This window comes from Drosophila suzukii (assembly GCF_043229965.1).
Source record: "Drosophila suzukii chromosome 2 unlocalized genomic scaffold, CBGP_Dsuzu_IsoJpt1.0 scf_2c, whole genome shotgun sequence".
NCBI classification, from domain to species: domain Eukaryota; kingdom Metazoa; phylum Arthropoda; class Insecta; order Diptera; family Drosophilidae; genus Drosophila; species Drosophila suzukii.
Genome location: NW_027255896.1, coordinates 31,225,414 through 31,297,502, shown reverse-complemented (window position 1 = coordinate 31,297,502; position 72,089 = coordinate 31,225,414). Strand labels below are relative to the sequence as shown.

General features: G+C 38.9%; 1 protein-coding gene across 1 annotated transcript; it reads right to left on the bottom strand.

The window, feature by feature from the left end:
- Window positions 1–14,622: 14,622 nt before the first annotated feature.
- LOC139354410 (myosin heavy chain, embryonic smooth muscle isoform-like) lies at window positions 14,623–48,183 on the bottom strand. Its single transcript, XM_070998639.1, has 7 exons — window positions 47,973–48,183; window positions 42,270–42,614; window positions 37,970–38,314; window positions 33,670–34,014; window positions 30,036–30,380; window positions 26,286–26,746; window positions 14,623–14,709 (listed from the first exon to the last, which is right to left on the bottom strand). Exons 1-7 carry the CDS (start codon window positions 48,181–48,183, stop codon window positions 14,623–14,625), a joined length of 2,139 nt encoding a protein of 712 aa, XP_070854740.1.
- Between the last annotated feature and the right edge of the window lie 23,906 nt (window positions 48,184–72,089).

The following is a 72,089-nucleotide window of genomic DNA, read 5'->3' as shown; positions in this document are numbered from 1 at the left end:
AGAATACTCATATGAGTTTAAACGTATTCGGATATAATGAAGAGACGAGGGAAATAATTGGACCGCTTTTTCAATCGGAAGTGGAAAAGCCTCTTCATATCAATATGATGTTTTTGGAAGAAGGTGGAAATGGACATTACATGTACATTAAAAATATTTCAAGGTAAATTCTTTTATACATTTTTATCTCTTTTAAGCAATTAACTAATTTGTATATATTTCTCTTTCAAAGACTAATGACTGCACAAAGAGGAAATCAGAGGAGGGCGCAATTTTTCTGCAATGTGTGTTTGAATTTTTCCGGAACCCAGGAAGCTGCATTAAAACACAAGACGCTCTGCAGTAGGAAGGTTTCAAAGATGCCGCACCCCCAAAACAACACACTGGAATTTACCCAAGTTCAACATCAGCTTCAAGTTCCATTTGTTGTCTACGCGGATTTTGAATGCATTCTGGATCCGAAAAATCTTGAAGTGAGCCCCAAATTATTTAATATTAATGAGCATATTCCAATATCATATGCGTATTATATAAAGTGTGCTTTTGATTCTAGACTAGATAAATTTGTTTTAGAAACAGGAAAAAATTCGGGAGTAAGTTTTGTAGATTCATTGATAAAAAATTTAAGTAAATTGAGTGATGACTACTTAAATAAAATAGTTCCTATGAGAATGACTTTGGATGACCAGCAAATATTTGATAGTTCATTGAGTTGTTCTATTTGTCAGAAAGATTTAGGGACTGATAGGGTTAGAGATCATTGTCATTTCACAGGTCGCTTTAGAGGTGCAGCCCAATCTAAGTGTAACTTGGATTATAAAGTTAACAAATTCATACCAGTATTTTTTCATAATTTTTCGAAATACGACTGTCATTTATTTATTCAAGAGTTGGGAAAGATTCCCGGTGAAATTTCCGTAGTACCAATAAATAAGGAAAACTATATTTCTGTCTCAAAGAAAATAAAAAGTTTAAGTGGAAATAGTTTTGAAATTCGATTTCTCGATACATATAGATTTATGCCATCAAGTTTAGATACCCCAGCTTCTAATTTAGTTGATGATCAATTGAACACTGTTAAATCATTTTTCAGTAATGATATAGAATTTGGACTAATGCGTAAGAAGGGTATATTTCCCTATGAATATTTAGACTCCGCTAGTAGACTCGAGGAAACTTCCCTCCCACCAAGGGAAGCATTCTATAGTAATTTAACGGAAAGGGAATGCTCTCAGGAAGATTATGATCAAGCTCTTAAAGTTTGGTCGCATTTCTCTTGTTCCACTCTTAAAGATTATTTAGAATTATATTTAAAAACTGATGTATTTCTTTTAACCGACATTTTTGAAAACTTCCGAAAAATTTGTATGCAAATTTATTCACTTGACCCAGCTCAGTATTTTACGACACCAGGTCTATCTTGGGAGGCAATGTTAAAATCTACAAATATTCAACTTGAATTGCTGACAGATATAGATATGTATAGATTTATTCAAAGTAGCATTCGAGGTGGTTTAGTTCAATGTTGTCATAGATATACAAAAGCAAATAACAAATATTTGTCAGATTATGATTCCTCGAAGGAGTCTTCATTTTTAATGTATGTGGATGCGAATAACTTGTATGGTTGGGCAATGTCACAACCTTTACCATATAAAGATTTTAAGTGGATGTCTACCATAATATTCCAATCGATAGCAAATACGGTTATTTTTTGGAAGTGGACTTAATATATCCATACCGTTTACATGATCTTCATAATGATCTTCCATTTTGTCCGTCAAACTGTCTGGCCTCAAAAGAGGATAAGGTAAAAAAATTAATTGCTGACCTGGGAAATAAGAAAAATTATGTAATACATTATCGGAATTTGCAACAATGTATACAGAATGGGTTAGTATTGAAAAAGATCCATAGAGGTGTTCAGTTTTTACAAAAGCCTTGGTTAAAGAAGTACATTGATCTAAATACTTTACATAGGCAAAATGCAAAAAATAAATTTGAAAAAGATTTTTTTAAATTAATGAATAATTCTGTTTACGGAAAAACAATGGAAGATCCCGAGCGCAGGGTCGATATTAAGTTTGTTAGTACATGGGAAGCTCCAGATAGCTCGAAGACTGGACAAAAAGCACATTGTGCCAAAACTTTAATTTCAAAATCAAATTTTCATAGTGCAACTAAAATAAATGATAATTTCTATGCAATTCAAATGAAAAGATTGTCCGTTCTATTTAATAAGCCAATGTATTTAGGATTTGCAGTACTAGACTTATCGAAATGGAAAATGTATGATTTTCACTATCAATATATGAAGTCAAAGTTTCAGGAAAAGTTACTCTTAAATTATATGGATACTGATTCATTTATCTATACAATAAAAACTGAAGATTTTTATAAAGATATTCGTAATGATCTTGAAGCAAAATTTGATACATGGGACTATTCAGATGAAAGAATTAATCTATATAACTTCAAAAGAGTTAACAAAAAAAGTTTAGGGTTTTTTAAAGATGAGCTTAACGGTAAACTCATGACAGAATTTGTAGGCCTATGCTCAAAGGTTTATTGTTATAAAATAGATCAAGTTGAATCTTCACATAATAAGGCAAAGGGAGTGAGTTCACGAAATCTTACAATTGAAGACTATAAAAATGTTTTATTAACTGGGGCCTCACTATATGGTAATAGAACAATGTTTAGATCAAAAGCACATAAAATAACTACAGTTAAAGTAAATAAAAAAATTCTTTGTGGCAAAGATAACAAAAGAAAACGTAATGTTAATGGAACACAATTTTTAGAGTTAAGAAATGAAGACCATGGTACGACATCAATAAAACATCAGAGATTAATTGAAAAAGATATTTTAGAAAATGTTGAATGGCTAGAATCAAATTCATTTTGCTTGGGTGAGATGATACAAAATAATTATGTGAACGGTGGAGAATCATTAGATAGCCTTAAATTTCAAAAGGAACATATTAAAAAAGAACTATTTTATAAATCAGTTGAACTGGAGATGTTTTATTATGATCGAGACCTTGGAAAATATAAATGAAAATGATTTTGAGATTGTAAAAAGTATTTTTATTATATTTAATTTTAGTTTAAAACATTGTACAAAAATGTGAATATTAAACTTAATATAAGATAAAATATATATATAAATAAAAATTAATATACAAATAAAAATTAATTAAATAAATCATTTATTATACTACAAAATGTCTTCCTTGTTTATCCAGCTAGTCTTTGAAAACCCGAGCCACTTAACCAAAACTTTATTTCCTTTTCGCCTTACAACTTTTTCAACTAGGTATGTGTGGGGAAATCGTGTTTTTTTCAGTTCTTCTTTATAGAATCCGCCCTGAATCGGGCTACCATCTAAATCTTCAAGTAAGTATGTTTTAGGGTATGTGTTCTTCACCTTTCTAATTTTAAAGATTTCTGTTGTATAGTTTGGTGTATACCGTTTCTCAGAGACATGTTTATATTTACTATTACGAACGTGGTCCCCCTTACGGAATTAACTTGCAACAAATATTTTCAGGTGATTATACGATGTTTGAAATATTTGTTTTTTATTGGAAGAATTGACATTACTTGGACTAATTTTTATTGTTCTGTGCACTCTATTATTATAATTATTATTGCTTATACATATACACTTATATTTTCCATTGAAACTAAACTCACGCCCCATTAATTTTTTAAAAGTTCTATTGAAGCGTTCACTTATAGATGCTTTTAGAGTACTGAAGGTTGAGAAATGATTTATCCTATAACTTTTTATTAATACCTTAAATTTTGAATTAAAGAATTCAGTGCCATCATCAGTTTGCAGGTTTTTTGGTGTTCCGTAATCCGATTTAAATATTCTCTCCATAGCTTGAAAAACATCATTTACATTTTTTGATTTTAATGCCTCATCCCAAGCATATTTCGAAAATGTGTCTAAAACAGTCAACAAGCATCGGTACCCATCATTCGATTTTGAAAAGGCACCCATTTCAAACAAATCTGCTTGCCACAGATCGTGTATACCCCTTGTAATCACTCGTCTGCGTTAAAAGTTTCTTCGAGATGGTCCGTGCAATTTATTTACGATTTCTCTCGCTGAAAAGCGACACCTTCTAACTCAATTATGGTTTTTTTCCGTAATGATATCGGATTTGTTACATATTCAAATATATAGTCCCAATGGCTTTAATCTTTTCCAGAATTTTGGCAAAAATTTGATCAGCGCTGTCTGCCCTCTTATTATGCAAGTCAATTTATTTTCTAAACTTGAAATTTTTCTTAAATCTTCTCCCAACTTTCCGAGAATCTCATCAGTATATTGTTTTGTTCCTAAATCGTCGTTGTCTATAGGTTTAGTTCCGTACGTAGACTTTACACGTCTTTTCAAATTTTCTGATCGGTTCTTATCAACAGAAAAATGTCCAAACATGTCGACAGATTTGATGTTTATAAATGTAAAACATATTTGTCCTTCCTATTTATACCCATTAAAAAATAATCTAATATTGAAAAAATTTCATTATTTTGACAGGTGCTACTGAAATTTTCCATCGTTCGACTAACTCATTTACATCATTCCAATATACATAGTTTGGATTTGATTTCTAAAGAGTCATGTAACCAAAACCGGTTTTTGAGCGAAGTGGAGTAGACGTTGTAGGACTAAAATCTTTGTCTATCAACTTCTTAATAATATGGCTATCTTTGTATGCTCGTGTATCCTTTATTCTGTTATTAGGTTTAAAGCCTACTCTATTTATATTCGTTTCTTAAATAATTTTTTTATACATTTTCAAATCTTGATCATCATAGTTTTTAGGTTTACTAAGAAAAATTGGAGAGTTCAGACCAGGAGTCAGATCACAACTCATTTCTCTAGAAAATGTTATTTTATTATCTTCATTTTTTATTTCCCTAACCTATATCCAACACATTTCCTCTGGTCAAATTACTGATATTAAAATCATAACTATAACTAGTGTTATTATATTCTAGCTCTGCATCCACACCCATATCGGCCTCTCCTGTATACATTGGTAAAGGTTTTGTCCCTTCTTCCTCACTCTTTTCGGTCTCCTTTTTCTCATCTTCTATATCTTCCTCTATATTCGTCTGTGAAAAGAATTCATTATAGGAATCGCTATCATCGAAAGACCTTGGTGGAGTTATGTTTTGATTAGACTGCGGATCTTTCTCATTAGTTGTAAAGTAGAAATCGTCAAGCTCTCTCTCATCATCATCATCGTATTTCTTAATTGGCTTCATTTCACGCTTTACTTTTATACTATCTTTTACATTAGAAATCTTTTGTTTTTTATTTTCCTTAACAAGCTCATGTAAGGGTTCAGTAATAGGTTTAAAAGTTTCCTCCAATTGTAAATTCGTATGATTTTTGACTTGTTTGAGATCATCGAATTTTCGCTTCAAAGCAAATCTAGCTTTGGTTAACTGTGACAAAATATTCATTGTAGTATATTGTTCAAACTTTATAGGTGAAAGATTTAAAATTTCCGAAATTCATGTAGTCACTCCTCAGTTACTAAACAAATACTGTTTAGGGAACGCCAAGATCTGTAATATTTATATACCATTTCCGAATAAAAAAAAGATTCGATACATTTTCTTCATTATGTTTTAAAAAGTGTATTTATTATTATATTCTTAAAATCTCAATCTTTTTAATGATTACTGACTTATTTCTAAATACAAATTGTCATTACTTTTATAAATATTAAATTTTCCATCAACCATTTCATTGATGATATCATCTTGAAGAGAGGTGTACCTTTCCGACATGTACAGAATGTGCTCCTCCAACTCGAGAGCAATAGATTCTCCAACCTTTGTTGTTTTGCGCTCCGCCTTGAGGATCGGGAATCTTACATTTTCAGGCATCCTTGTCTTCGATAGCAGTGTCTTTTTATTAAATTTATTGAACTCTTTAACTACAATGTTCATCTGGTTTTCCTGATTCATGATGGTTGTTGAGTTTTTTGGACTTGGTACAGTTGTTCCACGTTGTTTTTAGCTGTATTTTGATGTTTACTACCTGTTTAGCAGTTGTTCAGTACTTGTTTCGTAGTTGCTTACTACTTGTTTTAGCTGGTTAATAGCTGTTATTAGATGGTTATTATCTGTTTAGTAGCTGTTAACTAGTTGTTTACTAGTTGTTATAAGCTGGTCACCAGCTGTTTTGAGCTGTTATGAGCAGTTATAGGTTTTTTTTGTTTTTTTTTTTTTGTTAAGAATGATCAAAAATTCTTGTCCTCTAGATGACGTTCGATGTGAAGTAGAAACTTAGACTGTGAATTTGAACGCGTGCAGGTCCACTTTTTATACCATACAGAGTTCACACATACACGTACCCATACATTGATTTTCAACCCCCCAAATGTAAATTAACCATTTAAATATACCGGTTTTGACTCCACATTTTCTACGAAAGAAAGTAGAAAAGCGAGGCACAGGTGTCCACAGTTGTATGTATCAAAGTCTTGAACTCTATCGTAGTTGTATTGTATTCTATGTCCCAAGTATTTCACAACTTCTCTAGGTGGCTGAAGATTTCCAAAACTGTCGAAATAATGTATATTATTTTTATTTTTATTATATGCAACCCAATGTGTACCACTTGATCGTGAATTATCTAAGTTTACTATACCACACTCCCTACTTTTTGGTGCTTCTGGGAGTAGATCTCTCATAAACACCCCTCTAAAATGTGGGATATATTTCCTAGCAAAATGTATAATGTCGATATTTGATAGTGGTCTATTGGGTAGCAGAGAAATTAGTTTTTTCGCTTCTTAATTCCTTTCCCCTTACTATAGGGCTTAAGAAAGAAACCATAACCTTTTCTATAGACTTTGAGATATAGTCCTTCTCCTACAGCAACACTTTCAATTTTCCTATTGTGACGTTTTTTCTCCTCCATATCTTCCTTAGCCATTCTCGCATTGTTAATTGTTTTTGCAATTGCTGCACTACCACTTGCTAAACTACCAAGAGCGCTGAGGGCTGTCAAGATCGGCACGATTGGTAGAAAACCTCCAATTTTGGGTACATTAATTACACGAGGTAATTTAACATTTTTCTTAGAACCCATTGATTGATGAATTGATTTACGTGCAACTTTAATTGCACTCATAATGTCTAATGGTTTTTGTTTTTTTAATGTCTTAGTAGCAGCATTAATTACAGTCGAAAGGTTTGTCTTCTTCATTTTATTCTTCAATATCTTTTTCCTTCCTTTCATTTCCGTTTTATTCAATCCCATACCAAATATTTTCTTGGCTTTCATTATATTTGTAACAAAGTATGCTGCTGCTCTTTCACCAAGACTGCTATCTGATGCCTTGACACGCGACCAGGCTTTGTCAATTAATATGGAGTCTGCCCTATGTCGTTCACTCAATACCTTGTTTTGAGAATATGCAATATCGTGCTCTTTGCAAGCTTCATAGAATGGGTTTATTCCTTGATCACCACGTTCCAACCGTTTCTGTAACTTTGTACCCGGTCCACAAAAATTATATCCCGGAATATGGGCTTCAAACGGTAATGTATTAATTAGCTTATCGACAAGACCACCACCGTGTTTACAATTAAAAATACGACTGATGCGATTATAAAAACGTTTCCCCATTTTATTGATGTTTAATCATCAAAGATTTCTCATTGAATGAGGTACATTAGGTAAAAAGATGCGTTTAATAAGTCAGAAACAAAAAATTGTAGTTAGAAATATTAACGATGAAAACGAGAAAAATCTACCGCCACGACATAGTGCTCTCTTACCGAACACAATAAGGGCTCTAATTGTTGGGCCTTCGAATTGTGGTAAAACTAGTATTATGTTAAGTCTAATAGAGAGTCCTAATGGATTAAAATTCGAAAATGTTTATATATTTTCAAAAAGTTTATATCAACCTAAATATGAGTACTTGGAGAAATTAATCAAACCGATTAAAGGAATGGGATATCATACATTCTCCCATAATGAGGGTGTACTAGACCCCAGTGAAGCTAAAAACAATTCCATTATGATATTCGATGACGTAGCTTGTGAAAAACAAGATAATATAAGATAAGATAAGATAAGATCTTATTTTTGTATGGGTCGACATAAAAATATCGACTCTTTTTATTTATGTCAAACGTATAGTCATATACCTAAACATCTGATTCGTGACAATGCCAACTTTATTATAATGTTTAAGCAAGATGATTTAAATATGCGGCATATATATCGGGACCATATTAACACTGATATGAATTATGAAACATTTGTAAAAATTTGTCAAAAATGTTGGGAGGACAAGCACGGATTCCTATTAATTAGCAAGGATAACGAAATGGATAACGGAAGATACAGAAAAGGATTTGATCAATTTATTATGATTTAAGGAGTAATTTCAATATAAAGCTTGGTTAGATACTTACAATCCCACAGTTTATCAAGAGATTTCAATATGTCTAGATCACTTGCATTATCCTTTAATGGAAATAGTTCATTATAAATACAAACTTTTTTCCAACTATCGAATTGAATGGTCGATATGAGTGCGCTCTTATCGACTTTAATATGTATAATTCGATTCCAAATATTGATGAAAAAAATAACCTCTTCCACATCGGTGACAAGGTTATTACAATTCCAACTGGATCATATGAATTGAATGATATCACCGATTTCATTTACAATAAACTAAAAGACTATAACCTTGAAAATACATTTAAAATTCAAAGTAATAATAATACACTTCAAGTTGAAATAACTACCATGCGAGAGTCAGTTTACTTTAATAAGGAAAGATCGGTTGGACAGCTGTTTGGTTTCCATCAAAAAGTACTAGAACCACATCCTACAAAAACCTATCGATCAGATCAGACCGTGAACATATTAAAAATTAATACAATTCGTTTGGAATGTAATATAATCAGCGGTTTATATGTAGATAATACACCGAATCATACATTATATGAGTTTGGCATTAATGTTCCGTCTGGGTATAAAATGACAGTGACACCACATAACCTAATTTATTTACCAATCAACTGTGACGAAATAAGCACACTATCTATACGCATAGTTGATCAAAACGGTGATTTGGTGAATTTACGTGGTGAAAACGTTTAGATTCGCATGCACATTCGGTTAATAGAATGATTATTTATAATAAAAGACGTAGCTTAAGTCCTCAGCCAAGCATTACTAATTGTAAAGCTATAGAAAGAGGATCAAAAGTAAAAAGATGCTCACTTACTTTGAAAAATAAACTATTTTTAAAGTCGTTAGGCTTGAAGCTTCGAGTATAATATAAAAGGTGGAAAGGAAAACAATGAACGAAATTTTAAATGTTCGAGAAAAGGTTTACTCAGATGAGAGTATTTCGAAGAAAGAGTTTCATACTTATTCATCGTATAATCAAACATTTAAGCCAAACGAAATTCGAATTACTATTCAAAATCAAGACTTGTACGTGCTTCCTCACGAAAGTTACCTTAATTTTCAAGGAATTATTAGAAAAGATTCACCGAATGGACCTACAACTGAAAATCTTACCACTTTTTTTAAAAATAATTGTATGGCTTACTTTTTGGATGAATTTAAGTACGAAATAAATGGATGTGAGATTGATAAAACACGATTTGTCGGTATGACTACAACCCTAAAAAATTATATATCTCTGGATAATCTTCAAAGTCAAAATCTATTAAATTCCGGATGGAGCAGTGGGGACGAAATATCTACGGGACCCCACTTTAACTTTTCTGTACCATTAAAAAATTTATTGGGATTTGCTGAGGATTATAAAAAAGTTTTGTTAAATTGTAAACACGAACTAGTGTTGATGCTAACTAAGAATCTTGGTGATGTGTTTGAACAAACCAGAAGTGAACAAACTTTTAAGTTGGAAATGACGAATATAACCTGGAAAATCCCCCATGTAACTCCGAGCGATTTTGCAAAAATTAAGATGTACGATATTATTAAAAGTGGTGTAAACCTACCAATCGCATTCCGGAGTTGGGATTCATATGTTAACCCCAAATTGGGGTATGGAAGTCAACACAGCTGGAATGTGAAATTGTCGGCTAACCGCGAAAAACCAAGATTTGCTATAATTGGATTTACACTAAATGGAGAACTTAACACAAATAACTTATCAAACTTAAAAGTTCACTTGAATTCAGAGTCATATCCATATGATAATCTGAATGTTGATTTTAGTAAGAATCAGTATGCTCACCTATATGAAATGTATACAAGATTTCAATCTAGTTACTATAATCGTGAGTCACAACCATTTTTGACCCCAAATGAATTTAAATTGAAGGCCCCTATTATTGTGGTTGATCTTTCATATCAAAACGAATCAGTGAAAACTGGTCCTATTGAGGTGAGAATTTCAATAGAACTGAAGACACCAAGTCATGAAAATGCCCAAGCTTACTGTCTCCTCATACATGACCGTTTAGTTGAATATAACCCATTAAACGGACTAGTACAACGAGTTGTTTAACATTAGAAAAATGTTGAAAGATACTGTTTCGATTGATGTTCAAGGTTTCTTTGATAATAATAATAATTTTATTCTAAAAGAAATTGGAATTGTATTCGAAAAAGATCCAAACTTGAATAATAGTTTATTAATAGAACCACCATATGATTTTACTTTGCTAAATACAAAATCTCGAAAGACTGCAATTTGGTTAACTAATACACACCACAAAATTTTTTGGAACGATGGAGAGAACAGTTTTCCACAAACTCGAAAGTATCTGAGGACAATTACAAGCGGAAAACAAATTATTTGTAAAGGTGTGGAAAAGAAACGATTTCTACAGAAGTTTTTTGGGAGTCGTCAGCTCATTAATATCGAGGAAATGGGCTGTCCGTCATTAAACAGGTTTAAAGGAAACCGGTTTCCCTATTGTGAAACACCCCTTAAGGGCGGGGTTTGTGCTCTAAACAATGCATACATTATTTTGACATTTTTTAAAAGTAGCTCCAAAACAATAAAATAATTTTTATACATCATTTTAAAGTTGAGACTAGACGTGTAAAGACCTGCAAGAAAATAAAATTAACAAAATGAAATTTCATGAGGAAATTGACCAATTTATTGAACAATTTAAAGGAGATATAATTGGTCAGCATTTTCAATACCTTCTAAACACAAAAACTATGTTCATGAACCGAGGTGGACATGATCTCAAAACTACGAATTATGGTGAACACTTTACATTTTGTAATCCAGAAATGACGTCGGAAACGTGCTCCTGCTTCTTCTATGCAAATCGCCGGAATCAAAGCAGAAAATTAATTTCTATATATATAAAAAAATTTTCGCAATACCAAAATAAATGAATAAATGTATTATTATGCTACAAAATAAACTTCTGACTTTTTATTTCGAGTTAAAATTACAGGTGCGGAGAATGGAAAATATTTCCTTGACTGAGATATGTCGGCTACTTGCGAGTTGTTGCGCGGTCGTGATTTCAACCCCTATTATGGGAACGTCGTATGAGGTCGTATGAGGTCGTTGGCGTGAGGCCCATGATCTTGTCAATGAGCGTGCGCCTTCTGGGTTGTGCATGTGTCCCTTTTATTGCGGTCAGGTAATTGACAGGTGCGCATGTTTGGGTAGCTCTTGCTTGAATCCCTTTTATGACATGTTTATGACCCATTTGTGGAAAGGAGAGAATCTTAGACAATTTACCAGTTAAACGTTCTGGGGCGGAAACAAAAATGTGTATTTGAAAATATTCCACATCTGAGAATCATTAACTTGTGAGATTTATTTTATTGGGGTTCTTTTGATTTCTAAATTAGTTTTACAATCATAGGAAACATTATTCCCCAACATGATCGAACATGTTCCTCTAAGATAACCATCTTTGAATACTTTGGGTGTGCGACCTTTCACACGTGCACAGCAACACCTGTGATAATGAGGCAAAAGGGTACGTGATCACACCTTTCCCCAACATGATCGGATATGTTCCTCTAAGATAACAACCTTTGGATACTATGGTTGTGCGACCTTTCTCACGTGCACCTTTCTCACCTGACTATTAAATGCACATAATGAGGGGAAGGATACATGATCAATATTGTCACATGGGGATGTGGGGGCGATGGGGTCAATTAATTTTACTCTTTATAGACATGATCGTGACATTTTTATGACTTCAAAGCCCATTAAAATCAGTTAATTTATTGGATTATGCTAATTGTCCCAGAACCCGCATACGTTAATGAGGGGGGAGGGGGGGCGGGTTGCCATTAATATGCTAATTGTCCCAGAATTCGCGTTTCCCTACTACTATTATTACTTTGAATTTTAAATGTATTTTCAAGGTTATAGTCTTTTAGTTTATTGTAAATGAAATCGGTGATATCATTCAATTCATATGATAAAGTTGGAATCGTAATAACCTTGTCACCGATGTGGAAGAGGTTATTTTTTTCATCAATATTTGGAATCGAATTATACATATTAAAATCGATAAGAGCGCACTCATATCGACCATTCAATTCGATAGTTGGAAAAAAGTTTGTATTTATAATGGAACTATTTCCATTCAAGGATAATGCAAGTGATCTAGACATATTGAAATCTCTTGATACACTGTGGGATTAAAAGTATCTAACCAAGCTTTATATTGAAATTACTCCTTAAATCTGTAGCAAGCAGACACACACACACACACACACACACACATACATATCCTTAAGCATCTGTTCTACATTAAGTTAGGTCACACTATTGTTAAACACATACATACATCCCTGTTACTCTTAAGAAACACTATGCTTGTCTCACTCCCTCATACTGTATACCCCCAACTCTTGTAACATAGGCGAAGCCTGTTCAAATCTGTGCAATAAAGATCACTTTTGCTGCGACCGCCTAAGAAGAAACACCTAGAAAGTGCCGTCTACAATTTCAGAAGTGGGATTACCGCGAAAAATTTTTTTCTCGCGTCCCTAACTCCGCCTACGAGCAAAATAAAGCAAAAGCTATTAAGTGAGTTATTTAAAATTGTGTGTAAACATGGACACCATCGCTGCAGACGACTACACAGCATCAGAACTTCGATGTTGGCTGGAAAAACTTGGGTTGCCGAAAAGCGGCACCAAGGCAACACTAGCAGCGCGGTTGAATGGTGTGCCCCCCGAAGCCCGAGGAGATTGTCCAGTACTGGACCCGAAGGACATGACCGACATTGAAGCTGGGCCTGAGGAAAGGTCAAATAGTGCTGCAGTTCAAGGATCCGATCAGGACGATGTCGGGGCTACATCGCTGGATGCCCTAAACAACGACGAAGCCGCCAACAACAACATGTGCGTTCCAGAAATTTCCATGCAATTGGAATCTGTGAAGCGCCATTTAGAAGTCGTCCAATTGGAAAATGAGTTTCTCAAATTGGAAGTTTCCCGGCGTCAGCCATTGAATAGAGTGACCGCACCTTCGACGACCAATTTGCCAGAAATCCAGAACAATGTTACCACACCAAATCAAACCAATGTCACCCTATCGGATTTGGGGAATATTGTTGCAGAGGCTGCCAGGCCTAATACAGCCATTTTTAACAACAATTCTTTGGTGACTATGGTTAAGGAAATGCTTCCACCTTTCGACGGTGCTGTTAACAGCAAAGTGCCAGTTAACACGTGGATCGCACAGCTCAACGCGATCATAAAAATGTACAAGCTGAGTGAAGACATAACGCGCATGCTGGTTATGTCAAAGTTGAAAGACCGCGCTCAAATTTGGTTGCACTCTTCTGAGAACTTTCTGTCCTTGCCAGTCCAGGACCTATTAACTCAACTCGCAGAGGCTTTTCAGTCAAAAGAGAGCAAGATAATGTCCAGACGCAAGTTCCAGGAGCGAAAGTGGCAACCAGCTGAAGACTTTGCTACGTACTTCAACGACAAGACCCTGTTGGCTGCACACATCCGGATAGACGACGAGGAATTAATCGACAGTATCATGGAAGGAATGCCGGATCTCCTTCTACGGCAACAGGCACACATGCACTGTTTTAATTCGTTTGCCCAGCTGTTGCAGGCATTTTCCAAAGTAACATTGCGGAAACCATCTCTCGCATTTGGACGCCACAAAGTCGTTTCCGGAAATCAGGCCGGACCCGCTGTAAGATGCTTCAACTGTAACTTCGTGGGTCACTTCGCGGCCGACTGCCGCAAGCCAAAGCGCGCGTACGGCGCTTGTTACGGTTGTGGAAGCTTGGAGCACCTGATATCTCATTGCAACGAGAAGAAGAACGCAACCAAAAATGAATATGTGAGACCGTTTAAAATTTACTTTAATTCACAGTCTAATCAGTGCCTATTCACAGAATGCCTAATCGATTCTGGGAGTCCAATTAGTTTTACGAAGTTATCCTGCGTTGAAAACATTCTAAATAGAATTATCATTAACGTTAATGAAAACCACAGCCCTTTAGATATATATGGAAAGATATCATGTTTTGTTATTATGAATAAAGTGAAGTTTAATTTCGAATTACTAATTGTGGCAAACAAATCGATGGCATATAGCACTGTTTTGGATTTTAAGATTGTTAGGGAAAATGATTGTTCAAATGATAGTTGTGCTGATGATCGTTCAAATGATAGTTGTGCTGATGATCGTTCAAATGATAGTTGTGCTGATGATCGTTTAAATGACAGTGGGGTTGATGATCGTTTACAGGATATTTGTTCAAAAGATAGTTGTATTGCAAATGATCGCTCAGATGATAGTAATAGTGAGAAGGATAGTAGTTTTAAAATTTGTTGCTCAAATGTTGGTCAGATTGGAACAATTGTGCTACTGATAGCTGTGAGAAAGATGATTGTCTAAATGATAGTATAAAGGTTTATTGTGGTTACAAAGAAACGCAAAGGGATTCGTGTAAAATGATAGAGTCAAGTCAAGATTTAAGTGTCCAGCCAAGCGATCATTTCGAGTCAGAAATTATGGCAATTGAATACCCTGATCCAGCCGAATGCAACCTGTTAAATATTAGCGATAAGTGTGAGTTTACGTTAAGAAAAAAACTGATAGATATTTTTGATGAGGTTTATACGAAACCGAAACGTCCGGAGATCCCCTTAGTAAAATGGGAAATGAAACTGAATTTTGATACAACAAAACCGTTCAACTACCCTCCAAGGCGTTTATCATACGCAGAGAAAAGCCAAGTTCAGAATTTATTAGACGATTATATAAAAAACGGTATTATTCGACTAAGCGAGTCTGAGTATGCATCCCCTATAGTTCTAGTTAAGAAAAAGTCTGGGGAATTAAGAATGTGCGTAGATTACCGAACTCTCAACAAAAACATGCTTAAAGACAACTACCCCACCCCCTTAATAGATGACCTTATCGATAAACTGTCCGAAAAAACTATTTTTACCAAGTTAGACCTTAAAAATGGGTTCTTTCACGTGCACATGCACGAGGATTCAATTAAGTATACCGCTTTTACAACACCTATGGGTCAGTATAAATGGCTTAGAATGCCGTTTGGGTTACGAAACGCACCAGCAGTTTTTCAAAGATTTGTGAACAAAATCTTTGCCGATTTAGTTAAAGAAGATAAGGTTCTAATTTATATGGATGACATTTTAATAGCAACGAAAGATAGTAAGAGTCATATGGAGATATTAACGGAGGTCTTTAAACGTTTGGGAGATAACAAGCTTGAGCTTAGGTTAGACAAGTGTGAGTTCCTTCAAAGAGAAATAAAGTATTTAGGATACATAATATCGGGAGAGGGTATTAAACCCGATTCGAAAGGTATGCAAGCAGTAAAAGACTTTCCTGTACCGACAAAAACGCATGAGGTTCAAACTTTTCTTGGACTGTGCTCCTATTTCAGACGCTTTGTCAAAGATTTTTCAACAAAAGCAAAGCCGTTGTATGATCTTGTAAGAAAAGACAGAAAGTTCGAATTTGGTACGAAAGAGTTAGAGTGTTTTGAAATATTAAAAGTAAATCTTTTGGAAGCCCCTATTCTGGCCTTGTACAATCCAAAAGACCCAACAGAGTTACATTGTGATGCTAGCGCCCTAGGTTTTGGTTCAATTTTAATGCAGAAAAAGAAAGATAGTAAGTTTCACCCAGTATTCTATTTTTCTAAACGCACGACGGATGTGGAGGCGAAGTACCATAGTTTCGAGTTAGAAACGCTCGCTGTAGTTTACTCGTTACAACGCTTTAGAATCTATCTTCAAGGAATACAGTTCAAAATAGTTACAGATTGTAGTGCTCTTATCCTGGCGTTAAACAAAAAGGAACTATGCCCAAGAATTGCCAGGTGGGCACTTTTTCTTCAAGATTATGACTACACTTTAGAACATAGAGCCGGCAAGCGTATGCAACATGTTGATGCACTTAGCAGGAACACACATATAGTGTCAATCGATTCTAATTCATTTGAAGAAAACTTAGTTATATGTCAAAGTAGATATGAGAAAATCAAAATTATAGCTGAGAAACTTCAGGAAACAGAATTAAAGGATTATGAGATGCGGAATGGAATAATTTACAGAAAAAAGGATAAGAATGGTCTTTTATTTTATGTGCCAAGCGAAATGGAAAGCCACGTTCTTTTTAGTTACCACGATCAATTAGGACATGTTGGAATAGATAAGATGGTAGAAGTTATCTCAAAAAGTTACTGGTTCCCCAAAGTTCGTGAAAAATGCAAGCGGCACATTAATAATTGTTTGAAATGTATCGCCTATTCTGATAAGTCTGGTAAAGACGAAGGTTTCTTTCACAGCATCCCCAAAGTAAGCATTCCCTTTGATGTCATACACATAGACCATTATGGCCCGGTAGACAAGAGTAGAGCCAACAAACACGTACTGGTGATTATAGACGCATTTACAAAGTTCGTAAGACTTTTTCCGGCAAAAACTACAAAGTCTAGGGAAGCAATAGTAGCATTAAAGGACTATTTCAGGTCGTATAGTAGGCCGCGATGCGTGATCTCAGACCGTGGGACATGCTTCACATCTAAAGAATTTCATGACTTCTTAGAGGAAAACGAAGTGAAACACATTAAGATAGCCACTGGATCGCCGCAGGCTAATGGGCAAGTCGAAAGAGTTAATAGAAGCATAGGACCCATGATCGCTAAATTGACTGATCCAGACAAGGGATTGTTCTGGGATACAGTTTTAGAAACAGTTGAACACGCACTTAATAATACGATTCAAAGATCAGTTAGTCAGCACCCAAGTCAAGTCTTATTCGGAGTGTCTCAGAAAGGAAAAGTTATAGATAGCTTAAAAGAGAAATTAGAAGAGTTAAATAAAGATAGAGAAAGTAGGAATTTAGAAGTAATTAGAGAAAAAGCTACTCAGAGCATCGAGAAGCTGCAAGAATACAATAAGTTACGCACAGACCTTAAGAGAAAGATTGCTAAAGAATACCAGACGGACGATTTAGTAATGATCAAAAACTTCGATTCTCATGTAGGCGTATCCAAAAAACTAATTCCAAAATTCAAAGGCCCTTACAGAGTGACAAAGGTTCTTCGTAATGATAGGTATGTCTTGGAGGATGTTGAAGGTTTTCAACAGTCGAGGCTTCCTTATAAGGGAGTTTGGGCAGTAGCAAATATACGGCCATGGATTAATAATGCAAATAGTTAAGAGATCAGGAGCTCTCTGGTCAGGATGGCCGAATTGTAGCAAGCAGACACACACACACACACACATACATATCTCTAAGCATCTGTTCTACATTAAGTTAGGTCACACTATTGTTAAACACATACATACATCCCTGTTACTCTTAAGAAACACTATGCTTGTCTCACTCCCTCATACTGTATACCCCCAACTCTTGTAACATAGGCGAAGCCTGTTCAAATCTGTGCAATAAAGATCACTTTTGCTGCGACCGCCTAAGAAGAAACACCTAGAAAAAGCCGTCTACAAATCATAATAAATTGATCAAATCCTTGTCTCTATCTTCCGTTATCCATTTCGTTATCCTTGCTAATTAATAGGAATCCGTGCTTGTCCTCCCAACATTTTTGACAAATTTTCACAAATGTTTCATAATTCATATCAGTGTAATTATGGTCCCGATATATATGCCGCATATTTAAATCATCTTGCTTAAACATTATAATAAATTTGGCTTTGTCACGAATCAGATGTTTAGGTATATGACTATACGTTTGGCATAAATAAAAAGAGTCGATATTTTTATGTCGACCCATACAAAAATAAGATCTTATGTTATCTTGTTTTTCACAAGCTACGTCATCGAATATCATAATGGAATTGTTTTTAGCTTCACTGGGGTCTAGTACACCCTTATTATGGGAGAATGTATGATATCCCATTCCTTTAATCGGTTTGATTAATTTCTACTCATATTTAGGTTGATATATACTTTTTGAAAATATATAAACATTTTCGAATTTTAATCCATTAGGACTCTCTATTAGACTTAACATAATATTAGTTTTACCACAATTCGAAGGCCCAACAATTAGAGCCCTTATTGTGTTCGGTAAGAGAGCACTATGTCGTGGCGGTAGATTTTTCTCGTTTTCATCGTTAATATTTCTAACTACAATTTTTTGTTTCTGACTTATTAAACGCATCTTTTAACCTAATGTACCTCATTCAATGAGAAATCTTTGATGATTAAACATCAATAAAATGGGGAAACGTTTTTATAATCGCATCAGTCGTATTTTTAATTGTAAACACGGTGGTGGTCTTGTCGATAAGCTAATTAATACATTACCGTTTGAAGCCCATATTCCGGCCCATATTTTTGTGGACCGGGTACAAAGTTACAGAAACGGTTGGAACGTGGTGATCAAGGAATAAACCCATTCTATGAAGCTTCCAAAGAGCACGATATTTCATATTCTCAAAACAAGGTATTGAGTGAACGACATAGGGCAGACTCCATATTAATTGACAAAGCCTGGTCGCGTGTCAAGGCATCAGATAGCAGTCTTGGTGAAAGAGCAGCAGCATACTTTGTTACAAATATAATGAAAGCCAAGAAAAAATTTGGTATGGGATTAAATAAAACGGAAAAGAAAGGAAGGAAAAAGATATTGAAGAATAAAATGAAGAAGACAAACCTTTCGACTGTAATTAATGCTGCTACTAAGACATTAAAAAAACAAAAACCATTAGACATTATGAGTGCAATTAAAGTTGCACGTAAATCAATTCATCAATCAATGGGTTTATGAGGTGTTTATGAGAGATCTACTCCCAGAAGCACCAAAAAGTAGGGAGTGTGGTATAGTAAACTTAGATAATTTACGATCAAGTGGTACACATTGGGTTGCATATAATAAAAATAAAAATAATATACATTATTTCGATAGTTTTGGAAATCTTCAGCCACCTAGAGAAGTTGTGAAATACTTGGGACATAGAATACAATACAACTACGATAAAGTTCAAGACCTTGATACATACAACTGTGGACACCTGTGCCTCGCTTTTCTACTTTCTTTCGTAGAAGATGTGGAGTCAAAACCGGTATATTTGATTGGTTAATTTACATTTGGGGGGTTGAAAATCAATGTATGGGTACGTGTATGGGTGAACTCTGTATAGTATAAAAAGTGGACCTGCACGCGTTCAAATATACAGTCTAAGTCTTTACTTCACATCGAACGTCATCTAGAGGACAAGAATTTTTGATCATTCTTAACAAAAAAAAAACCTATAACTGCTCATAACAGTTCAAAACAGCTGGTGACCAGCTTATAACAACTAGTAAACAACTAGTTAACAGCTACTAAACAGATAATAACCATCTAATAACAGCTATTAACCAGCTAAAACAAGTAGTAAGCAACTACGAAACAAGTACTGAACAACTGCTAAACAGGTAGTAAACATCAAAATACAGCTAAAAACAACGTGGAACAACTGTACCAAGTCCAAAAACCTCAACAACTATCATGAATCAGGAATACCAGATGAACATTGTAGTTAAAGAGTTCAATAAATGTAATAAAAAGACACTGCTATCGAAGACAAGGATGCCTGAAAATGTAAGATTCCCGATCCTCAAGGCGGAGCGCAAGACAACAAAGGTTGGAGAATCTTTTGCTCTCGAGTTGGAGGAGCACATTCTGTACATGCCGGAAAGGTACACCTCTCTTCAAGATGAGATCATCAATGAAATGGTTGATGGAAAATTTAATATTTATAAAAGTAATGACAATTTGTATTTAGAAATAAGTCAGTCATCATTAAAAAAGATTGAGATTTTAAGAATATAACAATAAATACACTTTTTTAAATATAATGAAGAAAATGTATCGAATCTTTTTTTATTCGGAAATGGTATATAAATATTACAGATTTTGGCGTTCCCTAAACAGTATTTGTTTAGTAACTGAGGAGTGACTACATGAATTTCGGAAATTTTAAATCTTTCACCTATAAAGTTTGAAAAATATACTACAATGAACATTTTGTCACAGTTAACCAAAGCTAGATTTGCTTTGAAGCGAAAATTCGATGATCTCAAACAAGTCAAAAATCATACGAATTTTCAATTGGAGGAAATTTTTAAACCTATTACTTAACCCTTACATGAACTTGTTAAGGAAAATAGAAAACAAAAGATTTCTAATGTAAAAGATAGTATAAAAGTAAAGCGTGAAATGAAGCAAATTAATAAACACGATGATGATGAGAGAGAGCTTGACGATTTCTACTTTACAACTAATGAGAATGATCTGCAGTCTAATCGAAACATAACTCCACCAAGGTCTTTCGATGATAGCGATTCCTATAATGAATTCTTTTCACAGACGAATATAGAGGAAGATATAGAAGATGAGAAAAAGGAGACCGAAAAGAGTGAGGAAGAAGGGACAAAACCTTTACCAATGTATACAGGAGAGGCCGATATGGATGTGGATGCAGAGCTAGAATATAATAACACTAGTTATAGTTATGATTTTAATATCAGTAATTTGACCAGAGGAAATGTGTTGGATATAGGTTAGGGAAATAAAAAATGAAGATAATAAAATAACATTTTCTAGAGGAATGAGTTGTGATCTGACTCCTGGTCTGAACTCTCCAATTTTTCTTAGTAAACCTAAAAACTATGATGATCAAGATTTGAAAATGTATAAAAAAATTATTTAAGAAACGAATATAAATAGAGTAGGCTTTAAACCTAATAACAGAATAAAGGATACACGAGCATACAAAGATAGCCATATTATTAAGAAGTTGATAGACAAAGATTTTAGTCCTACAACGTCTACTCCACTTCGCTCAAAAACCGGTTTTGGTTACATGACTCTTTAGAAATCAAATCCAAACTATGTATATTGGAATGATGTAAATGAGTTAGTCGAACGATGGAAAATTTCAGTAGCACCTGTCAAAATAATGAAATTTTTTCAATATTAGATTATTTTTTAATGGGTATAAATAGGAAGGACAAATATGTTTTACATTTATAAACATCAAATCTGTCGACATGTTTGGACATTTTTCTGTTGATAAGAACCGATCAGAAAATTTGAAAAGACGTGTAAAGTCTACGTACGGAACTAAACCTATAGACAACGACGATTTAGGAACAAAACAATATACTGATGATATTCTCGGAAAGTTGGGAGAAGATTTAAGAAAAATTTCAAGTTTAGAAAATAAATTGACTTGCATAATAAGAGGGCAGACAGCGCTGATCAAATTTTTGCCAAAATTCTGGAAAAGATTAAAGCCATTGGGACTATATATTTGAATATGTAACAAATCCGATATCATTACGGAAAAAAACCATAATTGAGTTAGAAGGTGTCGCTTTTCAGCGAGAGAAATCGTAAATAAATTGCACGGACCATCTCGAAGAAACTTTTAACGCAGACGAGTGATTACAAGGGGTATACACGATCTGTGGCAAGCAGATTTGTTTGAAATGGGTGCCTTTTCAAAATCGAATGATGGGTACCGATGCTTGTTGACTGTTTTAGACACATTTTCGAAATATGCTTGGGATGAGGCATTAAAATCAAAAAATGTAAATGATGTTTTTCAAGCTATGGAGAGAATATTTAAATCGGATTACGGAACACCAAAAAACCTGCATACTGATGATGGCACTGAATTCTTTAATTCAAAATTTAAGGTATTAATAAAAAGTTATAGGATAAATCATTACTCAACCTTCAGTACTCTAAAAGCATCTATAAGTGAACGCTTCAATAGAACTTTTAAAAAATTAATGGGGCGTGAGTTTAGTTTCAATGGAAAATATAAGTGTATATGTATAAGCAATAATAATTATAATAATAGAGTGCACAGAACAATAAAAATTAGTCCAAGTAATGTCAATTCTTCCAATAAAAAACAAATATTTCAAACATCGTATAATCACCTGAAAATATTTGTTGCAAGTTAATTCCGTAAGGGGGACCACGTTCGTAATAGTAAATATAAACATGTCTCTGAGAAACGGTATACACCAAACTATACAACTGAAATCTTTAATATTAGAAAAGTGAAGAATACATACCCTAAAACATACTTAAATAAATAATAAATTTACTTTTTACAAACTCAAACAATTTTCATTTATATTTTCCAAGGTTTTGGTTCAGATCATAATAAAACATCTCCAATTCAACTGATTTACAAAATAATTCTTTTTCAATATTTATACCCGTTACTCGTAGAGTAAAAGGGAATACTAGATTCGTCGGAAAGTATGTAACAGGCAGAAGGAAGCGTTTCCGACTCCATAAAGTATATATATTCTTGATCAGGATCACTAGCCGAATCGATCTAGCCATGTCCGTCTGTCCGTCTGACCGTCTGTCTGTCCGTCCGGATGAACGCTGAAATCTCAGAAACTATGGGAGCTAGGCTATTGAGATTTGGCGTGCAGATTCCTGAGCTTCTTACGCAGCGCAAGTTTGTTTCAGCAATGTGCCACGCCCACTCTTACGCCCACAAACCGCCCAAAACTGTGGCTTCTACAGTTTTGATGCTAGAATACAAATTTTAGCTAAAATGTATTGTTCTCATCAATACCTATCGATTGACCCACAATTTTCATGCTAGATAAAAAATTTTAACTGAAATGTATTGGTCTCGTCAATACCTATCGATTGATCCAAAAAAAAATTTGCCACGCCCACTCTAACGCCCCTAACGCTTAAATCTGTATACCGCCGGTAGGTGGCGCATTTTAATCTCGCTTTGCTGCTGCCATATCTCTATTTAGCTGAGTAACGGGTATCTGATAGTCGAGGTACTCGACTATAGCGTTCTTCCTTGTTTTTTTGCTTTTGATCTAAACATTGATCTATTACCATATAGTGGGGTCCCAGATAATAAAACGTTTTTATAGTGTTTAACTGTAAGATTTCGTGAACTTACTTCCCTTGCTTTATTATGGGAAGATACAACTTGATCTATTCTATAAGAATAAACCTTTGCTTTTTGCTTTTTGCTTCAAGATCATTACGAATATCTTTATAAAAATCCTCAGTTTTAATTGTATAGATAAATGAATCAGCATCCATATAACTTAAGAGAAACTTTTCCTGAAACTTTGGCTTCATATATTGATAGTGAAAATCATACATTTTCCATTTCGATAAGTCTAATACTGCAAATCATTATCAATTATTGCATAAAAATTATCAATTATTTTAGTTGCACTATGAAAATGAGATTTTTAAATTTAAGTTTTGGTACAATGTGCATTTCGTACAGTCTTGGTGCTATCCGAAGCTTCCCATTTTCTAACAAGCTTAATATCGACCCTGCGCTCGGGATCTTTCATTGTTTTTCCGTATACAGAATAATATATTAATTTAAAAAAATCTTCTTCAAATTTATTTTTCGCATTTTGCCTATGTAAAGTATTTAGATCAATGTATTTCTTTAACCAAGGTTTTTGTAAGAACTGAACTCCTCTATAGATCTTTTTCAGTACTAACCCATTCTGTATACATTGTTGCAAATTCCGATAATGTATTATATAATTTTTCTTTTTTTTTGTCTATGTCTGTGGTAGACATCCACTAAGAGTTATTATATGGTAAAGGTTGTGACATTGGCCAACCATACAAGTTATTCGCATCAACATACATTAAAAACAAGGAAGAACGCTATAGTCGAGTACCTCGACTACAGATACCCGTTAGTCAGCTAAAGGGACCAAAGGGAAATATAGATATGCAAGCAGCAAAGCGAGATTAAAATGCGCCACCTACCGGCGGTAGACAGATTTAAGCGTTATGGGCGTTAGAGTGGGCGTGGCAATTTTTTTTTTGGTCAATCGATAGGTATTGACGAGACCAATACATTTCAGTTAAAATTTTTATTCTAGCATCAAAACTGTAGGAGCCACAGTTTTGGGCGGTTTGTGGGCGTTAGAGTGAACGTGGCACTCTGCTGAAACAAACTTGCGCTGCGTAAGAAGCTCAGGAATCTGCATCTCAATAGCCTAGCTCCCATAGTTTCCGAGATCTCAGCGTTCATCCGAACAGACTTTATGGGGTCGGAAACGCTTCCTTCTGATTTTGTATATCTATTAAACCACCACAACATTAAACTAAACCACCTCGAATGCTTCTTTGAATAAATCTTTACATATATAAATCTGTCTTCAATTCAAGTTACATTTTTGTAGTTTTCAACATTACCTCCCAAGATAGACCTGGTGTCGTAAAATACTGAGCTGGGTCAGTGATTTAATTTGCATACAAATTTTTCGGAAGTTTTCAAAAATGTCGATTAAAAGGAATACTTCAGTTTTAAAATATAATTCTAAATAATCTTTACGAGTGGAACATGAGAAATGCGACCAAACTTTAAGAAATTAATCATAATCTTCCTGAGAGCATTCCCTTTCCGTTAAATTACTAAAGAATGCTTTCCTTGGTAGGAGGGAAGTTTCCTGGAGTCTACTAGCTGAATCTAAATATTCATAGGGAAATATACCCTTCTTACCCATTAGTCGAAATTCCATATCATTACTGAAAAATTATATTACAGTGTTCAATTGATAATCATATGTATCGAGAAAACGAATTTCAAAACTATTTCTACCTAAACCTTTCATTTTTTTGAGACAGTAATATAGTTTTCCTTATTTATTGGTTTACGGTAATTTCACCGGGAATCTTTCCTATCTCTTGAAATAAATGACAGTCGTATTTCGAAAAATTATGAAAAAATACTGGTATTTGTTTACTTTATAATCCAAATTAAATTTAGAGTGGTGTTCACCTCTAAAGCGACCTGTGAAATTACAAGCATCTCTAATTCTATGTCCCTAAAACTTTCTGGCAAATAGAACAATTCAATGAATGTGTTGGTCATCCAAAGTCATTCTCATAGGAACTATTTTATACAAGTACTCAGCACTCAATTTAGTTAAATTTTTTATCCACGAATTTACAAAACTTATTCCTGAATTTGTTCCTGTTTCTAAAACAAATTTATCTAGTTTAGAATTAAAAGCATACTTTTAATTAGCATGTGAAATTTAAATATGTGCATTAATATTAAAGAATTAGGGGCTCACTTCAAAATTTTTCGGGTCCAGAACGCATTCAAAATCCGCGAAGACAACGAATGGAGCTGATGTTGAACTTGGGTAAATTCTAGTGTATTATTCTGGGGGTGTGGCATCTTTGAGACCTTCCTACCACAGAGCGTCTTATGTTACAATGCAGTTTCCTCAGTTTTAAAAAAATGTAAAAACACATTGCAGAAAAATTTCGACCTCTTCTGATTTCCTCTTTGAGCAGTCATTGGTCTTTGAAATAGAAATATAAACAAATTATTTAATTGCTTAAAATAATTAAAAATGAATACATGAATTTACCTTGAATTATTTTTAGTGTACATATAATGCCCATTTCCACCGTCTTCCAAAAACATCATATTGATATAATAAGAAATAAGTCAAGTAATGTATCACAGTGGCTGCTATAGTGCGTGGGATTCGTTTCGTTTACGGAAAACCAACCTAGGGATTTAAAGTTATCCACGAGATGGCTTTTTGACAATAGGTTGCTGTTAAAATCGCCTGCCAATAGGATGTTGGTGTACTCCAACGAAATGTCTGAAACAACATTAAGTAATGACCCGTAGTCAATTGTCCGATTCGGTCTATATATGCAATATACGAGTATATATATATATATATGCTCGCGCCTGTACATTCGCGTGGGTTTAGCATTTTAATTATTGTTACTGGATCCACATGTGTTTTTTGTGATTTCCTTGCTCGGAAGATATCGCAGACTTCTGGTGGTGGAGTCAGCTGGAGATTAAAGCATAGATTGTGATAGAGCGCTCTGAGATCTTTACCATCGACATAGGGAACTCCATGAACCCTCAGATTACATGAGCTAGTCTCCCTGAATTGCGTTGCCAGCCTGGCCTCCAGTGCACCCAACCTCTCACCTGCGGCTTGTAGATTTTCCACCTCCCGGTTCAGCGTCTCACCCTGCTCACCCATTCGGTCCCTCATGGAGTGAAGATCGGCAACCTCGCGCTCCAACGTCAGGACACGAGCATTTATTTCCTTTACTTTCCCGGCGATTATGTCCAAGCGATCAATAAGGCGGCTGAGCATTCGCTGTTCAGCTTCCCGAACGACCGACTCAATTTTCTCGGTTTGTTCCTCGAGCGAGTCTTTAGGAGCTCCAGAAGCTGTGGCGAATTCACATCCGAGATGCGTTCGCTTTTAGTTCCAGCATTGTTGCGGGTGCGTTTAGTAGGCGGAGCAGAAGAGCCCATGACTTTTTAAGGTGTATTTATTGTTTGATTTGATTAAAGTTAGGTGTATTTGTTGTTTAATTTTAAGTTTTAGCTTAGCTTGCAACCACTCACTGCTTTACCGAAAAACTGCCTTATCGATAATAGTGAATAGCGATAGCGTAGCTGATGGGGCAACCTTTTTCTCTCTTGCACTCCGAAGAGTGCACTGAAGGTGCACGCACAACCGCACTTGTTGTTCAGCAAGAATTTATTTTTTGATTTACAATATCAACTTTGTTTATTAGCACTATGTTGTGTTGTTCGCGGGTAGAGCTGGTGGTATATTAGGCGGTTATAGACTTTCTTCCTTTTAATAAATGTTATTTTTCGTGGAATATTGTTTGTTTTATAGAGCGTTCAATAAAGCGAGTGCACACGGGAGAGTTGGATAGTTTTAGTTATAATTTAAATATATATACGCCAAAAATTGCAATAGTAGACGTTAAGTCAGTGGACTCCACTGCTAATGTCATTAATAAAGTAAAGTCAAATAATTCTGACTTAGAATTAATACTCACACTGTTGATATTAATTGTTGTTATAGTGTGCGAGTTATCCAGCTCATGATCCCAGCCTCCTTACCCAATTTATAAACAAACTCTTCATATACAATTCTTAACTGAGAACGCCTTCCAGCTCGAGCGCCTAGCCGCCTTACCCAAGTCGTAAACAATTTCTTATCAACAAATCATAGCTGGGAACCCCTTACTCAGCGTTCCCACAGAATCCCAATTAGCTCCCCCACTTCAATCGAAGATCATTATTAAGATTCAATTGCGCCGCGGTCCTCCTAACATAAACTAAGCTTGGTTCAGTTAATGTAAACACAAGCATCCGGTCAACACCCGGCGAGCGCCAAAACTGCAGCGTAATCTGTTTAGCAATCGAGTAGAGAATTTGATCATCCGATTTCCCGACTCTCTTGAGTCCAACCCTTGTCCAACTCTTAATGAGTTCCCCAATTCTCTTAAACCGAGGTTTATTTATCAAGTAATCGGCCCTTGGCCAGGCAGACCGTTTTTGCATCCGAGAAGATCGGTTCAATAGAAAATATTGTGAACAGTAGAATAAAAGTCGGTATTAAGGAAAAGTTGTAAAGTTGTAACTTAGTGAAAAAAAAATAAAACTAATTTTTTTAATTATTCGCAAGTGAAATAATTAATTTGCGTAAGTTGTTAGCAAGCAGCAAAGCGAGAATAAAAAGCGCCACCTACCGGCGGTATACAGATTTAAGCGTTATGGGCGTTAGAGTGGGCGTGGCAAATTTGTTTTGGATCAATCGATAGGTATTGACGAGACCAATACATTTCAATTAAAATTTTTTTATCTAGCATGAAAATTATGGGCGTCACAGATTTTCGCGGCTTGTGGGCGTTAAAGTGGGCGTGGCAAACTCTTTTTTTTGGTTCAATCGATAGGTATTGATGAGAACAATACATTTTAGCTAAAAGGAGCCACAGTTTGGGGCGGTTTGTGGGCGTTAGAATGGGCGTGGCGCTCTGCTGAAACAAACTTGCGCTGCGTAAGAAGCTCAGGAATCTGCACGCCAAATCTCAATAGCCTAGCTCCCTTAGTTTCCGTGATCTCAGCGTTCATCCGGACAGAAAATAGTAATCTTGATCAAGAATATATATACTTTGTGGGGTCGGAACCGCTTCCTTCTGCCTGTTACATACTTTTCGACGAATCTAGTATACCCTTTTACTCTACGAGTAACGGGTATAACTATTAAAAAACATGTAGAAATACTAGTGCTTTAATGAAGCAGGAATACTAGTACATGGCCAGAGAGAAATTAAATCAAGATCATTGGTCCCATATATCAAAATTTTTGATCAGAGTACGATATAATTTAATATCAATTATACAAAAGTTCAATTTAGATATATCAGTACCTACCATTCTTATCCATTACTTCTCTAACAGTTGAAACTAGTGATGAACCGGAATCAACAGAACAACCTGACATTGAACAAATAGAATTAGAAGAGCTTACAGAGACAAACCCTAAAGTAGAAGAGCAAGATTTAAATAATCTTACTATTCCAGCTGTTTTGATGTCAAATCTGGATAATTCTACAGATTCTGATGCTAGTTCAAGCATAATAGAGAATACACTAAGCAACAATATCACAATGGCACAATCTAATATTGATTTTATTAATACAGCATCCAAGCTTATACCAGTTTTCGATGGTAAAGCTGAAAACTTAGCAAATTTTATTGATGCACTACAAATAATAGAATCAATAAAAGGCGAGCACGAACAATTAGCAGTGTCCATGATAAAAACAAAGATAAAAGGTGTCGCCAGAAATCTAATCGGAAATTAAACAAAAATATCTGAAGTAATTTCCAGATTAAAAAGCAACGTCAAAGGCGAAACTGTAGTAGTATTGTCAGCAAAACTGATGAACCTACAGCAACGCAATAAGACTGCTAACCAGTACACACAAGAGGTTGAACAGATAACAAAAGCTTTAGAAGGTGCATATATGACAGACGGCTTACCCCTAGAGTAAGCCAGAAGTTACAATGCAGTTTCCTCAGTTTTAAAAAAATGTAAAAACACATTGCAGAAAAATTTCGACCTCTTCTGATTTCCTCTTTGAGCAGTCATTGGTCTTTGAAATAGAAATATAAACAAATTATTTAATTGCTTAAAATAATTAAAAATGAATACATGAATTTACCTTGAATTATTTTTAGTGTACATATAATGCCCATTTCCACCGTCTTCCAAAAACATCATATTGATATAATAAGAAATAAGTCAAGTAATGTATCACAGTGGCTGCTATAGTGCGTGGGATTCGTTTCGTTTACGGAAAACCAACCTAGGGATTTAAAGTTATCCACGAGATGGCTTTTTGACAATAGGTTGCTGTTAAAATCGCCTGCCAATAGGATGTTGGTGTACTCCAACGAAATGTCTGAAACAACATTAAGTAATGACCCGTAGTCAATTGTCCGATTCGGTCTATATATGCAATATACGAGTATATATATATATATATGCTCGCGCCTGTACATTCGCGTGGGTTTAGCATTTTAATTATTGTTACTGGATCCACATGTGTTTTTTGTGATTTCCTTGCTCGGAAGATATCGCAGACTTCTGGTGGTGGAGTCAGCTGGAGATTAAAGCATAGATTGTGATAGAGCGCTCTGAGATCTTTACCATCGACATAGGGAACTCCATGAACCCTCAGATTACATGAGCTAGTCTCCCTGAATTGCGTTGCCAGCCTGGCCTCCAGTGCACCCAACCTCTCACCTGCGGCTTGTAGATTTTCCACCTCCCGGTTCAGCGTCTCACCCTGCTCACCCATTCGGTCCCTCATGGAGTGAAGATCGGCAACCTCGCGCTCCAACGTCAGGACACGAGCATTTATTTCCTTTACTTTCCCGGCGATTATGTCCAAGCGATCAATAAGGCGGCTGAGCATTCGCTGTTCAGCTTCCCGAACGACCGACTCAATTTTCTCGGTTTGTTCCTCGAGCGAGTCTTTAGGAGCTCCAGAAGCTGTGGCGAATTCACATCCGAGATGCGTTCACTTTTAGTTCCAGCATTGTTGCGGGTGCGTTTAGTAGGCGGAGCAGAAGAGCCCATGACTTTTTAAGGTGTATTTATTGTTTGATTTGATTAAAGTTAGGTGTATTTGTTGTTTAATTTTAAGTTTTAGCTTAGCTTGCAACCACTCACTGCTTTACCGAAAAACTGCCTTATCGATAATAGTGAATAGCGATAGCGTAGCTGATGGGGCAACCTTTTTCTCTCTTGCACTCCGAAGAGTGCACTGAAGGTGCACGCACAACCGCACTTGTTGTTCAGCAAGAATTTATTTTTTGATTTACAATATCAACTTTGTTTATTAGCACTATGTTGTGTTGTTCGCGGGTAGAGCTGGTGGTATATTAGGCGGTTATAGACTTTCTTCCTTTTAATAAATGTTATTTTTCGTGGAATATTGTTTGTTTTATAGAGCGTTCAATAAAGCGAGTGCACACGGGAGAGTTGGATAGTTTTAGTTATAATTTAAATATATATACGCCAAAAATTGCAATAGTAGACGTTAAGTCAGTGGACTCCACTGCTAATGTCATTAATAAAGTAAAGTCAAATAATTCTGACTTAGAATTAATACTCACACTGTTGATATTAATTGTTGTTATAGTGTGCGAGTTATCCAGCTCATGATCCCAGCCTCCTTACCCAATTTATAAACAAACTCTTCATATACAATTCTTAACTGAGAACGCCTTCCAGCTCGAGCGCCTAGCCGCCTTACCCAAGTCGTAAACAATTTCTTATCAACAAATCATAGCTGGGAACCCCTTACTCAGCGTTCCCACAGAATCCCAATTAGCTCCCCCACTTCAATCGAAGATCATTATTAAGATTCAATTGCGCCGCGGTCCTCCTAACATAAACTAAGCTTGGTTCAGTTAATGTAAACACAAGCATCCGGTCAACACCCGGCGAGCGCCAAAACTGCAGCGTAATCTGTTTAGCAATCGAGTAGAGAATTTGATCATCCGATTTCCCGACTCTCTTGAGTCCAACCCTTGTCCAACTCTTAATGAGTTCCCCAATTCTCTTAAACCGAGGTTTGTTTATCAGGTAATCGGCCCTTGGCCAGGCAGACCGTTTTTGCATCCGAGAAGATCGGTTCAATAGAAAATATTGTGAACAGTAGAATAAAAGTCGGTATTAAGGAAAAGTTGTAAAGTTGTAACTTAGTGAAAAAAAAATAAAACTAATTTTTTTAATTATTCGCAAGTGAAATAATTAATTTGCGTAAGTTGTTAGCAAGCAGCAAAGCGAGAATAAAAAGCGCCACCTACCGGCGGTATACAGATTTAAGCGTTATGGGCGTTAGAGTGGGCGTGGCAAATTTGTTTTGGATCAATCGATAGGTATTGACGAGACCAATACATTTCAATTAAAATTTTTTTATCTAGCATGAAAATTATGGGCGTCACAGATTTTCGCGGCTTGTGGGCGTTAAAGTGGGCGTGGCAAACTCTTTTTTTTGGTTCAATCGATAGGTATTGATGAGAACAATACATTTTAGCTAAAAGGAGCCACAGTTTGGGGCGGTTTGTGGGCGTTAGAATGGGCGTGGCGCTCTGCTGAAACAAACTTGCGCTGCGTAAGAAGCTCAGGAATCTGCACGCCAAATCTCAATAGCCTAGCTCCCTTAGTTTCCGTGATCTCAGCGTTCATCCGGACAGAAAATAGTAATCTTGATCAAGAATATATATACTTTGTGGGGTCGGAACCGCTTCCTTCTGCCTGTTACATACTTTTCGACGAATCTAGTATACCCTTTTACTCTACGAGTAACGGGTATAACTATTAAAAAACATGTAGAAATACTAGTGCTTTAATGAAGCAGGAATACTAGTACATGGCCAGAGAGAAATTAAATCAAGATCATTGGTCCCATATATCAAAATTTTTGATCAGAGTACGATATAATTTAATATCAATTATACAAAAGTTCAATTTAGATATATCAGTACCTACCATTCTTATCCATTACTTCTCTAACAGTTGAAACTAGTGATGAACCGGAATCAACAGAACAACCTGACATTGAACAAATAGAATTAGAGGAGCTTACAGAGACAAACCCTAAAGTAGAAGAGCAAGATTTAAATAATCTTACTATTCCAGCTGTTTTGATGTCAAATCTGGATAATTCTACAGATTCTGATGCTAGTTCAAGCATAATAGAGAATACACTAAGCAACAATATCACAATGGCACAATCTAATATTGATTTTATTAATACAGCATCCAAGCTTATACCAGTTTTCGATGGTAAAGCTGAAAACTTAGCAAATTTTATTGATGCACTACAAATAATAGAATCAATAAAAGGCGAGCACGAACAATTAGCAGTGTCCATGATAAAAACAAAGATAAAAGGTGTCGCCAGAAATCTAATCGGAAATTAAACAAAAATATCTGAAGTAATTTCCAGATTAAAAAGCAACGTCAAAGGCGAAACTGTAGTAGTATTGTCAGCAAAACTGATGAACCTACAGCAACGCAATAAGACTGCTAACCAGTACACACAAGAGGTTGAACAGATGACAAAAGCTTTAGAAGGTGCATATATGACAGACGGCTTACCCCTAGAGTAAGCCAGAAGTTACAATGCAGTTTCCTCAGTTTTAAAAAAATGTAAAAACACATTGCAGAAAAATTTCGACCTCTTCTGATTTCCTCTTTGAGCAGTCATTGGTCTTTGAAATAGAAATATAAACAAATTATTTAATTGCTTAAAATAATTAAAAATGAATACATGAATTTACCTTGAATTATTTTTAGTGTACATATAATGCCCATTTCCACCGTCTTCCAAAAACATCATATTGATATAATAAGAAATAAGTCAAGTAATGTATCACAGTGGCTGCTATAGTGCGTGGGATTCGTTTCGTTTACGGAAAACCAACCTAGGGATTTAAAGTTATCCACGAGATGGCTTTTTGACAATAGGTTGCTGTTAAAATCGCCTGCCAATAGGATGTTGGTGTACTCCAACGAAATGTCTGAAACAACATTAAGTAATGACCCGTAGTCAATTGTCCGATTCGGTCTATATATGCAATATACGAGTATATATATATATATATGCTCGCGCCTGTACATTCGCGTGGGTTTAGCATTTTAATTATTGTTACTGGATCCACATGTGTTTTTTGTGATTTCCTTGCTCGGAAGGTATCGCAGACTTCTGGTGGTGGAGTCAGCTGGAGATTAAAGCATAGATTGTGATAGAGCGCTCTGAGATCTTTACCATCGACATAGGGAACTCCATGAACCCTCAGATTACATGAGCTAGTCTCCCTGAATTGCGTTGCCAGCCTGGCCTCCAGTGCACCCAACCTCTCACCTGCGGCTTGTAGATTTTCCACCTCCCGGTTCAGCGTCTCACCCTGCTCACCCATTCGGTCCCTCATGGAGTGAAGATCGGCAACCTCGCGCTCCAACGTCAGGACACGAGCATTTATTTCCTTTACTTTCCCGGCGATTATGTCCAAGCGATCAATAAGGCGGCTGAGCATTCGCTGTTCAGCTTCCCGAACGACCGACTCAATTTTCTCGGTTTGTTCCTCGAGCGAGTCTTTAGGAGCTCCAGAAGCTGTGGCGAATTCACATCCGAGATGCGTTCGCTTTTAGTTCCAGCATTGTTGCGGGTGCGGCTAGTAGGCGGAGCAGAAGAGCCCATGACTTTTTAAGGTGTATTTATTGTTTGATTTGATTAAAGTTAGGTGTATTTGTTGTTTAATTTTAAGTTTTAGCTTAGCTTGCAACCACTCACTGCTTTACCGAAAAACTGCCTTATCGATAATAGTGAATAGCGATAGCGTAGCTGATGGGGCAACCTTTTTCTCTCTTGCACTCCGAAGAGTGCACTGAAGGTGCACGCACAACCGCACTTGTTGTTCAGCAAGAATTTATTTTTTGATTTACAATATCAACTTTGTTTATTAGCACTATGTTGTGTTGTTCGCGGGTAGAGCTGGTGGTATATTAGGCGGTTATAGACTTTCTTCACTTTAATAAATGTTATTTTTCGTGGAATATTGTTTGTTTTATAGAGCGTTCAATAAAGCGAGTGCACACGGGAGAGTTGGATAGTTTTAGTTATAATTTAAATATATATACGCCAAAAATTGCAATAGTAGACGTTAAGTCAGTGGACTCCACTGCTAATGTCATTAATAAAGTAAAGTCAAATAATTCTGACTTAGAATTAATACTCACACTGTTGATATTAATTGTTGTTATAGTGTGCGAGTTATCCAGCTCATGATCCCAGCCTCCTTACCCAATTTATAAACAAACTCTTCATATACAATTCTTAACTGAGAACGCCTTCCAGCTCGAGCGCCTAGCCGCCTTACCCAAGTCGTAAACAATTTCTTATCAACAAATCATAGCTGGGAACCCCTTACTCAGCGTTCCCACAGAATCCCAATTAGCTCCCCCACTTCAATCGAAGATCATTATTAAGATTCAATTGCGCCGCGGTCCTCCTAACATAAACTAAGCTTGGTTCAGTTAATGTAAACACAAGCATCCGGTCAACACCCGGCGAGCGCCAAAACTGCAGCGTAATCTGTTTAGCAATCGAGTAGAGAATTTGATCATCCGATTTCCCGACTCTCTTGAGTCCAACCCTTGTCCAACTCTTAATGAGTTCCCCAATTCTCTTAAACCGAGGTTTGTTTATCAGGTAATCGGCCCTTGGCCAGGCAGACCGTTTTTGCATCCGAGAAGATCGGTTCAATAGAAAATATTGTGAACAGTAGAATAAAAGTCGGTATTAAGGAAAAGTTGTAAAGTTGTAACTTAGTGAAAAAAAAATAAAACTAATTTTTTTAATTATTTGCAAGTGAAATAATTAATTTGCGTAAGTTGTTTTTATAAACTGTATAAGTTACATAATAAATGTCTAAGCAAGAAATATATGAGCCAGTCAAATGATCTGGACAAAATTCAATTTAAAAAAAAATAGAGCACAAACAACATTGATTGAAAAATAGTTCTGTAATCAACTCTAAAGATTTAAGAAAATGGAATAAAATAAATATAAATAAATACAAACAAAAAATATATATTATCCTATATATGGCTACACTAAAGGTTGTTAGAGAAACATATGATAGGGACCCTTGTTTTAAAGAAAGAGTTCAGCAATTAGTCTCAGCGATTTCAGTAAGCATATATGATTTAGAAAATTTATATACTGAAACCTTTAATTTAGAAGCTTCCCATTAATACATTGCACAAGCACCCAAAAGGGAATTATTTTATCCACCATTCCAGGTATGCAAGTTAGATCACTAATAGACGATCACCCAATAATCGGTAGAACAATAGTGATGATCGTCTTTAAGAAATAATTCATATCCATAATATAATGGAATGGAATGAATTGTATAACCAAATATATAACATAAAAATTGACTTTAATAAATCAAAAAAGGCACTTACTCAAAACAGGTTAATTCAAAAAATAACAAGGAAGAACGCTATAGTCGAGTACCTCGACTATCAGATACCCGTTACTCAGCTAAATAGATATATGCAAGCAGCAAAGCGAGAATAAAAAGCGCCACCTACCGGCGGTATACAGATTTAAGCGTTATGGGCGTTAGAGTGGGCGTGGCAAATTTGTTTTGGATCAATCGATAGGTATTGACGAGACCAATACATTTCAATTAAAATTTTTTTATCTAGCATGAAAATTATGGGCGTCACAGATTTTCGCGGCTTGTGGGCGTTAAAGTGGGCGTGGCAAACTCTTTTTTTTGGTTCAATCGATAGGTATTGATGAGAACAATACATTTTAGCTAAAAGGAGCCACAGTTTGGGGCGGTTTGTAGGCGTTAGAATGGGCGTGGCGCTCTGCTGAAACAAACTTGCGCTGCGTAAGAAGCTCAGGAATCTGCACGCCAAATCTCAATAGCCTAGCTCCCTTAGTTTCCGTGATCTCAGCGTTCATCCGGACAGAAAATAGTAATCTTGATCAAGAATATATATACTTTGTGGGGTCGGAACCGCTTCCTTCTGCCTGTTACATACTTTTCGACGAATCTAGTATACCCTTTTACTCTACGAGTAACGGGTATAACTATTAAAAAACATGTAGAAATACTAGTGCTTTAATGAAGCAGGAATACTAGTACATGGCCAGAGAGAAATTAAATCAAGATCATTGGTCCCATATATCAAAATTTTTGATCAGAGTACGATATAATTTAATATCAATTATACAAAAGTTCAATTTAGATATATCAGTACCTACCATTCTTATCCATTACTTCTCTAACAGTTGAAACTAGTGATGAACCGGAATCAACAGAACAACCTGACATTGAACAAATAGAATTAGAGGAGCTTACAGAGACAAACCCTAAAGTAGAAGAGCAAGATTTAAATAATCTTACTATTCCAGCTGTTTTGATGTCAAATCTGGATAATTCTACAGATTCTGATGCTAGTTCAAGCATAATAGAGAATACACTAAGCAACAATATCACAATGGCACAATCTAATATTGATTTTATTAATACAGCATCCAAGCTTATACCAGTTTTCGATGGTAAAGCTGAAAACTTAGCAAATTTTATTGATGCACTACAAATAATAGAATCAATAAAAGGCGAGCACGAACAATTAGCAGTGTCCATGATAAAAACAAAGATAAAAGGTGTCGCCAGAAATCTAATCGGAAATTAAACAAAAATATCTGAAGTAATTTCCAGATTAAAAAGCAACGTCAAAGGCGAAACTGTAGTAGTATTGTCAGCAAAACTGATGAACCTACAGCAACGCAATAAGACTGCTAACCAGTACACACAAGAGGTTGAACAGATGACAAAAGCTTTAGAAGGTGCATATATGACAGACGGCTTACCCCTAGAGTAAGCCAGAAGTTACAATGCAGTTTCCTCAGTTTTAAAAAAATGTAAAAACACATTGCAGAAAAATTTCGACCTCTTCTGATTTCCTCTTTGAGCAGTCATTGGTCTTTGAAATAGAAATATAAACAAATTATTTAATTGCTTAAAATAATTAAAAATGAATACATGAATTTACCTTGAATTATTTTTAGTGTACATATAATGCCCATTTCCACCGTCTTCCAAAAACATCATATTGATATAATAAGAAATAAGTCAAGTAATGTATCACAGTGGCTGCTATAGTGCGTGGGATTCGTTTCGTTTACGGAAAACCAACCTAGGGATTTAAAGTTATCCACGAGATGGCTTTTTGACAATAGGTTGCTGTTAAAATCGCCTGCCAATAGGATGTTGGTGTACTCCAACGAAATGTCTGAAACAACATTAAGTAATGACCCGTAGTCAATTGTCCGATTCGGTCTATATATGCAATATACGAGTATATATATATATATATGCTCGCGCCTGTACATTCGCGTGGGTTTAGCATTTTAATTATTGTTACTGGATCCACATGTGTTTTTTGTGATTTCCTTGCTCGGAAGGTATCGCAGACTTCTGGTGGTGGAGTCAGCTGGAGATTAAAGCATAGATTGTGATAGAGCGCTCTGAGATCTTTACCATCGACATAGGGAACTCCATGAACCCTCAGATTACATGAGCTAGTCTCCCTGAATTGCGTTGCCAGCCTGGCCTCCAGTGCACCCAACCTCTCACCTGCGGCTTGTAGATTTTCCACCTCCCGGTTCAGCGTCTCACCCTGCTCACCCATTCGGTCCCTCATGGAGTGAAGATCGGCAACCTCGCGCTCCAACGTCAGGACACGAGCATTTATTTCCTTTACTTTCCCGGCGATTATGTCCAAGCGATCAATAAGGCGGCTGAGCATTCGCTGTTCAGCTTCCCGAACGACCGACTCAATTTTCTCGGTTTGTTCCTCGAGCGAGTCTTTAGGAGCTCCAGAAGCTGTGGCGAATTCACATCCGAGATGCGTTCGCTTTTAGTTCCAGCATTGTTGCGGGTGCGGCTAGTAGGCGGAGCAGAAGAGCCCATGACTTTTTAAGGTGTATTTATTGTTTGATTTGATTAAAGTTAGGTGTATTTGTTGTTTAATTTTAAGTTTTAGCTTAGCTTGCAACCACTCACTGCTTTACCGAAAAACTGCCTTATCGATAATAGTGAATAGCGATAGCGTAGCTGATGGGGCAACCTTTTTCTCTCTTGCACTCCGAAGAGTGCACTGAAGGTGCACGCACAACCGCACTTGTTGTTCAGCAAGAATTTATTTTTTGATTTACAATATCAACTTTGTTTATTAGCACTATGTTGTGTTGTTCGCGGGTAGAGCTGGTGGTATATTAGGCGGTTATAGACTTTCTTCACTTTAATAAATGTTATTTTTCGTGGAATATTGTTTGTTTTATAGAGCGTTCAATAAAGCGAGTGCACACGGGAGAGTTGGATAGTTTTAGTTATAATTTAAATATATATACGCCAAAAATTGCAATAGTAGACGTTAAGTCAGTGGACTCCACTGCTAATGTCATTAATAAAGTAAAGTCAAATAATTCTGACTTAGAATTAATACTCACACTGTTGATATTAATTGTTGTTATAGTGTGCGAGTTATCCAGCTCATGATCCCAGCCTCCTTACCCAATTTATAAACAAACTCTTCATATACAATTCTTAACTGAGAACGCCTTCCAGCTCGAGCGCCTAGCCGCCTTACCCAAGTCGTAAACAATTTCTTATCAACAAATCATAGCTGGGAACCCCTTACTCAGCGTTCCCACAGAATCCCAATTAGCTCCCCCACTTCAATCGAAGATCATTATTAAGATTCAATTGCGCCGCGGTCCTCCTAACATAAACTAAGCTTGGTTCAGTTAATGTAAACACAAGCATCCGGTCAACACCCGGCGAGCGCCAAAACTGCAGCGTAATCTGTTTAGCAATCGAGTAGAGAATTTGATCATCCGATTTCCCGACTCTCTTGAGTCCAACCCTTGTCCAACTCTTAATGAGTTCCCCAATTCTCTTAAACCGAGGTTTGTTTATCAGGTAATCGGCCCTTGGCCAGGCAGACCGTTTTTGCATCCGAGAAGATCGGTTCAATAGAAAATATTGTGAACAGTAGAATAAAAGTCGGTATTAAGGAAAAGTTGTAAAGTTGTAACTTAGTGAAAAAAAAATAAAACTAATTTTTTTAATTATTTGCAAGTGAAATAATTAATTTGCGTAAGTTGTTTTTATAAACTGTATAAGTTACATAATAAATGTCTAAGCAAGAAATATATGAGCCAGTCAAATGATCTGGACAAAATTCAATTTAAAAAAAAATAGAGCACAAACAACATTGATTGAAAAATAGTTCTGTAATCAACTCTAAAGATTTAAGAAAATGGAATAAAATAAATATAAATAAATACAAACAAAAAATATATATTATCCTATATATGGCTACACTAAAGGTTGTTAGAGAAACATATGATAGGGACTCTTGTTTTAAAGAAAGAGTTCAGCAATTAGTCTCAGCGATTTCAGTAAGCATATATGATTTAGAAAATTTATATACTGAAACCTTTAATTTAGAAGCTTCCCATTAATACATTGCACAAGCACCCAAAAGGGAATTATTTTATCCACCATTCCAGGTATGCAAGTTAGATCACTAATAGACGATCACCCAATAATCGGTAGAACAATAGTGATGATCGTCTTTAAGAAATAATTCATATCCATAATATAATGGAATGGAATGAATTGTATAACCAAATATATAACATAAAAATTGACTTTAATAAATCAAAAAAGGCACTTACTCAAAACAGGTTAATTCAAAAAATAACAAGGAAGAACGCTATAGTCGAGTACCTCGACTATCAGATACCCGTTACTCAGCTAAATAGATATATGCAAGCAGCAAAGCGAGAATAAAAAGCGCCACCTACCGGCGGTATACAGATTTAAGCGTTATGGGCGTTAGAGTGGGCGTGGCAAATTTGTTTTGGATCAATCGATAGGTATTGACGAGACCAATACATTTCAATTAAAATTTTTTTATCTAGCATGAAAATTATGGGCGTCACAGATTTTCGCGGCTTGTGGGCGTTAAAGTGGGCGTGGCAAACTCTTTTTTTTGGTTCAATCGATAGGTATTGATGAGAACAATACATTTTAGCTAAAAGGAGCCACAGTTTGGGGCGGTTTGTGGGCGTTAGAATGGGCGTGGCGCTCTGCTGAAACAAACTTGCGCTGCGTAAGAAGCTCAGGAATCTGCACGCCAAATCTCAATAGCCTAGCTCCCTTAGTTTCCGTGATCTCAGCGTTCATCCGGACAGAAAATAGTAATCTTGATCAAGAATATATATACTTTGTGGGGTCGGAACCGCTTCCTTCTGCCTGTTACATACTTTTCGACGAATCTAGTATACCCTTTTACTCTACGAGTAACGGGTATAACTATTAAAAAACATGTAGAAATACTAGTGCTTTAATGAAGCAGGAATACTAGTACATGGCCAGAGAGAAATTAAATCAAGATCATTGGTCCCATATATCAAAATTTTTGATCAGAGTACGATATAATTTAATATCAATTATACAAAAGTTCAATTTAGATATATCAGTACCTACCATTCTTATCCATTACTTCTCTAACAGTTGAAACTAGTGATGAACCGGAATCAACAGAACAACCTGACATTGAACAAATAGAATTAGAAGAGCTTACAGAGACAAACCCTAAAGTAGAAGAGCAAGATTTAAATAATCTTACTATTCCAGCTGTTTTGATGTCAAATCTGGATAATTCTACAGATTCTGATGCTAGTTCAAGCATAATAGAGAATACACTAAGCAACAATATCACAATGGCACAATCTAATATTGATTTTATTAATACAGCATCCAAGCTTATACCAGTTTTCGATGGTAAAGCTGAAAACTTAGCAAATTTTATTGATGCACTACAAATAATAGAATCAATAAAAGGCGAGCACGAACAATTAGCAGTGTCCATGATAAAAACAAAGATAAAAGGTGTCGCCAGAAATCTAATCGGAAATTAAACAAAAATATCTGAAGTAATTTCCAGATTAAAAAGCAACGTCAAAGGCGAAACTGTAGTAGTATTGTCAGCAAAACTGATGAACCTACAGCAACGCAATAAGACTGCTAACCAGTACACACAAGAGGTTGAACAGATGACAAAAGCTTTAGAAGGTGCATATATGACAGACGGCTTACCCCTAGAGTAAGCCAGAAGTTACAATGCAGTTTCCTCAGTTTTAAAAAAATGTAAAAACACATTGCAGAAAAATTTCGACCTCTTCTGATTTCCTCTTTGAGCAGTCATTGGTCTTTGAAATAGAAATATAAACAAATTATTTAATTGCTTAAAATAATTAAAAATGAATACATGAATTTACCTTGAATTATTTTTAGTGTACATATAATGCCCATTTCCACCGTCTTCCAAAAACATCATATTGATATAATAAGAAATAAGTCAAGTAATGTATCACAGTGGCTGCTATAGTGCGTGGGATTCGTTTCGTTTACGGAAAACCAACCTAGGGATTTAAAGTTATCCACGAGATGGCTTTTTGACAATAGGTTGCTGTTAAAATCGCCTGCCAATAGGATGTTGGTGTACTCCAACGAAATGTCTGAAACAACATTAAGTAATGACCCGTAGTCAATTGTCCGATTCGGTCTATATATGCAATATACGAGTATATATATATATATATGCTCGCGCCTGTACATTCGCGTGGGTTTAGCATTTTAATTATTGTTACTGGATCCACATGTGTTTTTTGTGATTTCCTTGCTCGGAAGATATCGCAGACTTCTGGTGGTGGAGTCAGCTGGAGATTAAAGCATAGATTGTGATAGAGCGCTCTGAGATCTTTACCATCGACATAGGGAACTCCATGAACCCTCAGATTACATGAGCTAGTCTCCCTGAATTGCGTTGCCAGCCTGGCCTCCAGTGCACCCAACCTCTCACCTGCGGCTTGTAGATTTTCCACCTCCCGGTTCAGCGTCTCAACCTGCTCACCCATTCGGTCCCTCATGGAGTGAAGATCGGCAACCTCGCGCTCCAACGTCAGGACACGAGCATTTATTTCCTTTACTTTCCCGGCGATTATGTCCAAGCGATCAATAAGGCGGCTGAGCATTCGCTGTTCAGCTTCCCGAACGACCGACTCAATTTTCTCGGTTTGTTCCTCGAGCGAGTCTTTAGGAGCTCCAGAAGCTGTGGCGAATTCACATCCGAGATGCGTTCGCTTTTAGTTCCAGCATTGTTGCGGGTGCGTTTAGTAGGCGGAGCAGAAGAGCCCATGACTTTTTAAGGTGTATTTATTGTTTGATTTGATTAAAGTTAGGTGTATTTGTTGTTTAATTTTAAGTTTTAGCTTAGCTTGCAACCACTCACTGCTTTACCGAAAAACTGCCTTATCGATAATAGTGAATAGCGATAGCGTAGCTGATGGGCAACCTTTTTCTCTCTTGCACTCCGAAGAGTGCACTGAAGGTGCACGCACAACCGCACTTGTTGTTCAGCAAGAATTTATTTTTCGATTTACAATATCAACTTTGTTTATTAGCACTATGTTGTGTTGTTCGCGGGTAGAGCTGGTGGTATATTAGGCGGTTATAGACTTTCTTCACTTTAATAAATGTTATTTTTCGTGGAATATTGTTTGTTTTATAGAGCGTTCAATAAAGCGAGTGCACACGGGAGAGTTGGATAGTTTTAGTTATAATTTAAATATATATACGCCAAAAATTGCAATAGTAGACGTTAAGTCAGTGGACTCCACTGCTAATGTCATTAATAAAGTAAAGTCAAATAATTCTGACTTAGAACTAATACTCACACTGTTGATATTAATTGTTGTTATAGTGTGCGAGTTATCCAGCTCATGATCCCAGCCTCCTTACCCAATTTATAAACAAACTCTTCATATACAATTCTTAACTGAGAACGCCTTCCAGCTCGAGCGCCTAGCCGCCTTACCCAAGTCGTAAACAATTTCTTATCAACAAATCATAGCTGGGAACCCCTTACTCAGCGTTCCCACAGAATCCCAATTAGCTCCCCCACTTCAATCGAAGATCATTATTAAGATTCAATTGCGCCGCGGTCCTCCTAACATAAACTAAGCTTGGTTCAGTTAATGTAAACACAAGCATCCGGTCAACACCCGGCGAGCGCCAAAACTGCAGCGTAATCTGTTTAGCAATCGAGTAGAGAATTTGATCATCCGATTTCCCGACTCTCTTGAGTCCAACCCTTGTCCAACTCTTAATGAGTTCCCCAATTCTCTTAAACCGAGGTTTGTTTATCAGGTAATCGGCCCTTGGCCAGGCAGACCGTTTTTGCATCCGAGAAGATCGGTTCAATAGAAAATATTGTGAACAGTAGAATAAAAGTCGGTATTAAGAAAAAGTTGTAAAGTTGTAACTTAGTGAAAAAAAAATAAAACTAATTTTTTTAATTATCGCAAGTGAAATAATTAATTTGCGTAAGTTGTTTTTATAAACTGTATAAGTTACATAATAAATGTCTAAGCAAGAAATATATGAGCCAGTCAAATGATCTGGACAAAATTCAATTTAAAAAAAAATAGAGCACAAACAACATTGATTGAAAAATAGTTCTGTAATCAACTCTAAAGATTTAAGAAAATGGAATAAAATAAATATAAATAAATACAAACAAAAAATATATATTATCCTAAATATGGCTACACTAAAGGTTGTTAGAGAAACATATGATAGGGACCCTTGTTTTAAAGAAAGAGTTCAGCAATTAGTCTCAGCGATTTCAGTAAGCATATATGATTTAGAAAATTTATATACTGAAACCTTTAATTTAGAAGCTTCCCATTAATACATTGCACAAGCACCCAAAAGGGAATTATTTTATCCACCATTCCAGGTATGCAAGTTAGATCACTAATAGACGATCACCCAATAATCGGTAGAACAATAGTGATGATCGTCTTTAAGAAATAATTCATATCCATAATATAATGGAATGGAATGAATTGTATAACCAAATATATAACATAAAAATTGACTTTAATAAATCAAAAAAGGCACTTACTCAAAACGGGTTAATTCAAAAAATAACAAGGAAGAACGCTATAGTCGAGTACCTCGACTATCAGATACCCGTTACTCAGCTAAATAGATATATGCAAGCAGCAAAGCGAGAATAAAAAGCGCCACCTACCGGCGGTATACAGATTTAAGCGTTATGGGCGTTAGAGTGGGCGTGGCAAATTTGTTTTGGATCAATCGATAGGTATTGACGAGACCAATACATTTCAATTAAAATTTTTTTATCTAGCATGAAAATTATGGGCGTCACAGATTTTCGCGGCTTGTGGGCGTTAAAGTGGGCGTGGCAAACTCTTTTTTTTGGTTCAATCGATAGGTATTGATGAGAACAATACATTTTAGCTAAAAGGAGCCACAGTTTGGGGCGGTTTGTGGGCGTTAGAATGGGCGTGGCGCTCTGCTGAAACAAACTTGCGCTGCGTAAGAAGCTCAGGAATCTGCACGCCAAATCTCAATAGCCTAGCTCCCTTAGTTTCCGTGATCTCAGCGTTCATCCGGACAGAAAATAGTAATCTTGATCAAGAATATATATACTTTGTGGGGTCGGAACCGCTTCCTTCTGCCTGTTACATACTTTTCGACGAATCTAGTATACCCTTTTACTCTACGAGTAACGGGTATAACTATTAAAAAACATGTAGAAATACTAGTGCTTTAATGAAGCAGGAATACTAGTACATGGCCAGAGAGAAATTAAATCAAGATCATTGGTCCCATATATCAAAATTTTTGATCAGAGTACGATATAATTTAATATCAATTATACAAAAGTTCAATTTAGATATATCAGTACCTACCATTCTTATCCATTACTTCTCTAACAGTTGAAACTAGTGATGAACCGGAATCAACAGAACAACCTGACATTGAACAAATAGAATTAGAAGAGCTTACAGAGACAAACCCTAAAGTAGAAGAGCAAGATTTAAATAATCTTACTATTCCAGCTGTTTTGATGTCAAATCTGGATAATTCTACAGATTCTGATGCTAGTTCAAGCATAATAGAGAATACACTAAGCAACAATATCACAATGGCACAATCTAATATTGATTTTATTAATACAGCATCCAAGCTTATACCAGTTTTCGATGGTAAAGCTGAAAACTTAGCAAATTTTATTGATGCACTACAAATAATAGAATCAATAAAAGGCGAGCACGAACAATTAGCAGTGTCCATGATAAAAACAAAGATAAAAGGTGTCGCCAGAAATCTAATCGGAAATTAAACAAAAATATCTGAAGTAATTTCCAGATTAAAAAGCAACGTCAAAGGCGAAACTGTAGTAGTATTGTCAGCAAAACTGATGAACCTACAGCAACGCAATAAGACTGCTAACCAGTACACACAAGAGGTTGAACAGATGACAAAAGCTTTAGAAGGTGCATATATGACAGACGGCTTACCCCTAGAGTAAGCCAGAAGTTATTCCACTCAGCATGCCGTCAAAGCAATGACCAAAAATTGTACAATCGATAAGGTAAAAATTATCATGCAAGCTGGTATCTTCAATACTATGAGTAATGCCGTATCAAAATTTGTAAATAGTTGCACCGAAGCAACCGGACAGCCAAACACTATCCCATATTACAAAAATTATATACAGAGCGGCGGAAACCGCGGACGTTGAAATTACAGAGGTAACTTTCGTAGTCGTAATAATAATTACAACAACAATGGTACCCAATACTATAATGCACGAGGCCAATATAGAGGAAACTATAGAGGCCGTGGCAACTCGAGTCGAGGCCACAACAATAATAACCAAGGTAATGTCCGACTAACCAATAATACATCGGGAAACTCACAAAACCCTTAAGATACTCAACAGTAGAAAATGCAAGGGTTCATTTCGTTAATCCCAGTCAGAACATATTTATATCATTCAACCATGTGGCTACAGGAAAAGAACTTGTCTTTTTAGTAGACACAGGTGCAGACATTTCAATAGTTAATGAAAATTCTGATGTCTTTCATGACATAAAAGATAATTTTATTATAGACATATGTAAAAGAAATAAGTCAATAACCAAATCTAAGGGATTAACTTCTATTGAGATGCAGACCACTAAGTGCATAATCCAACACGATTTTCATATCGTGGATTTACAATTCGCTATACCTTGTGATGGCATATTAGGAATCGATTTTATTAAAAAATACAAGGAAGAACGCTATAGTCGAGTACCTCGACTATCAGATACCCGTTACTCAGCTAAATGGAGATATGCAAGCAGCAAAGCGAGATTAAAATGCGCCACCTACCGGCGGTATACAGATTTAAGCGTTATGGGCGTTAGAGTGGGCGTGGCAATTTTTTTTTTGGATCAATCGATAGGTATCGACGAGACCAACATATTTCAGTTAAAATTTTTTATCTAGCATGAAAATTGTGGGCGTCACAGGTTTTTGCGGTTTGTGGGCGTTAAAGTGGGCGTGGCAAACTTTTTTTGAGTCAATCGATAGGTAATGACGAGACGAATACATTTCAGTTAAAATTTTTTATCTAGCATAAAAATTGTGGGCGTCACAGGTTTTCGCGGTTTGTGGGCGTTAAAGTGGTCAATCGATAGGTATTGATGAGAACATTACATTTCAGTTAAAATTTTTATTCTAGCATCAAAACTGTAGGAGCCACAGTTTTGGGCGGTTTGTGGGCGTTAGAGTGGGCGTGGCAGTCTACTGAAACAAACTTGCGCTGCGTAAGAAGCTCAGGAATCTGCACGCCAAATCTCAATAGCCTAGCTCTCATAGTTTCCGAGATCTCAGCGTTCATCCGGACAGACGGACAGACGGACAGACGGACATGGCTAGATCGACTCGGCTAGTGATCCTGATCAAGAATATATATACTTTATGGGGTCGGAAACGCTTCCTTCTGCCTGTTACATACTTTCCGACGAATCTAGTATACCCTTTTACTCTACGAGTAACGGGTATAATAACTGCCAATTAGACTTCAAGCCATCTGAAGACTTGCTTATAATTAGTTATAATTATGTTCCAATAACATATAGTTCTAGCAACAACTCAATACTTCTGCCAGCAAGATCCCAAGTATTCAGAAAAATTCAACTAATTTCAAAAGAAGACAGTGTGTTGATCAATAAATCAAGCATGGTATTTACATAGCAAGAACCATAGCAACATCTAAAAACGCTTTCATAAGACTACTCAATACCACAAATAAAGATCAAGTAGTTGTTACGTGGGCATACGTTCTTTGATGACAACCTTCGAGCTGCAATTGTGTTCTCCTCAAGGAGGAGAACTGCCTGGTGGCAGTTAAAGGCTTTATGTTAAAGGTATATTCTGTACATTAGTATTTTTATTATACTTGGCGCATAGAATCTGAGTTTTGATGTTTCCTCTTTTGATCTAACTGACGATCGGTTAAAGTCTATTTATTAGAAATGGTTTAATTTATATGTTTATAAGGTGTAAGAGCTTTTGTACTATTATCAGCGGTGCATTCGGAGACCCTCTCTTTTGAGTTCCGCTAATGAGGTTATTGCGTATGTTAGCAGCAATCCCCCCATATGGGAGTTCATATTGTCCTTCAAGAGCTCGACGAATTCATCTTCAGCGATTTTGTGCTTGAGCTTTAAATTCAAGTTGTGCATATCCGAGACATAATCGCTAAAGGTTTCGTGCGGCCCTTGCTTGCGTTCCATTAACTCCTTGACTTTCATAAGGTCACTCCCGGTAGTGGAAAATGCCCGTCTCATTTCCTGGGTCAATGAGTAGTAGTCAAAATTGTAATCTTCTGCCTTGTCCTCCATTAACTGCCAATACCATTTCGAGGCTGCACCTGCCAACAGAAGATGGAATTCACGAAAGACTTGTTGGCGGCTGAGGTCATGCAATTCTTGTAATCGGTCCACGCGGAACAGGAAACTTTCAACTGTCATGCCGCGTCCGCTTCTATCGCACTTTAGGATCCATCTGTCTAATCTGACGTCTTTTGATCTCGGTCCCTGAAACGATGAGTTCCGATCGATCTCTGGGTGCAGTTGGTGACTCGCCTCCCTCTCGTTTGTTCTGGATTGCCTGTGTGACGGAGTATCAACCCGCCTGGGTGTTCTTAGCCGGTTCATCTGGCTATTGAGCATGTCCTGCTTTACCGGATCCAGAGGCGGAGTCTCTTGGTTCCTCAAGAAACTGTCAGTGGGATTCGGAACAGTTCGGGGCGGCGAAGGCAGTCCCTTCTGTTCGGGCCTCCTGGATGTCGGAGACTGCAATTTGGTAATTTGTGCTTTCAGCGCTTCTATCTGGGCGCTCATACCACGCTGCATTTCGTTGCTCTGCCTTAAGAGCTCCATCAATCTTTGTTCCCGCCGCTCGGCAGCCTCTAAGTTGTCCTCCTCATGCCTCTGAAATTGGGGAAGCATACTTGATCTCCCCTTCGGCGGTCCTAGGGGTAAATTCTCCCCACCGACGGCTCCTTCCACTTCAGTATATTGGTCCAGATTGTTTTCTTCAGACAGGGTATCTACCTGTCCTGGCTGATTCTGTGTGCGCTCCCACGGCTCTCTTTCAGGTGAATTTCCTAGCCTTGGCGCGCTTGCACTGCGGGGTTGGTGACTTTCACCGCGCGTTGTTGCTCGGGTCACTCTTCCGGTGCTGGGTTGGAATGGGACCTTCTTTTTGGCCCCCTTCATTTATATGATTGGGCCTTTTTTAAAGGCCTCCGCTTTTTTTTATTAATTGTCACTTTGTGCTGATTAATACAGGCACTACAATTTGTCTTCACCCTTTTATTTTCGTTTGTTATAATAGGATCACGTAAATGTAAATGTAAAAATGTTTATATACTGGGGGTGCTTCTCTATGCTCCTCAAGTTTTTCTTCGGTCAAGAACCCTCCGATATTTAAGCCCCCAAAAGTAAAACAAAAACAAGGAAGAACGCTATAGTCGAGTACCTCGACTATCAGATACCCGTTACTCAGTTAAAGGGACCAAAGGGAAATGGAGATATGCAAGCAGCAAAGCGAGATTAAAATGCGCCACCTACCGGCGGTAGACAGATTTAAGCGTTATGGGCGTTAGAGTGGGCTTGGAAAATTTTTGGATCAATCGATAGGTACTGACGAGACCAATACATTTCAGTTAAAATTTTTTATCTAGCATGAAAATTGTGGGCGTCACAGGTTTTCGCGGTTTGTGGGCGTTAAAGTGGGCGTGGCAAACTATTTTTGGGTCAATCGATAGGTATTGATGAGAACAATACATTTCAGTTACAATTTTTATTCTAGCATCAAAACTGTAGGAGCCACCGTTTTGGGCGGTTTGTGGGCGTTCGAATGGGCGTGGCGCTCTGCTGAAACAAACTTGCGCTGCGTAAGAAGCTCAGGAATCTGCACGCCAAATCTCAAAAGCCTAGCTCCCATAGTTTCCGAGATCTCAGCGTTGATCCGGACGGACAGACAGACGGACAGACGGACAGACGGACATGGTTAGATCGACTCGGCTAGTGATCCTGATCAAGAATATATATACTTTATGGGGTCGGAAACGCTTCTTTCTGCCTGTTACATAGTTTCCGACGAATCTAGTATACCCTTTTACTCTACGAGTAACGGGTATAATAAATATCCCTAACTAGGGGTGTTAGCCGCTTTTACACAACAGGGTTCCGCTAAGCTAACATGCCCTTACTTCCCCTTTATATTCAGCTCAAATGTTCCAAACGGATACAGGCTGTGTTTAAATAAGGGATCTGTCCAAAAACCCCCTCCCGCCAGTCGTCGGAAAACAAGTTGTTTGACCGATCATTCTGGGGCTCCACAACCGTTTCCTATTTCTCTGGACTCCAACCAAGCAAACGACCTGACCAACTAGCCTAATACGTTGTGGGGCGTCGGCTAGGGAAACTGAAGATCGTCCACCGCCCAAATATGTCAAAGGAAACCGCAAGGACTCGAACCAAGCAAGCGACGGGACAAATGCCTAGTACGCTGTGGGGCATCGGCTTAGCGTTTCCTGTCAGTTCCCCCACCCCCATTCTGTCCTGGATCGACAAACGAACAGTAGACCCGCACCGCAATTCCTAAATCCGTTATCGTAATGCTTGCGCTCCTGCTCTTTCTGTACCCGAACCTATCAAACGACATGACAAATGCCTAGTACGTCGTGGGGCGGCGGCCAGAAAGCACCTATAAATTGTATCTACGTTAATTTCAACAAATAGTCGGTCGGCACTTAATTGGAGGTATAGTATTATAAAAAGATGTCTCATAGTTCTTGGCTTAAGGAAATTCTGGTAAATTTGCCCATGAACACAAAAGGAAATTCTACGATTAAAAAAAAAAAACATTTTAAAGTCAGGCCTCTATTCAGCGACAAAGTCCTGATTGAGTGGCCGCTCAACACTGACAGTCACAGAAGTTGGGGACTTTACAGTTACTAGCTCTACAAATAAGTAAGTACGCGTATATTTAAAATTATTTAATCTCCCTGCTCTATAAAGCAGTCAAATTACCTATGGAAAAAAAGATGAAAGCTTTGCCATCCCTATGTACATCCACTCCGATACCGCAGGTACCGAGATTGTGGACCCTGGTAAAACTCCTTAAGGAATATGAAAAATCCGTCAGCGTTGGGCGCCAGTTCTGTTACGTGGGCATATTAGTGCCCGAGTCCTAACAGGGAAGAAAGGAACCCTGTCCCGACAAACTTACCCACTTTTTAAATCCTGGGCGATGAGATCTCGACGCTCCGTGGGGATCACGGATATTGCGTCCACAAACATCACAGTATGTCGGATGTCGTTCTTATTGTTGATCCTCTTCACGTTCTTTAATGACAAGGGCGGCGCTGGTTCGACACATTGGAGCTGCAAATGTGTTCTCCTCAAGGACTGTTGGATATGGTGGCTGGTCCTGGTGGCAGAAGACTCCGTGGTCGACCACTCCTTGGGAAAGTCGCCTTCCCTCGGAGCTGCCGGCTTCCGTCGGCAAGACACCCAAATGGATTCTCCTCTTTTTCTCTATTTGTCTAAGGTCTTTTATACCAGACTAGAGCTTTTACTTGGCTGCCGGTATGGATCGGATAAACTAGGTTTTCCCACCAAGGATTACTGTTTCTTGATATCTGCTATCTTTGGAGTCAACGGCCGGCTGTTGCCCTTTGCCAGCTACCGGAGTATGGTTACCAGTAGATCGATCGTGGCCGTTGTTCTGGTCACGCGACAGCCGAGAATTGCCGAATTTAATTTTTTTCTGTCTTTACCAGTATGAGTCTGGTATGCACCCCTCCCCCTGGCTACAGATACGTCGTTGTTTCTCTATGTGAATCTTTCTATGTGGAGGGCGTTCGTAACAGGCTCGAAGTGATCGATGTGGACCGCATGGAATGACTTCGCAAAAGAGATCTGCGTACGACCATCGTTTTCTGTTCCGTGTTTCTTCTCCTTTTTAGGCGCCCATTCACGTGTGGCTTCGACCCACTCCTGTGATCAAGAGTCTCATGTTTTATCGGCTGAGCTGTCCACGCTGATATCTTCACTGCTGTTGCTTTTTGTTAAAGGTATATTCTGTACATTAGTATTTTTATTACTCTTCGCTCATAGAATCTGAGTTTTGATGTTTCCTCTTTTGATCTAACTGATGATCGGTTAAAGTCTATTTATTAGAAATGGTTTAATTTATATGTTTATAAGGTGTAAGAAATTTTGTACTATTATCAGCGGTCCACTTGGAGACCCTCTCTTTTGAGTTCCGCTAATGAGGTTATTGGGGATGTTAGCAGCAATCCCCCCATCTGGGAGTTCATATTGTCCTTCAAGAGCTCGACGAATCCATCTTCAGCGATTATGTGCTTGGGCTTAAAATGCAAGTTGTTTATATCCGAGACATAATCGCTAAAGGTTTCGTGCGGCCCTTGCTTGCGTTCCATTAACTCCTTGACTTTCATAAGGTCACTCCCGGTAGTGGAAAATGCCCGTCTCATTTCCTGGGTCAATGAGTAGTAGTCAAAATCGTAATCTTCTGCCTTGTCCTCCATTAACTGCCAATACCATTTCGAGGCTGCACCTGCCAACAGAAGATGGAATTCACGAAAGACTTGTTGGCGGCTGAGGTCATACCATTCTTGTAATCGGTCCACGCGGAACAGGAAACTTTCAACTGTCATGCCGCGTCCGCTTCCATCGAACTTTAGGATCCATCTGTCTAATCTGACATCTTTTGATCTCGGTCCCTGAAACGATGAGTTCCGATCGATCTCTGGGTGCAGTTGGTGACTCGCCTCCCTCTCGTTTGCTCTGGTTTGCCTGTGTGACGGAATATCAACACGCCTGGGTGTTCTTAGCCGGTGCATCTGGCTATTGAGCATGTCCTGCGTTACCGGATCCAGAGGCGGAGTCTCTTGGTTCCTCAAGAAACTGTCAGTGGGATTCGGAACAGTTCGGGGCGGCGAAGGCAGTCCCTTCTGTTCGGGCCTTCTGGATGTCGGAGACTGCAATTCGGTAATTTGTGCTTTCAGCGCTTCTATCTGGGCGCTCATACCACGCTGCATTTGGTTGCTCTGCCTTAAGAGCTCCATCAATCTTTGTTCCCGCCGCTCGGCAGCCTCTAAGTTGTCCTCCTTATGCCTCTGAAATTGGGGAAGCATACTTGATCTCCCCTTCGGCGGTCCTAGGGGTAGATTCTCCCCACCGGCGGCTCCTTTCATTTCAGTATATTGGTCCAGATTGTTTTCTTCAGACAGGGTATCTACCTGTCCTGGCTGATTCTGTGCGCGCTCCCACGGCTCTCTTTCAGGTGAATTTCCTAGCCTTGGCGCGCTTGCACTGCGGGGTTGGTGACTTTCACCGCGCGTTGTTGCTCGGGTCACTCTTCCGGTGCTGGGTTGGAATAGGACCTTCTTCTTGGCCCCCTTTATTTATATGATTGGGCCTTCTTTAAAGGCCTCCGCTTTCTTTTATTAATTGTCACTTTGTGCTGATTAATATAGGCACTACAATTTGTCTTCACCCTTTTATTTTCGTTTGGTATAATAGGATCACGTGATTCCTTTCAAAACACCCGGTCAGCGACGTAAACGCTGAATAAGTCGTCAGTAAAAATTTTTATATACCGGGGGTGCTTCTCTGTGCTCCTCAAGTTTTTCTTCGGTCTAGAACCCTCCGATATTTAAGCCCCCAAAAATAAAACAAAAATAAATATCCCTAACTAGGGGTGTTAGCCGCTTCTACACAACGGGGTTCCGCTAAGCTAACATGCCCTTACTTCCCCTTTATATTCAGCTCAAATGTTCCAAACGGATACAGGCTGTGTTTAAATAAGGGATCTGTCCAAAAACCCCCTCCCGCCAGTCGTCGGAAAACAAGTTGTTTGACCGATCATTCTCGGACTCCACAACCGTTTCCTATTTCTCTGGACTCGAACCAAGCAAACGACCTGACCAACTAGCCTAATACGTTGTGGCGCGTTGGCCAGAGAAACTGAAGATCGTCCACCGCCCAAATATGTCAAGGGAAACCGCAAAGACTCGAACCAAGCAAACTACGGGACAAATGCCTAGTACGTTGTGGGGCGTCGGCTTAGTGTTTCCTGTCAGTTCCCCCACCCCCATTCTGTCCTGGATCGACAAACGAACAGTAGACCCGCACCGCAATTGCTAAATCCGTTACCGTAATGCTTGCGCTCCTGCTCTTTCTGGACCCGAACCTATCAAACGACCTGACAAATGCCTAGTACGTCGTGGGGCGTCGTCCAGAAAGCACCTATAAATTGTATCTACGTTAATTTCAACAAATAGTCGGTCGGCACTTAGTTGTAGGTATAGTATTATAAAAAGGATGTCTCATAGTTCTTGGCTTAAGGAAATTCGGGTAAATTTGCCCATGAACACAACAGGAAATTCTACGATTAAAAAAAAACATTTCAAAGTCAGGCCTGTATTCAGCGACAAAGCCCTGATTGAGTGGCCGCTCAACACTGACAGTCACAGAAGTTGGGGACTTTACAGTTACTAGCTTTACAAATAAGTAGGTACGCGTACATTTAAAATTATTTAATCTCCCTGCTCTATAAAGCAGTCAAATTACCTATGGCAAAATAGATGAAAGCTTTGCCATCCCTATGTACATCCACTCCGATACCGCAGGTACCGAGATTGTGGGCCCTGGTAAAACTCCTTAAGGAATATGAAAAATCCGTCAGCGTTGGGCGCCAGTTCTGTTACGTGGGCATATTAGTGCCCGAGTCCTGACAGGGAAGAAAGGAACCCTGTCCCGACAAACTTACCCCCTATTTAAATCCTGGGCGATGAGATCTCGACGCTCCGGATATATATATAAATATACGTGCACCATAATACGGCTGTTCTTAAGTATACCAATTCACCTGAACACAAAATATATAAATATAAAACCAATGGCATGCGACGGCTGGTAGAGAGATTCGTCCTTTCTAATTGTTCATCATGATTCGCGCTTTGTCTATTGATTCGGTTGGTTTAAATGTATTTCAATACATGTTTGAATGCTTCCAATGCTTTTTTTGATTTTCACTTGCTATCCAATTGTATTACTTGAGGATATTGGTCTTTGGTTATGCATGAGATCACTTTAGCTTTAGTTGGCTTGATTAACATTCATGTTGCATCACTACTTCTTTCGACGTAGGCTATTGGTCGCTACGCCTCTGAACGGATGGCTCCTACAGCTGAACAAATTTCAGGAGCATGGGGATCACGGATACGGCGTCCACAAACATCACAGTGTGTCGGATGTCGTCCTTATTGTTGATCCTCTTCACGTTCTTTGATGACAAGGGCGGCGCTGGTCCGACACATTGGAGCTGAAATTGTGTTCTCCTCAAGGACTGTTGAATATGGTGGCTGGTCCTGGTGGCAGAAAACTCCGTGGTCGACGTGGGAAAGTCGCCTTCCTATGGAGCTGCCGGCTTCCGTCAGCAAGACACCCAAATGGATTCTCCTCTTTTTCTCTATTTGTCTAAGGTCTTTTATACCAGACTAGAGCTTTTACTTGGCTGCCGGTATGGATCGGATAAACTAGGTGTTCCGACCTAGGATTACTGTTTCTTGATATCTGCTATCTTGGGAGTCAACGGCCGGCTGTTGCCCCTTGCCAACTACTGGAGTATGGTCACCAGTAGATCGATCGTGTTCGTTGTTCTGGCCACGCGACACTCGATAATTGCCGAATTTCATTTTTTTCTGCCTTTACCACTATGAGTCCGGTTAATCACATGCCCCCTCCCCCTGGCTACAGATTCGTCGTTGTTTCTCTATGTGAATCTTTCTATGTGGAGGGCGTCAAAACTAATCTAGAAAATAGAGAAAAATCTGTATTATCTCAACTTTCAAAAAACTTTCCTCCACAATTCAAATCACAGCTTTCAAGTCTATGCACATAATAAAATGAGATATTCGGATTGGAAACCGAACCAATAAGCACAAATAGTTTTTATAAACAAAAACTTAGATTAAAGGATGATGAACCAGTGTATATAAAAAATTACAGAAGCCCACACAGCCAGGTGAACGAAATACAGAAACACGTCGGAAAATTGTTCACCGACGGGATTGTTGAACCATATGTATCTGAATATACAATAATAGCCCATTATTACATGTTCTTAAAAAATGATCTCCAGGTCCAGAACAAAAGAAATGGCGATTAGTGATTGACTATCTTCAAATTAATAAAAAATTACTGTGAGATATATTTTCACTCCCAAGAATTGATGAGGTTTTGGATCGAGCAAAATATTTTTCATGCCTTGACTTAATGTCAGGTTTTAATCAAATTGAACTCGAAGAAAGTTCAAGAGCCATAACGTCATTTTCAACGAGCAATGGCTCGTATCGCTTCACGCGATTATCTTTCGGATTAAAAATAGCGCCTAATTCATTTCAGAGAATGATGACTATTGCATTCTCTGGACTAGAACCTTCACAAGAATTCCTTTATATGGATGATTTAATATTAATAGGTTGTTCCCAAAAACATATGCTTAAGAACTTGACAGACTTTTTTGAGAAATGCTGGAAATATAATCTAATGTTACATCCAGAAAAATGTTCATTTTTTATGCATGAGGTGGTTTTCTCGGTCATAAATGCACAGATAAGGGAATACTTCCAGACGACAAGAAATATGACGTCATTATGAATTACCCGGCGCCGCACAATGCGGACAGCGCTAGACGTGCGTTTCATAAACAATTTCGGCGAATATTTACGGCGCATAAACAGATTTTGTAAAAAAAATGTTCCTTTTGAATGGACAGATGAAAGCCAAAACGCATTTCAATATTTAAAAACAAAACTCACGGAACCTACTTTGCTACAATATCCCGATCTCAGCTAAGAACTTTCTATAATTACTGATGCAAGTAAGCAAGCGTGTAGAGCGGTTTTAACTCAAACCCATAACCGGCTCCAACTTCCCATTGCATATGCATCAAGAGCTTTCACTAAGGCAGAAAGTAATAAGTGTACAACTGAGCAGGAATTAGCTGCAATTCACTGGAGAATATTACATTTTCGACCATATATTTATGGAAATCACTTTACAATCAAAACAGATCACAGATCACACATTAATATATCTGTTTTCAATGATAAATCCGAGTTTTGAACTGACACGTATGAGGCTAGAGTTAGAAGAGTATGATTTCACAGTTGAAAGGGAAACGGAAAAGAGAATCATTTAGCTGATGCGTTATCAAGAATAACCATTAAATTTCTACAAAACATTACTGGAAATATAAAAAAAGTCACTATCAAAATAGACAGAAAGTCCGCGCTAAAAACAAATAAATAGGATTGCCTAGGAAATCTATAGAGAAAGCTTCTAAGCATAACGTATATGAAGTCATAAACAATTACGAAGTACGTAAAGTAGTGAGCTTGCATGTAAAAGAAATGCTATGTTTATTTAAACATGGTAGGAAAATTACTGCAAGATAAGATGTTAGCAAATTATATACCAATGGAATCCTAGACTTAGGTCAATTTTTCCAAAGGCTTGAAAAGCAAGACGGTATAAACAAAATCAGCCAACTCAAAATGGCACGAAAATGTCAGAAATGCCAAAGAGCTAAAATAACTAAGCACAATAAATCTCTATTAATATTAACTGATAAATGCTTTCGGCAGAGTGATAGTGGACACTATTGGTCCACTACCAAAATCAGAAACTGGCAATGAATATGCAGTCACTCTAATATCTGACCTAACTAAATATTTAGTTGCCATACCAGTTCCAAATAAGAACGCGAACACTGTTGCTAGAGCAATATTTGAATCATTTATTCTGAAGTACGGTCCAATGAAGACGATCATTACGGACATGGGTACAGAATATAAGAATTCGATTATAAATGATTTGTGCAAATACTTAAAAATTGAAAATATAACATCTACGGCACACCACCACCAGACAGTCGGAACAATAGAACGAAGTCATAGAACTTTCAATGAATACATACGCTCATATATATCGGTTGATAAAACTGATTGGGACGTATGGCTTCAATATTTTGTTTTTTGTTTCAACACGACCCCCTCAATGGCATATAATTATTGTCCATATGAGCTAGTATTTGGTAAAACAAATAATATATCAAAACAATTTTATAGTATAGAAAATATAGAACCCATATATAATATAGATGACTTTGCTATGGAAAGTAAATATAGATTAGAAGTAGCATACAAAAGAGCTAGAATAATGATAGAAGATAATAAGAAAAATAATAATATACTATATGATCAGAAAATAATCAACATAGATATATCAGTAGGTGATCAAGTCCTCTTAAGAAATGAAATAGGTCATAAGTTAGATTATCAATATACTGGTCCGTATAAAGTAACGGAAACAGGAGAAAGAAATAACATTATAGTAACGCATAATAAAAACAAAAAACAAACAGTTCTTAAAGACAGATTAAAAATGTTGTGAGGAGTTGAATAACTCCCCACAAATCTAAGCAGCAGCAGCAGCAGATGGCCGGCTGCTTACCAGAGATCAAGAGAGTTTGGAGACCAAAGATGGAGAACGAGAGAATGTGGACCCAAGGATTGAGATCAAGAGAGTTTGGAGACCAAGGAGCGGATAAGGAGAGTGTGGAGACTTGGCGGCCAGAGCAAGAGTGCCATGTGGGGATAACGGGACTACACCGTACTTTGGACTCTCCCGTGATCTTTTGACCGGGAGAAGAAGGGCCAAATCTCGGCAGTGGAGCGGCACACAGGCGTGCCACAAGCATCATGGGAACCAGCGAGACGGCAGCAGTGGGCAGAACATCGGTTGGAAGCTGTGCGTAAAGGACAAGTAGGTCAACCAGGAGTCACGGACTTTAGACCCGGAGTGGAGAGATTCAGCGGCCACAGAGCGCTGGCAGCTGGATCAGTCGATCACGAGGAATCAAACCATCAAGATCAGTTAAAATACCAAAGTGAACAGTCAGTCAACCAAGTAATCTACGAGGGAGCCACAACAAGCCGAGTCGTCGGAAACAGCGCCGTGGGATCACACGGCTAAGTCAAGGCGTTTGTCAGAGCCAAGCGAAAGCTTACGACGAAGAACCGTTAGCTCAGGTAGGAAAGTTGTCTAAGAGCCAGCGTACCTTGCCCGACCAAGCAGGACCTAGCGTGAAGGACAAGCGGTGAATCGATTTGCGGTTTTAAGAGGCGTTGGCCTGGAGAGCCCTGCGATTACTGGCGAAGTTCCCAAACAGCAACCGCCCAAATCCCCGAGTGCCAGAACGCCAAGCTACTAGTCAGGAAGGGCAAGCGAACGACCCGTTGAAGCAGTCAATAGGCGTTGTCCTGGATACGCCCAGCGGCAAGACAGCGCAGAGGACATCGGCAGCGACGCCAGCAGACATCACCGCCAGCCACGCTACCATCGCCGCGCGGAGCTCATTGGGGAGCGCAGGAGCGTCGCGGACTTCAAGCATAAGGGTGAAGCCGGGTGGAACGTTCGTCTGCGCTAGGCGTAAAGCAAAGTAAACTGCTAGGCAGCTTTCTGGCGATAGCCTTGACTGTCGGCGCGATCTGAGCAAGAACGTAGCGGGACCGTCCGCGGCAGAGCAAGGGACAGGTATTGCCTCGAAAGGCGTTGGCCTGGAGAGCAAGGCTTGTTCACCCTAGTCTGAGAACGGTGACGCTTCCCTAAGCCCAAAAGGCCGAACTTTCTGCGAGTCCAAGGCGAGACAAGCGACCCCGAGGCAGCGCGTCGGCAAGCGAATAGAGGCGGCCACTACGAGCATCCCGAGCGGACGTGGAGTCAACGCGTCCAAAAGCCTGGACGAGGTGCACTAGCAGCCGGTGGAACCAGAGCAAGGAGATACCGAGGCCAGCCCAGGCACACACCAGCTGTACTAACACCACGAGAATAAATCCCACTGTTATTATTCGAACCCTGTGTTTTCTCACTGATCTACGGGGCAGTCACGTCATATAAATTTGGTGGGACGAACACACAATCTTCTGAGCTAGCCGCGCGAATCTTGTAGCGAGCAGACAACAAAACCAATTCGTTACATCTGGCGCCCAACGTGGTTGTCCCAACAGAAAGAACAGCACAATAAAAGTGGGAAAGAAGTGGATTTACCGCCTTAAGAAGGAGGACTTCGCCCATGTCGCACAAAAGCTTAATTTCGCCCTGGAGGGCAGGCTAGACGACATGAGGAAGGCACTGTCGGAATACTACTCAGAAACAGAGAGCGACCCACAACTCGTCGACATCTGGGCCGAGCTGAAAGCAAAATACCACGACAGAGCCGGCCCAAGCATTACGTTAACGAACGCTGAAGGGGACAACCTGGTGGCAAGCCTGAGCATTGACAACATTTAAAAAGAGGCCCACAGGAGAGAGTCAGGCCAAGATAAGAAAACAGCAGCGCTGACCCCGAGACAAAGCCAGTCGGACTATGCAAAGGTCGCTAAACAGATGCGCGAATGGTCGTTCAGGTTCGACGGGGCGGAAAAACCATTTGATTTTCTGGAGCAGGTAGAATGGTCCGCCAGCACGTACGGCTTGGATCTTGATATGATCCCTCGAGCGATGCCGGAGTTGCTTAAAGGATGGGCTTTATCGCCAAAAACAAGCAATGGAGAACCTGGGCAGAGTTCATAGAAAGCTTATACACCTACTTTCTGCCAAGAGATTTCTTCACCAGGCTGGCGGACCACGTCCGGCAACGGAAGCAAGGCTTCAGCGAGTCGTTCAAGGACTACATGATCGACATGCAGACGATGGTGCATGGCCACTTAACTATTTTAGGAAAGAGACGTAAAGGGTCATTAAAGAGAACAGCACCCCAAGCCTACGGATTTTCTTAAGAGCATACAAAGTGTCGTACCTGGATACGCTAATGATCCTAGCCGATGAGTACGAAGATCTTGAAAAGGAACGGGAAGTTTTCGCACAGGAGAACAAGTTCTCAAAGACCAAGTCGGCATCACCAACGCAGGTGACATGCAGAATATGCGAGGAGAAATGACCAATGGTCACCACCACATCAAGCCAGACGACAGCAGGCAACAGAAGCACCACGCGGAGGCCATTAGACACCACCCCCACAGCAACAAAGACAGCTAAACAATATCTTGTGGAGGTCGCCAAGCAACAAACAGATGCCACAAGATGCCACCCATATCACAGACCCGCAGGAGGCACGTCGGAAATGCGGTGGGAACGGACACTGGGCTAGAGGATGTCGAAACCAGCGGCTGTTATTTTGCTGGATATGCAGCAAGGTGGGTGTCAGGGGCGTCAATTGCTGCCAACGATCGGGAATTGGCCAGCGATCTCAGCCGCAGAGAGGCGAGCGGCGATCGCACAATGCCACCTCTCCAAACTAACGGGCAAGCTAATCGAGGAGGAGCAGCAGTTGTCCGTAGCTTTGATGATTGGTGGGAACAGCTACAAAGCCACAATCGACACCGGAGCAACGGCAATCTTCGTTAGCGAAGAAATGGCGGACAATATTGCTGCTCTTGGAAGGATTACAAGGACGAGACGGCAAGTTAGGTTGGCAAACGGAAGGTGCGGCGGAATTAATGCGCAGCTCGAGGGGGCAACAAACAAGAGACCATGAGCCTGTTGATTTTACCCGGAGTAGCGGCTCCATTAGTGTTGGGATCGAACTTCCTGAAACAAGTCGGAACCGAGATAAGGTGTGCTGGACACGAGATAATAATACCAGCCAGGAACTGACACAATAGATGGCTCGAGGAGAAGCTATCGGTAGCAGTCGCTCAACAAGTAAATGAGTTGGACGATACTACAGCGTTCCTGGAAGCAGAGCTGGCAGACTTCAGCACAATGACGGGAACATCGAATATGGCAGAACACCAGATCAAAATGAAAGATGACAAGCCAATCTAGCAGAAATACTACCCCAAGAACCCGAAAATTCAAGGAGAAATCAACGCAAGCTGCTTTAAATGGGGTTCATAGAGCATTCAAAGAGCCCATACAGCTCCCCCATCGTGATGGTGAAAAAGAAGACAGGCAAGTGGAGACTGTGTGTCGACTTCAGACAGATCAACGCGAAGTCAGTGAAGGACGCCTACCCTATGCCCCGCATAAACTACATCCTAGATCAACTAAGGGAAGCGCGGTACATCAGCAGTTTGGACCTGAAGGATGGATACTGGCAGATCCCACTGGAGGAGAGTAGCAGGCAATATACGGCGTTCACGGTACCAGCCAAAGGTCTGTTTCAGTGGAGGGTAATGCCGTTCGGACTTCACTCGGCGTCGACAAAGTTTCAACGAGTTTTGGACCAAGTAATTGGCCCCGAGGTGTCACCTCACACATTCGCTTACCAGGATGGCATAATAGTGATCGGTCGCACGCTGGAAGAACACAAACGAAACCTTAGAGAAGTGTTCCGGCGTCTAAAGGAGGCGAACCTGAGGATTAATCCAGAAAAATGCCAATTCTTTAAGAAGGAACTGCTATACCTGGGACATCGAGTGACTAGCGAGGGAATAGGAACAGATTCAGAAAAGTTAGCCGCCATCGCTGAACTGGAACCGCCATCGACCGTCAAAGAGCTCCGGCCATACCTAGGAGTAGTGTCGTGGTACCGCCGATTTGTACCAGATTTTTCCAGAATCGTCAAACCCCTGAATGACCTGCTGCGCAAAGGCAGTAAGTGGGAGTGGACACCGGAGCACCAGATGGCGTTTGAGGAAGTATAGGCAAGACTCGTGGCAGATCCGGTGCTAGCACGCCCGGACTTCAGTAGAATTTTCATCCTGCAAACAGACGCCAGCGACTACGGCATCGAAGCAATACTGACCCAGGACACCAAAAAGGGCGAAAGAGTAATCTCCTATTTGAGCCGAACACTGAACTGCGCGGAAAAAAACTATTCAACAACGGAGAAAGAGTGCTTGGCGATCGTCTCGGCGATCCGAAAGCTCAGGCCATATCTGGAAGGGTACCACTTTAAGGTAGTAACCGACCACATGGCACTGAAGTAGCTCAACAGCATCGAAAGCCCTTCAGAAAGGATCGCCAGATGGGCCCTGGAACTACAACAGTACGACTGTGAGATAGCGTACAGAAAGGGTCAGCTGAACGTGGTGGTGCATTATCAAGACCACCACTACCAGAGACGCTACGAGGATTAAAAGAGGCAGCGGCAACAATAGCTTCAACCGCAGAAGTACCCGGACTATGTCATGGATGGTGAGACACTGTACAGAAACATACCACATCGAGCAGGCAGTGAAGACGTCGCGTCATGGAATATGTGCGTCCCAAAGTCGCTACGGGAAACAAGGTTGAGGGAAAACCACGATGCACCGTCTGTGGGACACGTAGGAACCCGGAGGACAATTGCACGGTTGGCAGCCCGATACTACTGGCCAAACATGCATAGAGACGCCCGAGCCCACGTAAAAAAATGCGAGACTTGCACATCGGAATCCACCGGCCATACACCGGCGTTTCTTACCCAGGGCAGGGATCCACGTCTACCCAGCAGCCTATATGATAAGGAAACCCTAGGCACGGGACGAACTACGGAGACCGCTTAGGAAATTGCTAACAAACTGAGGGAGGTATTCGAGATCGTACGGCGAAATATGGAAAAGGCGTCTAAGGACCAGGCCAGACACTATAATCTGACGAAATAGTGTGGGCCAAGGAACATCACCTGTCCAAAGCGGCTTAGATTGTAGATTTCGTCTCTCCAGCGATCTGCAAAATACGCCACACACAGTCGAAGAAAGAAAGGACCGTTCACGTGGGCGAGCTCAAGCAACAACAAATCGAGTGTACAGCAGAAACGTCAGATGACTAACAACAGGTACAAGGCGACGGGATAAGGCGTCAGGCCGAAGCGAGAGTCATCCATACGCCACATGGAAAGGACAATAAGGATAGGACAGATCAAGGGACAGGTATTGCCTCGAAAGGCGTTGGCCTGGAGAGCAAGGCTTGTTCACCCTAGTCTGAGAACGGTGACGCTTCCCTAAGCCCACAAGGCCGAACTCTCTGCGAGTCCAAGGCGCAACAAGCGACCCCGAGGCAGCGCGTTGGCAAGCAAGCAGAGGCGGCCACTACGAGCGTCCCGAACCCAGGAGCCAGCGGAAGCCGAGTCAACGCGTAGAGGGGCCAGAAAGAGGAGCGCCAGCAGCCAGCGGAACCGGAGCCAGGAGATACCGAAGCCAGCCCAGCCACACACCCGCTGTACTAATACCACGATAATAAATCCCACTGTTACCATTTGAACCCCTTTGTTTTCTCTACGGGGCAGTCACGTCATATAAATTTGGTGGGACGAACACACAAATATTCTGAGCTAACCGCGCGAATCTCGTAGCGAGCAGACACAAAATCAGTTCGTTACAACGTTCAGAATATTATTTATTTTAACTGAATGCATGAGTCTATCTAAATCAACAATCTCGTCTTACACTTTTAAAGATGCTTACACAATTTATAAAGTACATAAGTTATAAAGATATGCATTCTCGAAATTCAACAAATGAAAATCTTTGTTTTTTCCCAAACTCGAAATGATTTTTTCCAAACTGTCCCCTATTGGCTACCTGAGTATGATGGTGTGTATAAAAAATGACCTTTCCTTTCCCACCTGCAGCAAAGTATGTGCAACCTCTTCTAACCAACACTCTCCATTATTCTATGATTTTGTGACTCCTTTATCGATTTGATGGTTTCCTATTGGTTACACTTGTATCAAACATTTTTCAAAGTCAATACTTCTCATCTCTTCTAACCAAAGAATAGTCGATGTAACCTACTATAATTGCCTAAGTTTTTAAATTTAAAAAATCTTAAGTATGCATCTCTCATCTTCAATATTATCGTTCACGCCCACTTCAAACACTATAAATGATCGAGGACAATAGTTAGTCATCCAAAAAGTGGGATACTCTGCTACGTCAAACACAACTAAAGTAAAAGTGAAAAAGTGATCGTGAAAAAAAGAATTTAAACAAAACGAATAAAATATAATGAATAACCAAAATCAGTTTTATCAATCCTGCAAGTGTTTCTTGCTAAAGAATAAATGGGCAAATCATGTCCGTTCGGAGTTGCATAAGCGAAATGCAATTCAACACCTTGACGGAAGAGTCAAAAAAATTTCTGAGGGATTCAAGGGAAGAATACTACATTACATGTATGTAAACGATGGATCGGACTTGATCTTACCTGAGAGTTTCTTGAGTGAAGCTGGATTGTCCCTGCTACCTCATCTCAGCATTCTATTAGAAAGTTATACTTCAGCAAAAGTAAACTTTGAACTGTTTGCAGAGTATATACTTTTTAAAGATGAATCTGAAGAAATTGAAATGAAAAGTTTTCAAAGTAAAATGACGATCATGAATAAAGATTCTGACTTAAAAAAGATCTTCCATGAACATACCATGGAAATAATTTCAAAAACTCAAGAATTTCAAGAGAGAGACAGTGGATGGTCCCTTATAAAAATGATTCGCATGGAAATGAATGTGAATCATTATACACCGATGGCTGTTTCATCTTTCATACCACTTCCTCGTTTCCTTTTAACGAAAAAAGCAATAGTTAACGTTTGTAACGAAAATGATCAATATTGTTTTAAATGGGCTTTGATTTCTGCCTTAAAAATTATTAACAGGCCGCAAAGATGTTCGGCATATAATATTGATATATCGCTGGAGATAACTCATTTAAGTGATGAAATAAAATTATATTTCACAGGGTTGACTTTTCCCCTTGAAATAAAATGTATAAACACCTCTTGGATTGGTTTGAATAATCTTTTATTTAAATTTGGAGCAGAAAAGGTGCCGCTACCAACGTTCAGTTGTTTCTGATCATACATTTTTCCTTAGGCTTTAAGTAAGCGTTAGTCGCGTAGCTGCGCTGCCCACAGTTGGACGGCAGAGAGACGGCTATGTATAACTTATACATTTTATGTATTAAGTTATGCTCTCTAAAGCTGGAGCACGAGAGTATATGCATGCACTTGAGTTCGGTTAAGCGGCCTGCGCGTTCAGCGGAATGCTGACACTTGCACTTTCTGTAAGCGCACCGATCAACTCATGTTTCGGCCACTTAGGTTTTTGGCTGGGACTTTGTTTATGTAAACACTGCAACAAATTGTTGCAGTGTGTTCACTTTAAGTACTCTTGGTACAGTAGGTATTCTATATATGCATAGGGGAGAGTGGGGATAGGTGAACCACTTTTTTTTATTAACATTATTATGTCTGAACAATTCGACGTAAGGGTCTGCTGTATATAGAAATCTAAAAGAGCCCACATTCCTTGGAATATTAAGTATTATGCAAAAATACTATCTTTTGTTTTGTAAAGTTTATTTGCTTTCCAAATTTTTGTCTCAAATGGTTCAGGTACCCTATGGGGATAGTTGAACCACCTATCAGGATAACGCAAAAACTACAATTGTATAATAAAAGTGTAATTTATTTCTTTGTGCATGCCTTCTTTCTATTCGAATATAAACATTGCACCTTTACAGTATGAAATCAAACATTACAATATTGCTATTTACTCTTATTTTTGTTTTTATTCTTTCTTTTTTCAAAGGTTTTCTTGAGTTTTCTGATTGTGTTTTTCCGCGATCAATTTTTCTGCGGTGAGTCTGTAGCAATGATACTCCTTCCTCGTTTTCTTCCCCGAGTCGTCTGTTTTCGTGGTTTAGCCTTTGGGTACCCTCGTAAGTCCTCTGGCGATTTTCCTGGCAAGAACCCACGCATTCTGATCGTCAAAGGAACATCATCCAGGTCAATATTGGGAGACATTGCGGACTCGACTGAGTTATTGTTCCTCGCAGGAGTGTTCAGGAGCACATTTTCATCTTGTACGATTGCCATTTGTTGAGAATTTTGATTGTGAGTGTTTTCTGTGTTCATGTTTCTGTTAGTGTAATCACTCCCAAGAAAGTCAGATGCAGAAAATTTTTGTGGGTTGAAGGGAAAAATTTCACTCTTTTCAAAACCTGATTTGATATTTTTCGGAGTAATCGCAACATCGTGTGCGGAATGCACACATGCTGCAACTTCGTAAATTGTTAGTGGTTGCTTCAATGATTTGATCATTGCATCCAGCGATCGGTTGTAGGCAGCTTTGAATGGATAATAGCAATTAATGTCCAATGGTTGCAATTTATGAGACGTGTGAGGTGGCAGAGTCAAAAGTGTGATGCCATTCCGTTTCGCTAAATCCAAAGCCCGGATAGATAAGTGACTTTCGTGGTTATCCAAAACCAGTAACTTTGGACTTGTCAGTGATGAGTTCGAATATTTTATGAAATGCTCCAACGTTTTTTTGAATAGCTCTGCATTCATCCATCCTGTCTTATTTGCTAGGCCAAGCGTATTTGGTATACCGTTCTTGAGCATTTTGGGATCAAATTTTACACGTGGGAAAACCGTCGCAGGCGGCAAGAAACCTCCAGCAGCGTTGATGATACAACATGTCGTAACAAGTACACCTTTTTCTCCACTTGTCGCTTGCGAAACTTGCTTTGTATTTTTGGCAGCAATGACGTTTGGAGTTTTTGTTGGAACAGTTGTGGTTGCTGTTTCGTCTAGATTGAAAACGTTGGAAGGGTCGGAGAATCTGGGCTCCCGATCGTAGACCTTTTGTAAATTGTCGTAAAAAATCTTGACGTTATGAGCATTAAATGACGTAACTCTAGTCAGGCTGCAGTTCTCCGGTTTCCGAAGAGTAATGTCTGGATTTCTTTTGCGAAATGAATGAAACTAGTCTTTACCTGCTGTTTCGTTCTTTTTCCACTGACGTGGCATTTTGATGTCAGTTTTTAAGCCCAGCTCGAAAGCGAGCTTTCGACATTCTACGCTGCTGAGTCCGAAGCCCATTTGTGAAGAGCGTACGAAGTACTCACACAATTCCTTCTCCTGCTGTTCGGTAAAAACTTGACGTTGTTTAAAATCAGCCTCCAGCTTTGTTTCCTGTCCTTCTTTTATCTTCATGACGTGGCGGCGAAACGTAGGATATGAAATGTTGCGTACTTTTGCTGCTTGGCGAATGCCATACCCCTTCTCCAGATGATCACGTAACGCGGATTTCATAGTTGCACTGGAAGTCAAGCCTGTTTGGGTTTTCCGTTTGTAGTTTCTCACCATTTTGGCAGCCTGCGATGGAAAATTTAGAAAATCAAATTTGGAAAGGTGGTTCAAGTATCCCCACAAGTACTGGTTCATGTATCCCCACAAGTCATTAGCCAATTAGAAGTGATTTGAAGAAAACATGAAATATTTAAACTGCGTGAGCTATCCGTGGAAATATCATAATTTGCATCTACTTACGATAAAATACAATTTTATGAAGTTCAATGCCACTGGCGAAGCACGATAAAATTTTTCCAAGAAAACGTTAGGTTACAATTTAAGCTGCAAACGGCGAATACAAACTTCGATTAGCGATAAAAACGAGGTGTGAGGTTAGGATATCGACTAAGTAAGCAACACACATATAGATGGCGCACAAAATCATGACAGAAGGTGAAATATTTGTAGTGGTTCATTTATCCCCGTGGTTCACCTATCCCCACTCTCCATACTACATCTCCCTTTGTTTTGAAAAAAAATTAATATTATGAAGTTAATTTATTAGTATATTTTACTTAAGAGAATAATCTTTAATTTTTTTTTCTAAGCATGGCCATACAAAATACAATTATGATATAAACATTGTAACGAACTGATTTTGTTGTCTGCTCGCTACGAGATTCGTGCGGCTAGCTCAGAAGATTGTGTGTTCGTCCCACCAAATTTATATGACGCGACTGCCCGGTAGATTAGTGAGGAAACACAAGGTTCGAATGGTAACAGTGGGATTTATTCTCGTGGTATTAGTACAGTGGGTGTGTGGTTGGGCTGGGTTCGGTATCTCCTTACTCTGGTTCCGCCGGCTGCTAGTGCTCCTCGTCCTGGCTTGTCGACGCGTTGACTCCACGTCCGCTTCCTCGGGACGCTCGTTGTGGCCGCCTCTATTCGCTTGTCGACGCGCTGCCTCGGGGTCGCTTGTCACGCCTTGGACTCGCAGAGAGTTCGGCCTTGTGGGCTTAGGGAAGCGTCACCGTTCTCAGACTAGGGTGAACAAGCCTTGCTCTCCAGGCCAACGCCTTTCGAGGCAATACCTGTCCCTTGACCTGTCCTATCCTTATTGTCCTTTCCATGTGGCGTATGGATGACTCTCGCTTCGGCCTGACGCCTTATCCCGTCGCCTTGTACCTGTTGTTAGTCATCTGACGTTTCTGCTGTACACTCGATTTGTTGTTGCTTGAGCTCGCCCACGTGAACGGTCCTTTCTTTCTTCGACTGTGTGTGGCGTATTTTGCAGATCGCTGGAGAGACGAAATCTACAATCTAAGCCGCTTTGGACAGGTGATGTTCCTTGGCCCACACTATTTCGTCAGATTATAGTGTCTGGCCTGGTCCTTAGACGCCTTTTCCATATTTCGCCGTACGATCTCGAATACCTCCCTCAGTTTGTTAGCAATTTCCTAAGCGATTTCGTCCCGTGCCTAGGGTTTCCTTATCATATAGGCTGCTGGGTAGACGTGGATCCCTGCCCTGGGTAAGAAACGCCGGTGTATGGCCGGTGGATTCCGATGTGCAAGTCTCGCATTTTTTTACGTGGGCTCGGGCGTCTCTATGCATGTTTGGCCAGTAGTATCGGGCTGCCAACCGTGCAATTGTACTCCGGGTTCCTACGTGTCCCACAGACGGTGCATCGTGGTTTTCCCTCAACCCTGTTTCCCGTAGCGACTTTGGGACGCACATATTCCATGACGCGACGTCTTCACTGCCTGCTCGATGTGGTATGTTTCTGTACAGTGTCTCACCATCCATAACATAGTCCGGGTACTTCTGCGGTTGAAGCTATTGTTGCCGCTGCCTCTTTTAATCCTCGTAGCGTCTCTGGTAGTGGTTGTCTTGATAATGCACCACCACGTTCAGCTGACCCTTTCTGTACGCTATCTCAAAGTCGTACTGTTGTAGTTCCAGGGCCCATCTGGCGATACTTTCTGAAGGGCTTTCGATGCTGTTGAGCCACTTCAGTGCCATGTGGTCGGTTACTACCTTAAAGTGGTACCCTTCCAGATATGGCCTGAGCTTTCGGATCGCCGAGACGATCGCCAAACAATCTTTCTCCGTTGTTGAATAGTTTTTTTCCGCGCAGTTCAGTGTTCGGCTCAAATAGGAGATTACTCTTTCGCCCTTTTTGTTGTCCTGGGTCAGTATTGCTTCGATGCCGTAGTCGCTGGCGTCTGTTTGCAGGATGAAAATTCTACTGAAGTCCGGGCGTGCTAGGACCGGATCTGCCACGAGTCTTGCCTATACTTCCTCAAACGCCATCTGGTGCTCCGGTGTCCACTCCCACTTACTGCCTTTGCGCAGCAGGTCATTCAGGGGTTTGACGATTCTAGAAAAATCTGGTACAAATCGGCGGTACCACGACGCTACTCCTAGGTATTGCCGGAGCTCTTTGACGGCCGATGGCGGTTCCAGTTCAGCGATGGCGGCTACCTTTTCTGAATCTGTTCCTATTTCCTCGCTAGTCACTCGATGTCCCAGGTACAGCAGTTCCTTCTTAAAGAATTGGCATTTTTCTGGATTAATCCTCAGGTTCGCCTCCTTTAGACGCCGGAACACTTCTCTAAGGTTTCGTTTGTGTTCTTCCAGCGTGCGACCGATCACTATTATGCCATCCTGGTAAGCGAATGTGTGAGGTGACATCTCGGGGCCAATTACTTGGTCCAAAACTCGCTGAAACGTTGCCGACGCCGAGTGAAGTCCGAACGGCATTACCCTCCACTGAAACAGACCTTTGCCTGGTACCGTGAACGCCGTATATTGCCTGCTACTCTCTTCCAGTGGGATCTGCCAGTATCCATCCTTCAGGTCCAAACTGCTGATGTACCGCGCTTCCCTTAGTTGATCTAGGATGTAGTTTATGCGGGGCATAGGGTAGGCGTCCTTCACTGACTTCGCGTTGATCTGTCTGAAGTCGGCACACAGTCTCCACTTGCCTGTCTTCTTTTATACAATACTACATTACATGTATGTAAACGATGGATCGGACTTGATCTTACCTGAGAGTTTCTTGAGTGAAGCTGGATTGTCCCTGCTACCTCATCTCAGCATTCTATTAGAAAGTTATACTTCAGCAAAAGTAAACTTTGAACTGTTTGCAGAGTATATACTTTTTAAAGATGAATCTGAAGAAATTGAAATGAAAAGTTTTCAAAGTAAAATGACGATCATGAATAAAGATTCTGACTTAAAAAAGATCTTCCATGAACATACCATGGAAATAATTTCAAAAACTCAAGAATTTCAAGAGAGAGACAGTGGATGGTCCCTTATAAAAATGATTCGCATGGAAATGAATGTGAATCATTATACACCGATGGCTGTTTCATCTTTCATACCACTTCCTCGTTTCCTTTTAACGAAAAAAGCAATAGTTAACGTTTGTAACGAAAATGATCAATATTGTTTTAAATGGGCTTTGATTTCTGCCTTAAAAATTATTAACAGGCCGCAAAGATGTTCGGCATATAATATTGATATATCGCTGGAGATAACTCGTTTAAGTGATGAAATAAAATTATATTTCACAGGGTTGACTTTTCCCCTTGAAATAAAATGTATAAACACCTCTTGGATTGGTTTGAATAATCTTTTATTTAAATTTGGAGCAGAAAAGGTGCCGCTACCAACGTTCAGTTGTTTCTGATCATACATTTTTCCTTAGGCTTTAAGTAAGCGTTAGTCGCGTAGCTGCGCTGCCCACAGTTGGACGGCAGAGAGACGGCTATGTATAACTTATACATTTTATGTATTAAGTTATGCTCTCTAAAGCTGGAGCACGAGAGTATATGCATGCACTTGAGTTCGGTTAAGCGGCCTGCGCGTTCAGCGGAATGCTGACACTTGCACTTTCTGTAAGCGCACCGATCAACTCATGTTTCGGCCACTTAGGTTTTTGGCTGGCACTTTGTTTATGTAAACACTGCAACAAATTGTTGCAGTGTGTTCACTTTAAGTACTCTTGGTACAGTAGGTATTCTATATATGCATAGGGGAG

Bases quoted from the DNA above. Each gene is read 5' to 3' on its own strand.
- LOC139354410 (XM_070998639.1), bottom strand. From the start codon at position 48,183: ATGAAAGTCAAGGAGTTAATGGAACGCAAGCAAGGGCCGCACGAAACC. The intron at 34,015-37,969 runs GTAAAGATCTCA...AATTCGCCACAG, and splicing joins TGGAGTTCCCTATGTCGATG to CTTCTGGAGCTCCTAAAGAC. The intron at 14,710-26,285 runs GTAACAATAATT...AACGATCATCAG, and splicing joins AAAAAACACATGTGGATCCA to CACAACTATCATTTGAACGA.